This window comes from Malaclemys terrapin, chromosome 21 (genome assembly GCF_027887155.1).
Source record: "Malaclemys terrapin pileata isolate rMalTer1 chromosome 21, rMalTer1.hap1, whole genome shotgun sequence".
In the NCBI taxonomy this organism is placed as follows: domain Eukaryota; kingdom Metazoa; phylum Chordata; order Testudines; family Emydidae; genus Malaclemys; species Malaclemys terrapin.
In genome coordinates, this window is record NC_071525.1 from 3,984,395 (window position 1) to 4,053,987 (window position 69,593).

General features: G+C 55.4%; 2 protein-coding genes across 2 annotated transcripts in view; both read right to left on the reverse strand.

Moving 5' to 3' along the window:
• Positions 1-7,583, reverse strand: part of LOC128827301 (dnaJ homolog subfamily A member 1-like) — an 11,426-nt gene extending 3,843 nt beyond the window's left edge. Inside the window, exons 1-5 of the mRNA XM_054011161.1 lie at positions 7,527-7,583; positions 2,975-3,123; positions 2,704-2,893; positions 1,072-1,176; positions 1-185 (exon numbers count right to left, since the gene is read on the reverse strand). The exon at positions 1-185 is cut by the window's left edge and continues 43 nt beyond it. Of these exons, the coding sequence (XP_053867136.1) occupies positions 1-185; positions 1,072-1,176; positions 2,704-2,893; positions 2,975-3,106 (612 nt within the window). The 5' untranslated portion in view covers positions 3,107-3,123; positions 7,527-7,583. The remainder of the gene's footprint in view (positions 186-1,071; positions 1,177-2,703; positions 2,894-2,974; positions 3,124-7,526) is intronic.
• A 28,257-nt stretch (positions 7,584-35,840) lies between these two features.
• On the reverse strand, positions 35,841-57,473 carry NES (nestin). The gene is made up of 4 exons (XM_054011056.1): positions 56,549-57,473; positions 48,769-48,893; positions 44,390-44,463; positions 35,841-42,069 (listed from the first exon to the last, which is right to left on the reverse strand). The coding sequence occupies exons 1-4, from the start codon at positions 57,350-57,352 to the stop codon at positions 37,805-37,807; spliced, it is 5,268 nt and encodes a 1,755-aa protein (XP_053867031.1). The 5' UTR covers positions 57,353-57,473; the 3' UTR covers positions 35,841-37,804.
• Between the last annotated feature and the right edge of the window lie 12,120 nt (positions 57,474-69,593).

The following is a 69,593-nucleotide window of genomic DNA, read 5'->3' on the forward strand; positions in this document are numbered from 1 at the left end:
CCGCCTGCCGTTGCAGGTGAGGCAGCGATCGAGGGGCCGGACCCACTCGCCCTGGCCCTGGCATTGCGAGCACATGGTCTGTATCTGCTGGATCATGCTGGGCCCCAACTGGTGGACGTGAAACTCCATGCCGGTGCCGTGGCACTTGGGGCACCTGCTGTCGACGCCTTCCCGGACCCCGCAGCCTGCGGACAAGGGAGGAGAGACAAGGCCGAGGGCGTCAGTGCAGCCCTGGGGGCTCGTCTCTGAGCCAGGAGATGTGAGGCGGAGCTACACAGCAGCAGGTTCGGGGCGAAGCTCTCGCATCGTCTCCAGCTTACATCCCCTCATGGGCAGGGTGAACGGACACATGGAACAGATGGTCGGGAGGTACCAGCCAGGGATCTCTTGGCGGAGGAGAGAAGGGGTGGAGCAAAATCCTCATTCCCAGTGCCTGGCGATGTCCATCTGGTGCAGTGATTTTGGCAGAGCTGGGGATAGAACCCAGGAGTCCTGACTCCCAGTCCCCTGCTCTAACCACTAGCCCCCACCCCCTCCTGGACACAGGAACAGAACCCAGGAGTCCTGACTCCCAGTCCCCTGCTCTAACCACTAGGCCCCACTTCTCTGACCCAGGAACAGAACCCAGGAGTCCTGACTCCCACGCCTTCCTGCCCTAATCACTAGGTCACACTCCCCTCCTGGTACCAAGAACAGAACCTGAGTCTTGACTCCCAGCCCCTTGCTCCGGCCCCTGGACCAAGCTTCCTCTCCATACCCCCACAGCGGAGTCTCCATAATCTGAGGGTGAAACTCAGCGGGAAGCAGCCGCGGCAGGGCTGCGCTTGAGTGAGTGTGGGATCAGGCCCCCCGAGCCCCGCCTCCCATTACAGCCCCACCCCCAAATCAAGGTCACATGGCTGCCATAGGGAACTTTGAAATGCGCATGGGAAAGAGGAAGTCCCAATAGGCTCCGCCCTTCCTGTTCCTCATTGGCTAGAGATTGGAGAGGGCGGAGCTAAGCTTCCCACCTGACTTTTTACATTGAAATAAGATGCGGGGCCCCAAACCCAGAGCCCGTGGCTCACGCACCGTTGCACTTGCTGCAGATGACGTTCTTCTGCAGGGACAGCTTTCGGGTGGTGCCGTTGTACAGATCCTCCAGGGTCACCGAGAGCGGATGCACCACTGTCTTTCCTGACCACAGGACAGAGTGAGATCAGACTCCGATCAAGGACATGGCTCCCTTCCCGATGCCCCACAGGGACAGCAGTCTCCCCTCACCTAAAGCCATCTCCAGAGTGCCTTAGAAAAGCTTTACAAGCTAAGTACATACCCGGAACGCTTTGCCCAACCCAGAAAGGCAGCCACCTCTGAGGTGGAAAGTAGAGCAATGCTGCGCAGGGATCACTCACCCAACACTGAAATGCAGCCACCTCTGGGGATGGAACGAGGCAGCTGTTGAACAGCTATATAATGTCACGCAAGAGCTTAGTATCAAAACCGTCCTGTCACAGTCACAGGACCCTCTCCAGTCTGAGTTCACCCCTACAGGTGACAGACCTCTTCCACTCTTGGCCCGGGTACCTGGGCTACCCTGATAGCAGGCCTGGCTGGGTTTGGCCCATGCAATTCTTCCCTTCGGGAGCCAGTCAATACAGAGACCAGACAACTTTCGTAAAACAAAGAATTGTTCAATCGTAATAGCAAAGCAGGAGAGGGAGGGAGGATTTTAACCCAATAAAGAGTCAATCTGCACATCCGTCTTCCTCCAAGGCTTATCAGCCCCTGGAAACTGAGGAAGGCCCAGTCGCTTTGCAGGACCCGTGTCTCCATCTTGGCCTCTTCTCCAAACAACTCACTGGCAACTGCCCTCCCCCACCCCCCGCTCTCTAGACCATAGTGATCTGTCAGTTCCCAGCCCTAGCGAGATAGCTGGATAACTTCAGCATCTTCACGACTACTAGCGCGGGGTTTGTTTCTTCACTTCCTGTTCACTGGGTGGGGTTTGATCTGGAACCCCTGTTCCCTACCATGGTTCCCAACAACCCTGCTGTTAAACAGACCCACCTATGCAGCCAGTAAACATATGGGTGTCGTCACACAGTAATCATTTCCCATGATCAGGTCACACGGTCTTTATACATTAATACAGAGCGGCCCCTTCTCCTTCACACCCTGTAGTTAACTGAAAGCCCCGGGGGAATGTAGAGAGTCAGGATGTAATTATCTGAGTGGGAATGGTTATGGGGCTGTAATGAAGATGAAGGGCTAGGGCCTCGTTTGTAAAGGGGTCGCCCCCGGCAACACGGCGCCCACTAGAGCTACACGGAGGGACCGGTTCCGTGAGAATTCCAGGGGAAGAGAGCCCTCCACTGACTTGCCAACGCCTCTCTCTGCAGCACCCCAGTTTAACGCAGGACCAGATCACAACCCAAAGTGTCTGTGGGGAGACCTCACTGCCTAAGACACTCCCCCCGACCTCAGTAGAATAAATCTGGACTCACTTATCCTTTCTTAGCTTGCCTTCAGCAGGGACAATACACAACATCAATGCAGCCTCTTGCTGCAGGACCTGAGCCACCGGGGGCCTCCCAGAGCCAGACCCCCACCGTCTCCCTTGAACAGGAAGACCTGAGGGCTTAACCCTGATCTCTAGCATGGATGAGCCCATCCCGTACAATCAGCACGAAGCCCTGTGTCCCAGCAACCCATCCCAGGTACCTCTCCTCTCTGGCCGGCCAGGCATCCGCACCCCGCCTCCGAAGAACATGTTGAATATGTCCATCGGGGACCCAAATCCTCCTCGGCCTCCAGTGCCGCCTTCTTTCATGGCCCGCTCCCCGCCCCGGTCATACAGCGCCCTCTTTTGGGTGTCCGACAGCACCTCGTAGGCTTGCGAGATCTGCTTGAACTGGGGAAGGGGAGAGGGTTAGAGACGCCACCTGTCCCAGCGGGTGAGCGGCGCAAAGGGGTCGCTGCCCTCTTTACCTACCCGCTCTCCTTCGCTGGGGTTCTTGTCGGGATGGTATTTCAGCGCCAGCCGCCGGTACGCTCGCTTGATCTCGTCCAAGGTGGCGCCCGGCTTGACGCCCAAGAGATCATAGTAGCCCGTTTCTTTCACCATCTTTCCCCTCTGATGCGCTGGTGGAGGAGGAGAAAGTGGGTTCAAAGAGGGACCCCTGCCAGTCCAAGGCCACCGTGCCAGTGCCGCGCATAGCCGCTGGCTCCCCCGAACTGCTGCACCCATTCGAATAGGCCTGACAGACTATATACCAGCCTAGGAAACCCATATGGCCCCCAACGCTGCAGTATCTGAGCACCTCAAAATCTTTAACCCCGTGAGGCAGGGCTGTGCTATTATCCCCGTGGTACCAATGGGGAAACCGAGGCACGGAGCGGCTAAGGGACTCACTCAAGGTGGCAAAGCTGGGAATCGAACCCAGGACTCCCAAGTCCTAGGTTACTGCCCCAGGCAGGGAACATACCCACAAATGGGACTCTAGTGCTAGTAGCAGGATTAAGAGCCCTGGAGGCTGGAATCCTCTGTTTATCCAGACAGCAGAACATGCCCCCTGCCCCGTGGATCTGCTGTCCCGGCTGGGCCAAACCCGAGTGGCACTGCGACCCCACACGGAACGACCCCGGAGCGGGAAGCTGGGTCCAGCCCTACAGAACAGGAACCAAGCCACCACTGCGGGTTCACTCTGGCCCCAAGCCTCCGTTTCAGATTTTGCCCCCGAAAACCTCTGCGCGGCCCCTGCTTCTGGCTTGGAAATCTCCCAATTAATGCCGGCGGCGACGGTGGTTTTGGCAGCACGGATATCTGCCCGCTGGGAACTACAATAACTCCCTCTCCGAATTTACTGCCGACACGAGCCACCAGGCAGGAATCACTAGGGACCAGGGCTAACGGAGGACGGGTTATCTAGCGGCGAAAGGCTCCAGACCCTCTTACCAACCCAACTCGTCCCCATCCTTGGCAATATGCTGGAAACAGACAGCATCTGCTGCCCTATGGATTACCGTGGCCTGTGCCTTTAAGCACCGGGGTGTGGCGTGTTGAGTGTGAAGAAGGCTCAGAATGGGGACACCCCTCCCTTCCATGTTCCCCTATTTAATCCCTCCCCACGCTTCTTGCCCAGCTCCCCTCCCCTCCAAACCAGGGCAGCTAAGCCTGTTTAGTGTTGGCCAGTGGAAAAGGTTCTTGGCTCAGGTCATTAAAAAAGCGGACCACCTTGACTGCTAGCAGCAGACTGGCCTAAGTCAGCTGTGCTGACAGCACCGAGGAGCAATGCAGCTGACCCTGGGCGCTGGAAACTCCATTGCGATTAGGTTACCAAAGAGGGTTGAATAACGCAGCACCGGCACACTTTGTTGCCTGATTCTGTAAGGAGCTGAATGCCTGCCGAGGGGGGACGAGCACCCTCAGCTGCGCCGGAAGTCCACAGGCACTGAGGGTGCTCACTAGCTCCCAGGAGATGCTCAGATGCTGGCAGGCTCAGACCCTGCAGTGCTTCTGGACCCGCTCCCAGATTACAGGTCAGACAGAACCCAACTTTGACCGAGTTCGTGGGATTCCTAGATCTGTGCCCTTGTTCCAGATCCCCGGCCCAGGATGCCTGAGAAGGTGAAGGGCCTGGTGTAAGTTACACGCCCAGTAGCTTGGACAGGGTAAGTCTGAAGCCAGCGTGATCTGTTCCCTTGACCCCCACCCATCCAATGCACACAGTGCATTCCTGAGCTCATGCTCTTATCCTAAAGGCTGCAGCTGGAACCTTGGTTTGGACCAATTGAAACCGGCTTGGCACCAGTGCAATCTTCCAAGTCCATGTGAAGCCCCCTCCATAGCAGGGTTAGACCCGTGCCAACTTCAGCCATTTTGAAACACAGTTTAAAGGGCAAAGAGACCGCAGCGCGGGCTACCAGCTTCCTTCCACAACAACTGGGGCCAGATGTTGGAAGATTCACCACGGACAGGTTAAACTGGCTTGCCCAGGGCTAGGTACGAATGATGGTGAGGCTGCAGGATCAACGCCCTGGTGACGGGCCTGGCAATTCTCAGTTGTCGGCAGTTTCAGCAGGGTGCTGTCCCTGGACCCTGCTGGGGTGTAACAGCCTCGGGCTAGCAGACGACTAATAAGATCAAAGCTCCACCGTCCTCCACTTGCTGGAAGGAGTTTGCTCTCTTCTCCTCATGCCAGAGCCTCTTGTCTACTGCAAGTGGGGAGGGTCTTCACTACTGTCCCCCCCACCCCCTGCCTCTGTTTCTAGGGTTCCCTTCCTCCACAAATAGCTACTGCACCTCTGCTGCGTCTCAGCGCTCTTCTGGGCAGTAGCACATCCAGATCACCCACACAGGGCTCTGAACAGCAGTTGTGAAACTGACCGGAATTTTGTTAATTACAGGGTCAGCAAAGCTCCCAGCCCCAGCGAGGGGCGGTCTGTCTGCAGACTCAGGCACACGGGGCTGCTTTGTTCATACTTGGGTGTTTTTCCTTTGTAGCTTTAATGGCTGGAAAAGTCTGTCCAAATGAAAGCAGAGGGTGTTGCAGATGCTGCTGGGAAAAGCACCTTCGACTCAGGGGGTTGGGGTTTTTTCAAGGTAACACTGGGAGTATCTTAGGACAGCTCTGCCAACAGGTGCTCGGAGACTATGGTGCTGAGGGCCAGATAAGAACCTAAATAGAATAGAACATCCTTCTCTTTCCACAATAGAGACCCCGAATACCTGCAGCACAGCTAGCCCTGCAGAAAGCACAGCGGGTCCGGCAGCACACAAGAGTTCAATCAGGCCAGGCCAGAATTTGGGGCTGGGCCTTTTCCTCCGAAACCACTGTAGAGGAGTCTATGGGCTTGACTTCACTGCGGCATTAGCCCAAGCATCACCCTCAGCCTGACGCCCATCCACACACAAAGATCTTTCGCTCGAGTTAAGTGGTGCTTTAACCCCACGCTGGATGGGTAGCTGAAGCTGGAGTGGTGCTGATGTAGTGGGGACTCTGTTCTGCTCGAGTTATTTCACAGCTCTCACTTGAGCTAGGCTCACTCACGGTGGTGTAATCCCTCTATGGACCCACTTATATTGGTTTAAAATTGGCTATGTCAGTTTAACTCATGCATGTAAACCTACCAAAGCGAAACCAATATAAGAGAGTTCGCACGCAGTTACACCGGTTTAACTAAATCTGCTTAAAATGCACCTTTAATTAAACAGGGGCAACTGTGTGCCTAGCCCAGGCCTTATTCTAGTTTCAAATGGGAAGCGACACCACAGTGCAAAAGCATTTCTTAATTGGCGGTCTCAGCAGAAAGAGCAAGGGCAAGGCAGGGCAGGGGTCATGGGGGAGATGCTAACAGGACAGCATTGGGAAGCACGGACTGGCGCCAGCCGTCCTGTATCGTTTCTGAAGATGAACGAAAGATCTCCGTTTGCAGGGCTGTCAACTTAGAGGGAAGTTAACTAACTCGAGGTAACTCTGCAGTGAAGACGAGCCCTATGAAGTACCCGCTGTCAGTGGGTACTTCAGAGACTCTGAGAGACGGGGCTGGAGCACCAGTGGATTTAGGGTCGGTGGGAGGGGAGGCACTGGTGAAGAATGAATCTTCTAGGCAAACGGAGCAGGGGTAGCACCAACCAGCCCCATCCCTGACCCTGGAAGGGCGCTCAGTTCCCCTGGCCCATTTGGACATTGGCCTCTCTGCTCCGGGTGCCAAAAGGGAGGGTGATGGCGTTCCACCCTGCAGCACCTGGGGAAGGGTGGGGCTGCCCTACTTCTCCCAGCCGCCCTTAGCGTGGGGTGCTGATCTCTGGGGTGACACAGCCCTGACCCTACCTTGCGGGATGGGCGGGGGGGGATGCATGGACCCTGGGATGGGGGAGGGACTGGCCAATCAATCCCTGGGCTGGGGGAGTAACCCAGGCAACCAGGGGGCTGTCTAGGATTTCCCCCAACAGGGTATCAGTCTCTAAGGCGGGGAAAGAACCCAGGCGTCCGGGAAAGGAGGGGTGGGAGGGCTGGTCTCTGGGTCTCCCAGCGGGGAGAAGCACATCAGTCCCTGGGGTGGGTGTAAATCCACGGGGTGGGGGAATGTTTGGGGGTGGGGGTGAACCCCGCGGCTCCCACGGGAGAAGGACCCAGGCGTCCGGGGAGGGCTACTCGGGGATCGCAGACCCGGGAGGGGAGCGGGGGGAGAGGGGAGGGACCCAGGCGTCCGGGGAGGGGGAAGGAGGGACCCAGGCGTCCGGGGAGGGCTACTCGGGGATCGCAGACCCGGGAGGGGGGAAAGGGACCCAGGCGTCCGGGGGGGGGGGGGGGAGGAGGGACCCAGGCGTCCGGGGGGGGCTGCTCGGGGATCGCAGACCTGGGAGGGGGGAGAGGGACCCAGGCGTCCGGGGGGGGGGGGAGGAGGGACCCAGGCGTCCGGGGGGTACCGACGATGGGGGGAAGGGACCCAGGCGTCCGAGGAGGGCTACCCGGGAGCCGCCGTCCATGACGGGGTGGGGGGAAGGGACCCAGGCGTCCGGGACCCCCCCCGTAACTCACCCACCGACAGTCTTCAGCTTCTTCCACCCTTCTCCGTCCGAACTCTCTGGAAGCCCGGACACGCCCCCTCCCCACCCATTGGCTGCAGCCCAGCCCCGGGACACGCCCCTCACGGCGCCCGCATCGCCCATTGGCTCGCGTTCCACCCGAGCCCCGCCCCCAGGAAGGGGCCGGCCCCGCCCCCTCCCCTCAAGCCACCCATTGGCTGGCGTTCCGACTGGGCTCCCGCCTCCCACCCTGCCCCCGCGGGGAGCGCGGCAACCCGCCTCCTCCCTTCCCTGATTGGCTGCCGGGCTGGCCTCTCTCCCTGCCGCATGCGCCCCAGCCCTTGGATGCAGTCCCGCCCCTCCAGGGGCATGCTCTGCTCTGATTGGTGAGACGGCTGGACAGTGTCCGCCAATCGCATGGAAGGGTGGCAATTTCAAACTCTGCCTGGAGCAGGGGAAGGGGAGGGGAAGAGGAAGAGAGAGGGGAGGGTAAGAAGAGGAGGGAGGGAGGAAAAAGAGGAAGGGGAGAGGAGGAAGGGAGGGGAAAGGGAGGAAGGAGAGGGGCATCAGAAAGGATAGGGAGGGAGGGAGGAAGAAGAGGGGGAGGGGAAAGGGGAGGGAGAGAGGAGGGATGGAGAAGGGAGGAAGGAGAGGAGGAGGAAGGGAAGGGGAAGGAAGTGGGGGGAGGGTAAGGAGAGGAGGAAGGGAGGGGAAAGGGAGGAAGGAGAGGGGGAGGAAGGGAAGGAGAGGAGGAAGGGAGGGGAAAGGGAGGAAGGAGAGGGGGAGGAAGGGAAGGGGAAGGAAGTGGGGGGGAGGGTAAGGAGAGGAGGAAGGGAGGGGAAAGGGAGGAAGGAGAGGGGGAGGAAGGGAAGGGGAAGGAAGTGGGGGGGAGGTAAGGAGAGGAGGAAGGGAGGGGAAAGGGAGGAAGGAGAGGGGGAGGAAGGGAAGGGGAAGGAAGTGGGGGGAGGGTAAGGAGAGGAGGAAGGGAGGGGAAAGGGAGGAAGGAGAGGGGGAGGAAGGGAAGGAGAGGAGGAAGGGAGGGGAAAGGGAGGAAGGAGAGGGGGAGGAAGGGAAGGGGAAGGAAGTGGGGGGGAGGGTAAGGAGAGGAGGAAGGGAGGGGAAAGGGAGGAAGGAGAGGGGGAGGAAGGGAAGGGGAAGGAAGTGGGGGGGAGGGTAAGGAGAGGAGGAAGGGAGGGGAAAGGGAGGAAGGAGAGGGGGAGGAAGGGAAGGGGAAGGAAGTGGGGGGAGGGGAAGGAGAGGAGGAAGGGAGGGGAAAGGGAGGAAGGAGAGGGGGAGGAAGGGAAGGGGAAGGAAGTGGGGGGAGGGTAAAGAGAGGAGGAAGGGAGGGGAAAGGGAGGAAGGAGAGGGGGAGGAAGGGAAGGGGAAGGAAGTGGGGGGAGGGTAAGGAGAGGAGGAAGGGAGGGGAAAGGGAGGAAGGAGAGGGGGGGGAAGGGGAAGGAAGTGGGGGGAGGGTAAGAAGAGGAGGAAGGGAGGGGAAAGGGAGGAAGGAGAGGGGGAGGAAGGGAAGGGGAAGGAAGTGGGGGGAGGGGAAGGAGAGGAGGAAGGGAGGGGAAAGGGAGGAAGGAGAGGGGGAGGAAGGGAAGGGGAAGGAAGTGGGGGGAGGGTAAAGAGAGGAGGAAGGGAGGGGAAAGGGAGGAAGGAGAGGGGGAGGAAGGGAAGGGGAAGGAAGTGGGGGGAGGGTAAGGAGAGGAGGAAGGGAGGGGAAAGGGAGGAAGGAGAGGGGGAGGAAGGGAAGGGGAAGGAAGTGGGGGGAGGGTAAGAAGAGGAGGAAGGGAGGGGAAAGGGAGGAAGGAGAGGGGGAGGAAGGGAAGGGGAAGGAAGTGGGGGGAGGGTAAGGAGAGGAGGAAGGGAGGGGAAAGGGAGGAAGGAGAGGGGGAGGAAGGGAAGGGGAAGGAAGTGGGGGGAGGGTAAGGAGAGGAGGAAGGGAGGGGAAAGGGAGGAAGGAGAGGGGGAGGAAGGGAAGGGGAAGGAAGTGGGGGGAGGGTAAGAAGAGGAGGAAGGGAGGGGAAAGGGAGGAAGGAGAGGGGGAGGACGGGAAGGGGAAGGAAGGGGGGGAGGGTAAGGAGAGGAGGAAGGGAGGGGAAAGGGAGGAAGGAGAGGGGGAGGAAGGGAAGGGGAAGGAAGTGGGGGGGAGGGTAAGGAGAGGAGGAAGGGAGGGGAAAGGGAGGAAGGAGAGGGGGAGGAAGGGAAGGGGAAGGAAGTGGGGGGGAGGGTAAGGAGAGGAGGAAGGGAGGGGAAAGGGAGGAAGGAGAGGGGGAGGAAGGGAAGGGGAAGGAAGTGGGGGGAGGGTAAGGAGAGGAGGAAGGGAGGGGAAGGGAGGAAGGAGAGGGGGAGGAAGGGAAGGGGAAGGAAGTGGGGGGGAGGGTAAGGAGAGGAGGAAGGGAGGGGAAAGGGAGGAAGGAGAGGGGGAGGACGGGAAGGGGAAGGAAGGGGGGGAGGGTAAGGAGAGGAGGAAGGGAGGGGAAAGGGAGGAAGGAGAGGGGGAGGAAGGGAAGGGGAAGGAAGTGGGGGGAGGGTAAGGAGAGGAGGAAGGGAGGGGAAAGGGAGGAAGGAGAGGGGGAGGAAGGGAAGGGGAAGGAAGTGGGGGGAGGGTAAGGAGAGGAGGAAGGGAGGGGAAAGGGAGGAAGGAGAGGGGGAGGAAGGGAAGGGGAAGGAAGTGGGGGGGAGGGTAAGGAGAGGAGGAAGGGAGGGGAAAGGGAGGAAGGAGAGGGGGAGGAAGGGAAGGGGAAGGAAGTGGGGGGAGGGTAAGGAGAGGAGGAAGGGAGGGGAAAGGGAGGAAGGAGAGGGGGAGGAAGGGAAGGGGAAGGAAGTGGGGGGAGGGTAAGGAGAGGAGGAAGGGAGGGGAAAGGGAGGAAGGAGAGGGGGAGGAAGGGAAGGGGAAGGAAGTGGGGGGAGGGTAAGGAGAGGAGGAAGGGAGGGGAAAGGGAGGAAGGAGAGGGGCAGGAGAAAGGATAAGGAGGGAGGAAGAAGAGGGGGAGGGGAAAGGAGGGAGGCGAGGGGGAGGGGAAAGGGGAGGGAGGAAGAAGAGGGGAAAAGGGGAGCGGGAGAGAGGATAGGAAGGGAGAGACAGGGGAAGAGAGGCTATGGGGTGGGGGAAGGTTCAGGCCAGGGCTCTCGTAGGCTTCCCACAGGCATTACTCTGGCCGGTTAATGTCATTGCCCAAGCCCCTCTCTGCGCCCTGTCTTTCTCTTATTGGGGGTGCTTCCTGGTTGCTGATTTAATGGTGATCCCATAGCTGAAGGATCCTGAAATTGTGGGCACCGAACAAAGCGGTCCCAACGGCTGTAAAGTCCCGCAGCCCAGGAGAGGCGATGAACAGCCCAGATACAAAAAAGGAGGGTGTGTAACTAGACAGCTGCCCCCATAGTTTGTTTTTATAACTTTCATAGTTAACAGTGGAACTCACTGCTGCAAGATATAAGAGGCTAAGTCTTTAGCAGGATTTTAAAAAAAAAGGATTAGGTATTTATATGGATAATGAGAACACCCATAGTTACACAGGATACACGTTTATAAGCGATGTCAACCTTCATGCTCCAGGGCATCACACAATCACTAATTGCCAGGGATCAGGAAGTAATTTCAGCTATGGGCCTGGCCATTCTATCTTTGTCCATGAGGCGGTTTCTTGCACCTTTCTCTGCGGTGGCTAGTGTTGGCCCCTGTGTGAGCCATGATACAGGGCTTAGATAGACGACGAGTCTGATCCAATCTGGCAATTCCTTGAGATTAAATTTACAACCATCGGCAAACAGACAAAGGTGACACCATAGGGCAGCTAGAATGGAACAAGAATGCCGGCAACCCGGGATATTGCAGGAAAAATGCAGACGGCAGCCGCTCTTTGCAGAGAGCAACAATATGGTGAAATGCCAACTGTCTCGCTATGCCCTAGCATGCTCATTGTGGGACTTTGTGAGGTCAGACACCAGGGATAGCTGTCTCTCTCCTAGGCTGAGAAATTTTTTTTTAATTAACTGGGCTCGCAAGGAACACAGCAACTTTAGAACAGGGTAGGAGAGATCAGGGGAGGGAGACATAATCCGTGGTTGGCTGACAGTTCCCTGGGAGAAAAGCTGCTTGTTTAATCACCTGGCTCTGGCAGCGTAAAATAGCCTTCAGGTTGGTGGGAATGACCCCCTGAGAATCTGCACTGGCTGGGGGGCGGGGGGATCCCTGGCAGGTGTGGAGCTGAGGTAAGGTTGTCCCCTGCATCAGCCCCTCTTCCAACCTCCAGCGTAGAGGGCAGATCAGGAGTGCGGCTGGAACTTAGCGCACGGAGGCTACTCTGCTTCCCGGTAGCCCTGGTGCAGAGTGAGTTAGAGCACCCCTGAGGCTGCTCTTACTTACACAGGGATCCAGGGAGGGCCCTGCAGGCTCCAGAAAATAGAGGTGCAAAAGGCGTCTTAAACCCACCTTAACGCCCCCACCCTTTCATGGCCCAAGCACAATAAATGAGAATATTTGTATAGATTTAAACATTATTGCTGGAGCTAAAGCTGGAATATTACAGGGTTGCTCACGTTAGAAATAACGAATTTAGACAGCTTGGTTAGATTTGGTGGCATGGCTAGATAGAGAAGTTAGATTATCTCCTCTCAGCTACAGGAGGATGGTTGCAGAGAGAGAGAGAGAGAGAGAAATTCGATTACTTTACATTTCTACAGGGTCGCATACCCCAAAGGCTCCCAAAGTGAGGGCAATAAATTGGCTGGGCATGGGACTGGAACTCAGGAGACCTGGGGGTCTATTCCTGGCTCTGCCACTGATTGGCTGACCTGGGGCAAGTCACAGCCCTGCTCTGTGCCTCAGTTTTGCCATCTGTAAAATGGGGATAATGCTACTGGCCTCCCTTGTAAAGCAGTTTGAGAGCTATGGAGGAAAAGTGGGGGGGATCAGAGCGAGGGATTATTATTCTCTATCAACATGTATGTTTTACACGCTGTGTTCAGCACTGTAATAATATTTGGCTTTACAACATGGAATAATAGTGACCTAACAGCACGGGCGATATCGTGCATTTGGATGACAGTAGCAGTCGGGTACGTCTACACGGCAAAAACAAAACAACCTGCAACAGCGAGTCAGAGCCTGGGGCTACAGACTGGGGCTTGCGCTAGGATGCGCCAAATATCCATGCAGACACTCCGGCTCGGGCTGGAGCTTGGGCTCTGGTGCCCAGGGAGCAGGGTGGCTTTCAAAGCCTGGGAGGGAACACCTGAAGAGGTGAGGCTCTAAACAGCCCAAGGGTGGGGGAAACAGATTATTAGCCCCTGTTGTACAGCTGGGGAACTGGTACACCAAGAAACGAAGTGACTGGCCAAAGTCTGGACCAGAGGCAGGAATTGAGCCCAGGCCAGTGCCTTAACCACTAGGTCAACCTTCCTGCACACCTGGAGATGGGATTTAAAGCAGACCAGACAACCCCTCGCCCCCCTTCTTCAGGCTTTTGTTGCAAGTTGGACCCACACTGGCGAGAGGCCCGTTTCCTGGCTCCGGTTTGTACGCCTGGGAAATCCTGCCAGACGGCCGATCTTGCCAGACTTCAGCCGCTTTCATCTAAGCTCTCCCAAGGGTGCTCCCGTCAAATCCAAACCCCGCCTCCCAGCCTGGAAGCCCCGCTCTCTTTCCAACCTGAAAGTCCCAGCGGTGTCCTGCAAAAAGCATTCCCGGCCTTTGCAATGTGCTGCCGGAGGCTCTAGGTGGTGCCCTGACCACTGCCTGAAACAGGGCCTGGCTATTGCTCCAACAGCGGTGACAAATCCATAGGAGGGTTTTAAAATACCTCCCGCGCTGGCAAGGCAACTGGGCAGAGAGGCAACGCTTTGGTGTTGCTTGTTTATTATTATTCTTTTTTAATTTCCCTCCTTGGCGTCTGCAGAAAAATAAAAAAAAATAAATAAAAATAAAGATCCAGAGGAGGAAAAGACAGACCGTGATGGAAGTTGTGTTATGGCAACATCCAGGGGCCTTCAATGAGATCAGGGCCCCTGCGGTGCTTGGTGCTGTACGTCCCCACCATGAAAGACAGTCCCTGTCCTCAAAGAGCTCGCAGTCATAGAATATCAGGGTTGGAAGGGACCTCAGAAGGTCACCTAGTCCAAGCAGACAGGAAGGATTATTATCCCTATTGGACAGGTGGGGGAAACTGAGGCACGGAGCAATGCCATGGCTTGCCCAAGATCACAGAGGGAGTTTGAGATGCTGAACCCAGATCTCCTGAGTCCTAGCCCAGTGCCTTAATGGCAAGGCCAGAAGGGCTGCTTACAGCCCAGGGTGGGCGTGACAGTCGTTTGCCACCAGCGCAGCGGCGCAGCAGCCTGTGTAAGTGAGTTTGTGGGGTCTCCTTCCACTCCCCAATAAACAGATCAAGGCCTTCACCCCAGCTGGGGGTATGTCTACACTGAAAAAAAGAAAAATCCTGCAGCGGTGAGCCCCAGAGCCCTAGTCTGCAGCGTTGGGGAGGGAGCTGGTTTCTAGAGCCCAAGCTCCAGCCGGAGCAGGAACGTCTACACAGCTGGTTTTAGTCGATCTGTAGATCCAGGCTCTGAGATTTGACGCCGCTGGAGTTTTTTTTTATTTTTGGCAGTGTAGACGTACCCCAGGATTAAACAGCCGCTGCCCAGTGACCTCCCCCCTCTGCACTAAACAGGGTGTCTCCAGGGAGGGGCTGATGCCCAAGTTGTGGGGAAACCCCATCCTGCTTCTGCCCATGTTGGATCAAGAGAGGATACTTGCTGCTCTCGGAGCAGCGGCTCGGATCCCCTTTTGCCTCCCATCCCTGCAGCTTCTTCTCGTGGAGAAAAAAAAGGGGTGTGAGAAAAAACTGCCTTCCTGGAGAGAAACCTCTTCTGGGTCAGCTGTTTTCCACCTGCAGCAGAGTGGGGTGAGAGCTTAAAATAAACCCCTCAATTGCAGGCCTTTCTTTCCTCTTGCGCCAGAGAGGCTGGCTCAGGAAAGAGGCATTTCCGCTCCCTTTCAGAAACGTCTTAGTCACCCAGCGCCAGGCCCTGATGTCATTTCATTATCTGCAAAAGCCTGTGCGGCAGAAAGCTAGAGCCGAGCCTGCCTCTTCCCTGCATGGAGAGATACGCTTTGCACGTGGAGATCCCGCGTGAGCTGTACAAGCCTGGTGCCTACGAGGCCCAGGGAGCTTTCACCTGGCCGTGACTCGCTCCAGTGCTTAATTTAGGCTTGGCAGTTCATAGCCCCGGCACCTCTGGGTTTGCTGCATTAGTTACGAAAGTCAAAAAATTGCTTGTGTCCCGGAACCTCTTCCCTGACAAATTAAGCACAGTCCAACTTCGTGGAGGCCTTGTCTCCACTAAGATTTGACATGGAGATGGCTTTTGGGATAGGAAAAACACACCCTCTTTTTTGCAGTGAAGTCGAGGGGGAATGAGAGAGAAAGCACACAAACGAGAGAGGCAGAGAGCGATGGAGAAAGAGCCAGTTGTTCTGTCTTCCCTGCACTCTGGAGACTGGTGCTTCCGCCCCATCCCGAGCTGCATCTTTGCCCCTGATTAGCAACAGATGGAGAATCTGGAAAGAACTGGATTTTTCCCCCTCTGGGGGTCGGAATTTGGTTCCCCTGGTCTCTGCGGGAGGTGGGAGTGGGTCAGAGCCAGCCAATGCGTGGCTGATGGAGGGGGAGACCCTGCCTGGGAAGAGAGGGGGAAAGAAACGCTGTAGGTTTAAAACAAAGTGCAGAAGGATCACAAAGGGAGAGCCCATAGGTTAGCTCTTTTAAGGCAGATTTCCGGAGGGGAGCTGGGGGCTAGGAGGTGGAGATGTGGGGGGGAAATAGAAGTGTAACCTTTTATTTTTATTTAAGTGAATTTAGCGATGTTCTATTATGCCACTGCGGGTACTACTCAAGCGCAACAGTTACCTCTGCCACCTTTCACATCTAGAGCTTCTAGGAACATATGAAGATCAAGGAAAGTAACACAGACAGTCACAAGAAAAACATCCCATATCCTCTATCAATTTTATTAACATTACCAACAAAGTTATGTCTATCGAAGCACAGATAAATCCTACCTCTATTCATGCACAATTTATAGGTACGGTCATACTCACATCCTCCTAGATGGTCTTAGGGTGTGACGGGTCTCTCGTGGAGCAGTAGAGGGATGGTTCCTGCTGGAGTTTTCCCGTAGGGAGGTCAGTTTTCCTAACCTTCTTTTATAATGGGATTCAGACTATACCTTGTATTCAGCACATGTGCGTGAAAGTGTCAGGTACCCCGTTTTCTAGAGGTTGTAGATAGTTTCTTTTATTCTCGTTAGCAGTGACGCACGACCTGTATCCTGTGGGAAGGCACTCGTTAGAAAAATGAAAGTGTCTCTAAGACATCTTGTGATCGAAAATGAATCTTATGGTGAATTTTTCGCAATACCACCCATTGGTACATCTTTTCCCCTAATCTTGTGGCATTGGGTTATTCTTTGGTCACTTACGTCAAGCATTTCTTAACTCTAAGGCCTAATATGGCTAGGCTAAAAATCTTACAGGCCTCAGCCTGGAGGCCTTGCATTTCAGCCCTCCTTATTTGACACCTAATGCATACTTACCCCTTCTAACTCCTGATCAATCTTAGACTTCTATAATACTCGCATCACCCGGTAAATGAACGATAAAATAAAGTAATTGGCCACAGGAGGGAACAGATCCAATCTGAAGCAGATAAAAAGAAACACTTTTGCACACAATGCACAGTTAGCCTGTGGGACTCATTGCCACAGGGTCTTGCCAAGAGCCTAGCAGGATGCAGAAAGGTTTGGGCATTTATAGCGATAATGGGAGTACCCAGGACTATAACAGTGAGGGTTTAAAACAGAAGCAAGGGCCTGATGCGCCTTGGCAGGGTGGTGTAAAGGGGCCCTGGTGTCAGAGGAGCTGAATTCTCCAGTTCCAGAGCATCAACCAACCTCTTGCTCACATGGCTTAGAAAGAAAGAAACTTTCCCCGGGGGTGATAATTCCACAATTGCCCACTAGGGGAGTTTCTTGCACCTCCCTCCGAAGCAGCTAATCCCACCGGTTTCCAGATGTGCCTAGTGATTTCTGGGAGGCCGCCTTGAGACACCCGAAAGGGGCCTGATATTTCTCCGAGATCCAGGCCCCCTTTACGGTGTCTCACGTTGGGGCACCCAAAAATCGTTAGGCAGTTTCACGAAATCTTGGCCCAGGATCCTGGTCTCTACGGCCCGCTGGTCTGAGCTGAGGGTCTTTGATGTTCGGCAGCAGGAAACCAAGCGACTTGTCTTCACTCCCAAGGCCCTTCACGGCCTCTCTCTCATTCGTTATCGAGAGGTCGCCTTCCATCTCTGACTGGCGCCAGCCTCCATCGCCTACTGGTTACAAACAAGCCCCTTCGTGCTTTTCCCCTGCTACCCCTCACGCCCCCCGTAAATGCCCACAAAGCCCCCTCCTTACCCTCCAAACCGCTCCTTAAAACTCTCCTGGGCCGTGATGCCTGTGGAAAAACCTTAACAGTGGTTAGGGGGCAGCTGTGCTGTCAGTTACTGGCTCATTCTTCCCTTGCTCTCGGTCTGTCTGTCCCCACCCATTGTCTCTTGCTGCGTCATCTTTAGATTGGAAGCGCTTTGGGGCGGGGACTGTCTTTTTGTTCTGTGTCCGGACAGCGCCTAGCACGCCGCCGACCTGATCTGTGACTCGGGCCCCCGGGTGCTGCTGCCAGACCAATAAATAAAATAACAACCGTAATGGGGGTTGTAGGGGATTCAAACGGGATAAGATCACCTGGAAGCCGACCCAGCAGCTCTGAAGTGGACTCCCACCTTCAGCTAGAGGGAGATTATTAATCTCTACGTCCTGACACTCCTGATCTGAAATCCAACCCAGCACCACAGCTGTCAGCCAACTGGAGTTCCAACGACCCCCTTTGCTAAATGGGGCAGCGGGGTGGGGAAGGGGCTGGAATCCGCAGCGAGTTCCATTGGGATGCTTCTGCCGGCGTGTGATATACGGCAGAGGGGCTGGGAATGCCCCCCTCGCACCGTCCCCCAGCCTCCCCTTGCGGTGCTGCAAATCCGGGTCTTCCAGCAGCTCTGCCTTCAGTTCCACTCATGGGTTTGGAGACGCAGCCGGGTTCGGGAGACACAACCTTCTAGTCACTGGATGGGAGGCAGCCGCCAGATTCCCAAAGGGATTTAGGTGCCTGATTCGCATCGGAGTTAGGTACCTAACTATCTTTGAGGCTCTGGGCCAGTGCGCTTTAGCAGAGAGGGAGCTGGCTCCGAGCTCAGGACACCTGGGTCCTGTTTCCATCTTTGCCACTGATCTGCTGGGTGCCCTCAGGCAAGTCACCTCCTCGCTTTGTGCCTCAGTTTCCCTGCTCCGCCTTGTCTGTTTAGATACTGAGCTTTTCCGGGACCGTCTCTGGCTCGAGCTGTGCAGCGCCCAGCTGTATTGTGGTGCTACTTGAATAAACCAAATGAATCTTGCCCGCTGTACCTCACTCCCCTGGGTGCTCTCACTTAGTCACCGCGCTCGCCTTCACTTCCCGTCCTAAACTGTGTGACGTTTGTGATTCATGTTGCACCTAGGAACCCCAGTCATGGGCCAGCGTGCTAGGCGCTGTACAAAGCACTCTATCTGCCTTTTCAGTGGTGATCCTGGTATCGATGGCTAAATCTGTGCGCAGCTAAATCATAGAAAGGCACCTGAGGTTTGGCCATGGGGTGGGAAGTGCATTGGAAACCTCTGGGAGAAACACCCCCCCCCCCGCCAAAAAAACCCAACAACTATTATAAGGCAAGCCCACAGCCACACAGGTTTGAATCATAGAATATCAGGGTTGGAAGGGACCTCAGGAGGTATCTAGTCCAACCCCTTGCTCAAAGCAGGACCAATCCCCAACTAAATCATCCCAGCCAGGGCTTTGTCAAGCCTGACCTTAAAAACCAATAAGGAAGGAGATTCCACCACCTCCCTAGGGAACCCATTCCAGTGCTTCACCACCCTCCTAGTGAAAAAGTTTTTCCTAATATCCAACCTAAACCTCCCCCAAGGTTTGAGGTATGGAACCCCCCTCCCATGGGTTGCCGGTGGGACCCTCTGCACTAAAAACATGGCCCGCTCCCACTTGAGCTAAGGGAGCAATTCCTCTAGGCAGCAGCAGTAGTAGGCTCCTTATCTTCTGTATGTATCGGGTGCAGCACTTAGCCAGAACGTGTTGGATCTTCAGGAACGGACAGCTCCATGCACTGGTCCATTGAGGGGTGTTCAATGATGCTGCCCAGCCCTTAAAAGCCCAGGCCACACTACCGCACGGTCAATGGGAGATGCCAGGGGCCGGCTTATTTATCTCACGCCACCTGTGAGGAGACGGGGCCAGAGAACAGCTGAAGAGCTAGGAAGGAAAAGCAGGAGATTTGTCCCTGGCTTCCTCCTGCCGATGCTGAGTCAGTTCCTTGCATAGAAACCTCGGGCTGCTCCCTGCCCCATGCCAGTTTCACGTCTAACCCGCCTCGGGCCTGGGCTTGGTTTGGTTAACCCTTTGGACGCTGCGCTGGTGGTCATCACCCGGACGCTGCCCCAGGTTCACTTCAAAGCCATTCAGATCTGGCACCTGGGGCCAGTGCCGCTAAGCGGGAGGGCTTCCCTAGTCTGGGCTTCTGCTTCATTGGCCCCTGTGGGCCTTTGCCATGGTGCAGGATAACCAGGGGGCACAGGCTGTCCCCCCTCCTTTCCCCTTCTCCCTCCAGAGCGCTGCTGGGGAATGGACTCCATGCCTGGGAGGTGGCAGCCCAGCTGTCGCACAGCACAGCTGTGGGTCAGGTCCCTGGTGCCTCTCTGTGGCCATGGTTGCCCAGCAAACTCAAGCCTGCACCTGCCTCCCCCCGCACTCCTTCCTTGCTATCTGTCTTGAATCGGATTTCCTTCCCCAACAGCACATGCCTGGCCCGTGCCCGGGGAGGGAAAGGGCTCGGGGGCCGCATTCCATCCCGACCTTGCTGGTGGACATGGTGCCCGTCCTCTGACCTCTGGAGGGCAGCCCCCCACCCCAGACTCTGGGAAACATCAGACTCGGGGGCATGGGCAGCAATCAAAAGGCATCCATTGTACTGTTCTACACCCTTGCCCCCTGCATTTCTCCTGCTGGCTGGGGCGACTCGGATGATCGTTGGACAAATAGAGCACTGATCGGGATCAGAACCGCATGTGAGAGGCAGGGTGGGGCTCCAAGGGGCCGTTGCTCCCCCCCCCCCCCCCCGGAGGGGCACTCAACTAGGGGCTGACCAGAGCCATTAGCAGAGGCGGGGCCCGATTCCCAGATGGGGTGGGAGGGCAAGGGGGTGAAGGCGGCTTGAAGCCATTTTTGCACTCCCAGTCGACATTTTTTAGGGGTCTGCAAATGAAGAGTTGAAAACCACTGTTTGAAGCCACCTTAAACCACTTTTGTGCTCCCCCGCCTCTCCCCCCACTCTTGGTCTGCCCAGACTTTCCCAGCCCCTGGGATAACTTACACGCTTCTCCACGTGGCCGCTGGGAATAGCCACAGCACGGTGCCCACCGGCCACACCCCCGACACGCCACCTACATTGCTAGCTGAGAGCAGGGCCCTTAGGCCCACTCCATAGCGGTCAGGGATGCCCCCTGCGCAGCATGTGGGTTCTCAGGGGCTCCTTTCCACCCGCTTTAAGGCCCCTTGGAGCTGCCGGAGCGGCCTCCACGTTGCTATGAGCCAGACCCAAAGGTTCTTAGCTGCCAAAGCGCCGGGCCCCATAGAAATGGCCTGAGAAAGGAGGACAAAGAGCCGGGGGGAGGAGGAAGGGGATGATGGAGGATTCCAGGGGGCTTTGGTGCAGCCGGGAGATGATGTCATTCCTTCCCTCCCGACTGGAGGCAGGGGCTAGGGAAGGGAGCTGCTGTTTCCCTCGTTAATTACCAGCTTGATGGAGGGTGGTTGACCGCAAGCCAAGACTGGGGGGGATGGGGGAGGCAGGGGAAGCCGCATGATGTCATTCCTTTGCCCCCCACACGCACTAATTAAAACGAGACCGTTTGGGAGGCTGGAACAATGCTGATCGGGAAGGGGGCCTCTGGCTCTGAGCAGTGGCTTTTGCAGACTACAAGCTAGGGCTGCAATATAGCCGAGGAGACCTGCAGGGCGCTGGGCCACTCTCCCCCTCACTGGTTCATGGAGTTTTTCCTGCTGCAACCTGCTTGGGGAAGTGGAACGCAGAACAATTGCACCCTGGGGCCGGTGGCCTCCACAGCGCTGGAGAAACTGCACATCGCATGGATCGTGGTGCCGAGCTGCAGCAGCCACTGCTGGGGCAGGGCACGGTGGCCGTTTATACAGGGAATCGCTCACCTCATGGTCAGATGCAGCCACTGCTGGGGCGAGGCGCGGTGACCGTTTATACAGGGATCGCTCACCTGGTGGTCAGATGCAGCCACTGCTGGGGCGAGGCGCGGTGGCCGTTTATACAGGGAATCGCTCACCTCATGGTCAGATGCAGCCACTGCTGGGGCAGGGCGCGGTGGCCGTTTATACCGGGATTGCACAAAGGGAGTACGGCTCCTTTCTAGCTTTGTGGTGCCGTCAAGCCTGTCTTCTACTCCCAAGCCCATGCCTCTGGACCACACCGCCTTTCACCCTCCCACTGATCCAATATCTCCCTTCCATCCATGCCTTCCTTGCACCTCAACTCTGCACCCCCCCCGCTCTCCTCTGGCCCTGGCTTCCCTTCCTTTTGCTTAGCGGGCTTCAGCTTGCTCTAACCACAGCCCTGGGGTCCCGTCTGCTGTTATAGGCTGGGTTCAACAACCACCGGGGCGTTTACGGCTTTGGAAATGGCTGGTTCTGGATGCCGGGGCCAGACCGGCTGGTGCTTTTCAGAGCTGGGTTTGCTCACCCCAGCCTCTGCTGACCAGGCGTTCTTCCAAATCACAGCAGCTGGGAACAGCACCTCCTGGTTCCCAGCCTAGTGCACCAACCACTGAGCCACGCTGCCTCTTGTCCCCTTCCTTAATGTCATCCTCGCACCCTTAGTTACAATCTCGACTTCCGTCCTAAATAATCCCCCTCTGCCTTCGGGTTTATCCCCTTCACAAGCCCCTGTAGACACGTCCGCCCTCAAAGCCACCTGGGAGCCAAGCTGTAGAAATATCTAGCTCTTCGAATCTGCATGGACCCCCCCCCAAAATGCACTGTTCTGCTGCAGCAACTGAGCGTGACCTGCAACGGGGGACGTCCCGTTCAGCAGTTAGCAATCAGACCTGGGAGTCAGGACACCTGGGGTTTTATTCCAGACTCTGCTGACCTTGGCCAAGTCACCGTGCCTCAGTTTCCCCATGTGGAAAATGGGCTTAGATCATTTGTGTCTAGAAAGTACTGCGAGATCCTTGCACAGAAGGACAAAACAGAGGATTCTGGGGGTGCTGGCTAAGGGGTTGGGATCCCACCGTGGGCCTGCGCTATGCAATCCAGCAGCAGCGTCTCGGAATGCGGGAGCAGCAGCCGGCGTGGCTGGTTTTCATGTAACGTGAGCCGGCACTGGCCAGAAACGCCGCTCAGTTACTCCAGATTCCCCCCCCCCTGCTCTCTAGGTCTCCCCCCCCCCCCCAATACATCCCAGCTCTGATGGATGGCTCCAAACACACATTCCAGCAGCTGCCCCGCTCCCCGAGCTGACAAATTTAATCTGCCTCCGGTCAAAGGTCCCGCTGGCTGCATTCTGGGGTGAGAGCCGGAAAATCCCGGCTTGCTGTTTTCAGACTCGTGCTGGCAACAGCTGTGACGGTGGTGGGGTGGGAGTGGGGGGGGATGCACCGAACAGAAGTATGAACAGAGCAGCTGCTGCTGACTAGAAAGGCCCCTAAGTAAGGGGAGATCTTATTATAGAGCATGGGGAGCTGCCTTTCCTGGCTCTCAGCTGTGTCTATGGGGGGCATGTGCCCAGCATTGAGGCAGGGGCTTGGTCAGGGTTGGCGAGGGGGCAGGAGAAGGGGTGAATGCCAGGATGTAGCTGGGAACCTCTGAACGCAGAGCTTGGGAAGGTATAGCCTCCCCCCCTAGCTTTGCCAGCCATCCTGATTTTCAGGGGTGCGGGGTCAGATTGGTGTCATCAGCGGATGATGCAGTGGCGGATGACATCACGGCATTGCATTGCTGCATCATGATGTCACTTTGCGCCAGGCCGCGAAACGACGTGATCGCTCACCTGGCGGTCAGATGCAGCCACTGCTGGGGCGGGGCGCGGTGGCCGTTTATACAGGGATCGCTCACCTGGCGGTCAGATGCAGCCACTGCTGGGGCGGGGCGCGGTGGCCGTTTATACAGGGATCGCTCACCTGGCGGTCAGATGCAGCCACTGCTGGGGCGGGGCGCGGTGGCCGCTTATACAGGGATCGCTCACCTGGCGGTCAGATGCAGCCACTGCTGGGGCAGGGTGCGGTGGCCGTTTATACAGGGATCGCTCACCTGGCGGTCAGATGCAGCCACTGCTGGGGTGGGGCGCGGTGGCCGCTTATACAGGGATCGCTCACCTGGCGGTCAGATGCAGCCACTGCTGGGGCGGGGCGCGGTGGCCGTTTATACAGGGATCGCTCACCTAGCGGTCAGATGCAGCCACTGCTGGGGCGGGGCGCGGTGGCCGTTTATACAGGGATCCCTCACCCGGCGGTGAGATGCAGCCACTGCTGGGCTGGGGCGGGGACAAGCTAGGATGGCTGGCGGCAGATCCACCTCATCCCACCACGATGCAGTGACACAATGACACACGGCCGGGCAGCTCTATGGCCCCCCCACACAACGGGATGGGATGGCCCCCAATGGAGGGGTGACAAACGAACTCGTCGACGGGTGCACCCCCTCATGGTGGGGTGGGGCCTAGCAGGGTCTCCTCCGCCGACGCCCACCCCGCTGACAGCCGCTCCGGTCCTGCGGTTGCTTGGTTGTTGGGACTTGACCCACCAGCTTGGTGGCTTGCAGTCCTATCCCTGCGGGGGTAAACTGAGTCCCAGCAGGGTCACCCCAGCTCTCCTGCCTGCCTCCAGAGCCATTCATCCTTTCTACCCCTTGACTTCCACACCCCCTTCGTTGGGGGCTGGGCGGGGAACCCTGGACACCTTTTTATTCCAGGTTCCAGCTAAGGTCTGTCTGCCTCTAGGCCTTTCCACCAGCCCCTTCCTGGGCCCACTCCTCCACAGAGCCCCAGAGGAAAACCCCACAGTCCCAGGGAACACGGAACAGTCCCACTGCCTGCCCCGAGGAAGCTCTCGCACGTAGCAGCCTCTGGCTGTCCGCTGGCCCCAGCCAGGTCATCTTCCAAGGTTTTGGCATGAGGTCTTCTCCTCCTCCTCCCACTCCGCCCCTATTGAGGTGGGCTGTCCCTTCCCCTCCTTTTAACCCCTGTCTCCAGGCAGGTGAAGCAGGTTGGGGCTGATTGAGCTCCCAGGCTGCCATTAACCCCTTCCTGCCTAGCACGGGGTTGACACAGAGGATCAGGCCCCTCGCTGAGCTCGCTTTCCGCCACGACACCATCACGGCGAGATGGGGCGGCCCAGGATGCTCGGGGGGCAGATCTGCGTCAGCACGTGGCGCGTTGACGTCGCTGCCCGGCGTTGCTAGTGGGTGGTGGCACCCAGCCCCCCCGATGGGATGTGACACAAGCCTGGGCTGGGGGGAAGGGGAAGGGGAAGGCTCAGGATGCAGGAAGCCCTCTGGAAAATGGCTTGTTTTTTGTGACCTGATCGGAGGGACCAGTGACCATTTCAAGGGCTGAGCTCACAGGAAGTGAGCCCCGTGCCTTGACCTCGTGGCCGCTCTCAATGCAAGGCAGAAAGCAGAGGCACCGTGGCTCGGGTCATTGGACCAGGGCACGGAACATCTGGGTTCCTATGTGTGCGCAGTGACTGGCCCAATGGGATCCTGACCTAGACACGGAGCCAGGAAGAGACTTGCCCAACTCACCCAGTGGCAGAGCCAGGATTAGAACCCAGGGCCTAGTGCTCTATCCACTAGGCCACACTACCCCCATGTTTTTTGCTTAGAGTGAGCGTGTCTTTTTGCTAGTGGAAATCCACTACCATTCGCTAATGCAGCGGTGTAGGGAGACGTCCTGGCTCCATTGCGGGGTTAGGATTTCACCCACTGGGGCCCCAGGGACCATCCGAGAGCCTTTCATAACAGGATCTCCCACCCGCTTAATGAGTCATCAGTGAATTTAAACTCCTAACCTGCACCCCTGCTGTCACCCCTCTGTTTTGTAGGTGGGGAAACTGAGGCACAGAAAAAAAAAAGACTTGCCCGAGGTCATGCAGTGGGCCAGTGCCAGAAGCAAGAATGGAACACACATCTCCTAGTACCCCTGGTGCTCCAACCAACAGGCCGCACTCCCTCCCCGAGCCAGGGACAGCATCCAGGACGTCTGCCTACCAGATCCCTCGCTCTGACCATGAGACGGGGCTAGAACACAGGCGTCTGGATTCCCATCGCCCCCTGCTCTAACCACAAGGCTCCACCCCCGTTGCTCATGCCCACCCCACCCAATGCTCACACACACACACACGCACAAAATCAGCCAAACTACTAAACTGGGGGAAAAATTAAAGTTTTTTAAATTATGATTTGTATCAATTCTCTCCCTCGCCGGGCATTCCTCTGGGGCTGCAAGAAGCCGCCAGCGCATTCTGCATTTCCTCACATTGCAGCCAGGGCCTTCCATTGTCTCCGGGATCACAGCGAAGACTTTGGAGCCGGGACAAAGAGCGGGAGAATAAATAGAACGGTGACATACACACATGATGCATGCATGCATGCAAAAAAAAAAACCCATCAATTTCATTTAGTTGCAAAAGGGGCCTGGGCGAAGCGCTTTATATTTAGCATCCCCAGGGAGACGGGGGCTTTTTTTGGTTGGCGGGTGTGGGAGATAAGAGATACTTTTTGGTCCTTCCCTTATAAGGCTCATGTATATGGGGAGCTGTGCAGAGTGAGGTCACCCTACTGAGGTCATCCCCCTTCCCTATTGGCCCCATAGCAAGGCTTTGTCTGGGCTCTATTGAACCAGTCATCTCAGCCCAGCCTTAAAGGAAACAAAACCCTTAATTGTCTGGATTGGAGCCAAAGGGCTGCCCAGAGACACAGAGCAGAGAAAGGCAGCTGTCTGTGGGTTCTTAAAGGGGCAGCGTCAACGCTACCCTCCCGAGCGTGCCTCCTAAGGGTACGTCTACACGACAGCGGCGCAGTTATGCCAGCAGCGCCGAAGCGTAGACGCTTCCTACGTCTTTGGAAGGGGTTTTCCCATTGCTGTAGTTAATCCACCTCCCCGAGGGCCAGTCACTGGTTTGATGGGAGAGGTCTTCTGTCAACCTAGCCGCATCTACGCTCAGGGCGTGACATTTTTCACAGCGCTGTAGCTAGGTCGATCTAGTTTTTAAGTGTGGACCAGGTCTAAGGGAAGGGTTTGCTCCCACAAAAAAGTGGAACCGAAGTCACGCACTAGAGTGCGAGTCGCTGCTTTAGCGATGTTGATTCTCTTCACCCAGGTAGATGGGCCCCAGGGAGGGTCTCTCTCCTGTCCTCGCATGGGCCAGTGTTGTTTTGGTTCATTTCGGGCAGGAGGAGATTGCTGGAAAATATTCACCGTATGCGTGCGTGCGCACACGCACAAGAGAGACTGCCTTTGTGACGGGGCTCATGCGTGTGTGTGAGAGAGACGGGGCATCTGAGTGAATGTGGGGGAGCGGTTGTGTACGTAAGCACATGAGAGACTGTTTGTGACCGTGCTTGGTGTGTGTGGATTTTCATGTGACAAGGAGTGTGTGTGTGTCTGCCTGTGTGAGACAGTGTGATTGTGCTCGTGTGTTGGATCAGTGTGACTACATACCCAGCGGGCAAAGGTGTGTGTGTGAGAATATTCACAATGTGGGTGCATATGAACGTGGACAGTGAACAACAGCAATGCTCTGCCTTGCACAAAGCAATTCCCCCCATAAAAGACCCCACAGTCCCCCAAATTAGATTACGTGTGCTCCGCTGACTAGATTTAACAAGGCCGGATAATTACGGCTAAAGGACGGGAGTGAGATTTGGGCCAGTGACTTCTTGTCAGTTACAATTTTGGGGTTTGTTTTGACTTAGTTTCAGGGTCTCCTTGATACAGTCTGGTGTGGACAGAGCTGCTGTACCCAAGTTGGCGCTTATCCAGCCCTTCCCATCAGTAGATCTCAAAGCACTTTACTAAGCAGGTCAGTATCAGTAGTCCCATTTTACAGACGGGCTTGCAGGGAGTCCCTGGAGTAAAGGGGACGGGGAGAGGGGCACACAGGGTGTTTGAGGGGGATATAGAAGGACGCCCAGAGCCCCTGGGGTGTGCAATCAGCGCCGCCCACAGAAGCAATGCAGCATGCAAGCCCCAAGTCAACAACAGACCTAAGCCCAGGGAAGGATGCGGGAGGACTGAGGACAAAAGCTTAGGGAAAATCAGAAGGCGGAATTCCCTCCCCGAAGCCTGCCAGGGAGGTGAAGTGAAGGAGCTGGAAGGGGGAGGTGTAGCGACAAACGAGGCAGAAATTCCTGGTGAAATTAAACACATTCCTCGCTGCCCAAGTGGTGACCAAAGCGACCGAGTGGGGACAGATGGTGGAACCAGATCTCCAGCTCCCAGGAGAGGGGGAACGGCACTCAAAGGGATCCCAGCCCCGGCGATGGCTGGCACAGGGCGAAGGCCAGATAAGATGTCTGGGGGCTAGAACCCCATGGACCCAGCCCCAGGGAGCAGGTGGAGCCTAGAGATTCAGCGTGAGTGCATTGATTCAGCAGCTGGTGCGTTCAGGGCCCCAAAGGGGGTGTGGTTTGGCGGACATGGGGCGTGGGTAGTTCTCAGATTGACTCTCCATCTAAGGGCACACACCCGTCCACACACAGCACGCATGCTATAACAACAAAAATAATCATCCGCTAGCTCTTATCTAAGGTGTTTTGTCAGCAGATCTCAAAGCGCTTTACAAACAGGTCGGTATCATTACCCTCTTTTTACTCATGGGGAAACTGAGGCACCAAGCAGGGACGTGACTTGCTCAAGGTCGCCCAGCAGGCCAGGGGCAGAGCTGGGACTAGGACCTGGGTCTGCTGAGTCGCAGTACAAAAGCACAGAATCATTACCCACAAAGTATGCAGATGGCAGAAAGATTGGGGGAGTGGGAAATACAGAAGAGGACAGGTCGCTGATCCAGATCGACTGGTAAACTGGGCCGCAAGCTAACAAGATGCGTTCCAATGGTACAATCACCCAGCGAGGAACACAGAACGTGGGCCACACTGACAGGATGGAGGAGTCTATCCTGGGAAGCAGAGGCGCGGCTGAAAACGACTCGGGGTCGTGGTGGATAATCAGCTGAACACGAGCTCCCGGTGCGATGCTCTGGCGAAAAAGGTGTGGGCCTGGGATGCCCAAACGGGGGGATCTCGAGTAGGAGCAGAGAGGTTTTGTTACCTCTGTATTTGACTCTGGTGCAACTGCTGTTGGAATCCTGTCTCCAGTCCTGGCGTCCACAAGTCAAGAAGGATGCTGATAAATAGAGGAGGGTTCAGAGACGAGCCAGTCCCCCTGCTCAAACCACTAGACCCTACTCCCCTCCCAGAGCAGGGCCTAGAACCCCAGTATACAGACTCCCAGTCCCCTGGCTCAAATCACTGGACTCCCCTCCCCTCTCAGAGCTGGGTGTAGGACCCAGAGCCAGGATTTTTGAAAGTGACTAGAGGTGAGATGGTTTTTCCTTCCATTTTCAGGTGCCCAACCTGAAGTGGCCTGGTTTTCAGGCAGTTCTGAGCCACCAACCCTCCAAAAGCCAGGTCCCTTTAATGCATCCCAAGTGCCCCAAATCACTAGCCACTGTGGCAAATCTTGGCCTGCCAGCCCTGCCAGGGTGCTGGCCAGGGTTTTTGTACCACCTAGCCTGGTGCTGGTGAGAACGTACTAAGTGCCAATTGCCCCCCGCGGGGGTCCCTGGGAGCAGGAGATGGTGGGCATGGGGGGATAGCCAGGGGCTGCTTTTTCTGAATCTCAACCCTACGCCATCTCCATGAGAAGCACCATAAAGCAAGGCCCCGAAAACCCTGCACTCAGGCATCTGTATACCGGCCAGGAGCCGGAAAAGCGACTGTGGCTTGCATAGGGCCAGCGTGTGATTCAGTGCAGGCCGTGTGCCTGAATCAACGACCGAGGGTTTGTTTTTTACTGGGATTATTATTATTTGGTTCCCATCCCAAAGTGTGAATTTGCCCTTAAAAGGAAACAGCCGGGCTGGAAAGGCCAGCTAAATATTAGCCCTTATCAGACTTTGACTCCAGCCTTTCCCACAACAGCTGGATGGGGGCCGGTGTTGGTTTAGGCCTCTCGCTGCCTCCAAACTAAATTACGAGTGTGGGCAAGGAGGAGGCGAGACAGCCGGGCAGCGGGCAGCCAGCCAAGGCCGACGGCAGCCATCCATGTCAGGGCAAGGCTGTGCCCCTTGGGGGAGCACTGGCCTAGGGGAAAGGGAAGCAGGCCGAAGGATCTGCTGGGGCAGGGGCAATGGCTGGAGAATGCCAGATTTAGAGGCTCTGGTCATCTGGTCAGAGGTGGGAGAGATGTCTGAAAAATTGGACAAGCAGTTCGAGCAGCGGACTGGGAGTCAGGACGCCTGGGTTCTCCAGGTAGGCAATGTGGTCTAGGGGTTACAGCAGGCTGGCGCTGGCAAGTGGGACTCCAGAGATCTTTCTCCTGCTCTGCCACTGGAGTGCTGGGTGACCTTGGGCATGTCTCTCCTGCGCTGAGTGCCTCAGTTTCCCTGTAACTAAACTGGGGATGATATGTTAATAATAATAACAAACCTGACGTCAGAGTGATTTGACGCTCGGATGCAAGGGGCTAGTCAGATCGTTACAAAGGACACATGGTAATGACACGGAGCTCGCCGTCTCATGCTCTGCCCTTCCCTGGTTTCTTACAAGAAATGAGAACGCTGCCTGACTAACTTAAAGGACTGCTGCAGCAGGGCCACATTTCCCCAGAGGCTCTGGGACGCAGAGACCAGCCACCACGCCGTTTGCTCTGGCTACGCGCCCCCATCTGCCTCCCCGAGAAGCAGAGATTAGCCCCACCACCGCAATACACGCTGGCCACACCCCGATCCGCTCCCGATGCCAGGGGCCGGGAACAGGCCAGATACAGAGCACTTATGCCAGTTTCACCCAGGGCAGGAAGATGCACACTGCAAAGCGCAGACAGAGTCCGTGGCACATGCTTTCAACGCACAACTAGGGTTACCATATTTCAGCGAGCAAAAAAGAGGACGGGAGAAGCCCCGCCCTAGCCTCACCCCTGCCCCTCCCACTTCCCGCCCCCCCTGACCTCCCAACCCTCCCCCCGTTCCTTGTCCCCTGACTACCCCCTCCTGGGACCCCTGCCCCTAACTGCCCCCCAGGACTATCTAAGCCTCCCTGCCTCTTGTCCCCTGACTGCCCCAACCTTTATCCACACCCCCACCCCCAGACAGACCCCTGGGACTCCCACGCCCCATCCAACCACTCCCCACCCCCTGACAGCCCCCCCCAGAACTCCCAACCCATCTAAACCCCTCTGCTCCCTGTCCCGACTGCTCCGATCCCTCTCCCCACTCCTGCCCCCTGACAGCTCCCCCCCAGAACTCCCAACCCATCTAAACCCCTCTGCTCCCTGTCCCCTGACTGCTCCGATCCCTCTCCCCACTCCTGCCCCCTGACAGCCCCCCCCAGAACTCCCAACCCATCTAAACCCCTCTGCTCCCTGTCCCCTGACTGCTCCGATCCCTCTCCGCACTCCTGCCCCCTGACAGCCCCCCCCAGAACTCCCAACCCATCTAAACCCCTCTGCTCCCTGTCCCCTGACTGCTCCGATCCCTCTCCCCACTCCTGCCCCCTGACAGCTCCCCCCCAGAACTCCCAGCCCCCTACCCCCCCGCTCCTTGTCCCCTGACTGCCCCCTCCTGGGACCCCTGCTCCTAACTTCCCTCCAGAACTCCACCCCCTACCTAAGACTCCCTGTTCCTTGTCCCCTAACTGCCCCCTCCTAAGACCCCCCCCCGCAACTGCCCACCAGGACCCTACCCCCTACCTGTACCCTGACTGCCCAAAACTTTCTCCACTCCCCCCAAAAAGCCCCCCCCCGTTTCTTGACTGCCCCCTCCAGAACCTCCCTGCCCCTTCTCCTGCCCCCCTTACCCTGCTGCTCAGAACAGGGTGTTGGGCTCTGTGCGAGCCGGACACGTGGCTAAGCTCCCCAGCACAACAAAACCCGGTCCCTGGCCCTGCACAACAAAACCCGGTCCCAGGTCCGGACCGGGTTGCAGGGGAGAGCTGCCCTTGTATCAGCACAAAGTGCTCTCGCTCCCGTTTTGCTACGCTGCATGGCAGAAACCGCTCCCAGTTGCAAAAGGGGAGGGCTGCACTTTGTGCTGAGACACTTGCTCAGAATGCAGGGCGGAGCTCCTCTCCAGCTGCTCCGGAGTCCAGCCCGGGACTTTCCTGCAGCCCTCCCAGCCGCTCCGGGGGAGGGGGGAAATCCCGGACATTGTGAGTGCTTTACAAATTCCCCCCGGACGCTATTTTTAGCACAAAAAGGAGGACATGTCCGGGTAAATCCGGACGAATGGTAACCCTAGCACAACCCAAATGCGAGGAGCCTGGGTTATGCCCACACCGGCCCCTCTCCACTGACCTGGACCCTGGCGTGCACGGACAGCGTGTGCCCATAAAGCCGCAGCGTCAGTGGTGACTATCGGGCCTGCCGGTGACTCAGCCCTCTCGCCCTCTGTCTCTCCTCTTCGCCTCGCACAAAGCCCCCCATTCTCCTCCCTCGCAGGGACAGATTTTTACGGCACCCACAGCCTGTGTGTGGTGGCTCAGCAGATAACGTACAAAGGCCCGATTGACTTGAATCATACCCTGGTCTTGGCATTTCCAGCCCCAACGTGCCAGCAGAATGAGGGCGCAAACTGTTGGCGCTGCAAAGAAAAGAGCTCGGGATGAGAATAGGCCAGACGCTGCCCCTCGAGGGACAGCTGGGATGGTTTGAATGCTGGGATGGTATTCGCTCGCCCACAAGAGCTGGCCTGGTTAAATCCGCTCTCTCTAAGCGTCCAGGCAGGAGTTTTCCAGCAGCCCGTGAAGATCAGCTTGGTATCCACAGGTAATAATGATCCTGTTTTAAAGACCCTTCTGCAAAAGGGTGTCTAAGGTTTGTTTTCCTCATTCTGCAGATGGGGAAACTGAGGCAGAGTGGGATTTTTTTTTTAAAGTGACATGACCAAAGGTCACACAGGGAGTCTGTGGCAGAGCTGGACCCAGAACCCAGGAGTTCTGGCTCCCAGTCCTGTGCGCATACCCATGGCACAGGTGGGGAAACTGAGGCACAGGGCAGTGGAAACCAACATTTTTCCAATAGCTGGCCAGCCAAATCCAACTCCACACCACGCTGCCTTGATTTTTCATGGGCACTGAGCACGTACCGCTTTCCTTGACCTCTCTGCAGCAGCAGAGTGGGAAGGAGGCAGGCTGGCTGGTGCTGCCTGCATAATTCCTGGGATCTCTAGTCACATCTCAGCCCCTCTCCGCTGGGCACAGTAGGCCCCTACTTACCAAAGTATTTATATCATGTCATGGGAGGCGCTAACCCGCAGCTATTAAAGGGCATCAGCTGGTCTCCAACGTGCTCATTTATTTCCAGTTGCTAAACTCCCCCGAGAAGCCATGTCCTGCCTCCGTCCCTCATTCAATAAAGCAGCGCTTGGCTCACTGGTATCTGCCACCACGGAGCGGCCATCTTTTTCCTCGCAACAGCACCCGTTCCCCCCCTCAGCCTGCATTGTGCCCCGTGAACGCCTGCTCCCCTGGGCAATTCCTTTCCAGCACTGGGTGCGTCGACAGAGCCCACGGCGGCGAGCCTGAGACGCCGGGTCGATAGATATTGCGGCTCGGGCTCTGTAACCCCCCCCCCCCTTGGCCTCAGAACCTGGGCCTGGCCGGGTACACGGCTATTTTTTAAGGTTGTAGCATTAGCCGGAGTCTGCAGCCCCAGGCTGTGAGACTAGCTGCCGCGTGCCGTGGCGCCATCCCCACTCATGCTCGTTGTGGATGCGTCGGAAGGTCTGCTGGCCAAGCCGCAGGCCTGGGTATCAGGACTCCTGGGTTCGATTCCCCAGCTCTGCCACCGACGCCTCGTGTGACCTTAGAGTCAACTGAGGCAGGGAGAATTAAAAAGCGGTAAAACCTTCCTCCCAGCGAGCGATCACTGTCTCCCTGGGTGGTTATATAGCCCCCCCATTATCTGAGCCCTTCTCAGACGTTAATAAATCCATCATCCCACCTCCGCTGTGGGAAGGAAACAGCACAATATCCATTTTACAGCGGAGGGAAACAGAGGCATGGTGCGGGAAAGGGACTGGCCCAGTCCCCCAGTGAGTCAGTAGCCAAGCCAGGAATAGAACCCAGGAGTTCTGCGGGCTGCCCAAGCTGTCTTGCCCAGGTACAGCAGAGATTCTGGCTAGCCCAGGTGACTCTGGGACAAGGAGCCTCGCTGGGGGCTCATTGTAGTAGACACTGAGCGCCTATAATGGCGGCTGGAGCTGCAGATGTTCAGACCCACCTCCCCCACCAGGAGATCATGGCACCTCCCAGCCATAGCCTCCTCTGGGTGGCTTGCAGGGGAGGCCACATCCTGGGACAAAGTCTCTGGGAATATGCTGCAGGGAGCCTGGGAGGAGCGGTGGGGGAGGGACGGAGCCGAGGAGCGAATGGGCCTGTCCCCCGTGGGCACGGGTGGCTCTGGAGGAAGACTCATTGGCCCAGCACAGAAAAGGGCTGAGCTTTCGAGTACCAGCTCATGCTGCCAAGGTATTTAGATGCCTAACTCCCCTTGACAGCACCTAAAGACATTTGAGGAGCAAGGCATGAGTCAATTTCCCACCACACTGCAACTAAACCCGGCTCTGTTTGGTCCTCGGGCCCAGCTGAGAGAGCTGTACCCCAGGGATCGGACAATTAGGAGATGCAGAGGCTGCATCATCCAGTCTGTCCTCCCGTAGATCACAGGCCAGAGACCCTCGCCTAGTTGCTCCCCTCCTGCAGCATCGTCTTCTCTCCTGCCAGGGGGATGGCCTAGGGGAGGGGAAAAGCGGAATCTCACTGATCTTCCTGCCTCTTAAAATACGTCCCCACTCCTGGAGGAGTTGCATCAGCCCATCCCAGATGACACATCTTGCAGGCAGCCGGCCAGGCATCCTTTCCTGGGCTCCGTACAAAGAGCAGCTGCATTTTGCTGTCTCATGGCTAAATCAAACGCACCCTGTCCTGGCGCTTCCAAGCGGCACTCACAAATAGCTGGGTTTGGAATCTCCCGCCCGCCCGTCTCCGCTGGCTTGGCATTCCATTACACTGAGGGTGATGCTGCAGGGATCGGTGAGGCAGCTGCAAGTCCCAGCTCTCCTTCATCGGTTTCTGTATGTAGAAGGAATCAATAGAGTCGCTGAGCTCCCCCTCCAAGAATTCCCTGACCACACCTCTGAGAGGTCCCATTGCCATCCTACAGTAGGGAAACTGAGGCCTGGCTTTTACAAGATGGGCTTGTCTACAAGGGCAGCTCCTCCTGCTTAACTCCATGCGTGGGTGCGCTTATTCCAAATTAGCTCCATTCACTTGGGAAGCGAGGGGGAAGTTAACGCCAGGCAGGGCCAGATCTGGATCTGAGGACCTGCCCCACAACGACCCCCTTTAGCAGCACTTCTCTCTCCGGACCCCTTCAGTGACCTAATGGGCCGGTCTGAGGATTGACGCCGAAGCAGGGCAACGGCTGGGAATTAAACATCATCGCTATGTGGTGTGAGGCCAGTGGGAGGAAAGATGGTCCAGTGGTTAGGGCCCCAGCCTAGGAGGTGGGAGACCTGGGTACCAGTCCCTGTTCTATCACACGTTTCCTGTGTGATCTAGGACAAGTCACCTGCAGCCCACGGGAATCAGGGGCCTAAATACACGTGAAGATCTCTAGGCCTTAATTTCTCCATCTATAAAACAGGGACGATGCCAGTGAATGCATTTCAATTGTGAGGTGTCAGATACTGTGCTGATGGGGGGCAGATAAATAAGGAAGTCACTCCAGGAGAGGCTGGGGGAACATGCGTCAGCTGGATGGAGGCGTACAATCCAGCAGCCCTGCCCTGCTTTGGGTGAAGTTACACGGGTGGCAGAATCGGGGTAGAGAAGGCCTCTTGGCTGGGTACCAGGGATGTTTTCAGGACAACGCAATGAGCTCAAGCAGGTATAAGCTCAGCTCTGAAATCCATCTAATCCTCCTCTCTCCAGCCCCTGCGTGAATCTGCTCGGACATTCGCCCACTGCAATAAAACATATGCTGGTGCATTGTGCCAGGTGGCATCATGTTGGATCACTGCAGCCCAGGCCGCACCCTCTATGATCCTGCTATCGCTCCAGCCTCCCCCTGCCCAGAACAGCTCTTGGCTTGCCTTAAAATCCCACTGGCACCAAGAAATTCCGCTGAGTCCTGGAATTATCCACAGGTAGCACCCCGAAGGGAGAGCGTGGGAATACTGTCTAGGTACGTCAATAACCAGCCCTTTGTCTCTGCTTCCTAAATACACAGCAGATGTCTCGGGGCTGGTGGAGGCAGCTAAACAGTGGCTGCTGTGAGAGGGGACGTGGGGAAGGATTACTAAGTCTCTTTAAGGAGGCAGTCACTTGCAGAAGATCAAAAGAGAGAGATGACTTCACCCTCAGATGTTAGCCCCGTTCCCTTCAAACTCCATGGAGCTTTTCCCAGGGCTCTTAGCACAGAGAGTGGAATCCTCCCCTGGGCCCACGCAGAATAGCGTCGCTCCAAGCGAAAGTCTTGCTGGGCGGGGAAAGATGCTGTGGAATCATAGGTGACTTTCATTCCACTTTGCTGGCAGTAGTTTTACCGAGGGGTTGTCTAGGCTAGAGTTTTTGCTGGTGTTTTAACTCAACTAATTGGTTGCCAAGTAACTCAACTTTAGTCATTGGGATTTATGACTTGTATTGCGCCAGTACCCTGGGAGCCCCGGTCACGGTGCAAGGTGCTGCACAAACACAGAACCAAAAAGCCAGGCCCTGCCCCAGAGAGATCACTAATCTGGACACACCTCAAATGTTTGCACTTAGGGCTCCGCCTCTGTGACCTGGAACAAATGTCTGTGGAGTGTCCAGACTAGCTAAGCAGGTTGGTATATTGCTTTGAAATGTGATGGGACAATTAAAGGGCAAGACACTGAACCATTGAGGTGGGAAGCCGGTTGCTTTATTAAATGATAGACGAGGCACAGAATACATTGCGCGGCTCCTCGGGCACGCCTCAGCTGGTTTTACGAGCGTAGAGGACACAGCAGCAGAGCAGAAAGCTCGGTGGGAGCGGCCGATCTGCGCCGTCCGCTTCAAAGTCGTTGGTGAGGCTTCAAAGCAACCAGCCAGCAGGGGAGCCCACTCGTCTTTGGGTTACACGGTATCATCTTCATATACTTCCCGGAACCGAGGACAGCCCCGCATGCTCAGTGATAGCTCAGCACAGGGAAGAAAAGAAAAAAAGGTCTCATTCTTTCTCGGATCAGGACTAGCCATGAATGAGCTGGACAAACTCCAGAACGGTCCTTTCCTCCCTGGGTGAAGAATTTGAGTGACCATCACCCATTCATGATCGGTGAGGAAGAGGGCGAGGCCTAAATCAATGTGATTAGGTTGTTTCGTCCAGATCACCAGGAGGGGAGGTAACGAGCCATTCTGGAGGTGTTGGGCCATATCTTCAGCTGGTGTATGGCTGTTTCTCCACAGGCTCTGAGGGAGCACTGCTGATATACCCCCACTGGGGATCTGGCCCATTGACTTCAAAGGAGATAGCATATACACCAGCTGAGAATCTAACCCTGTGTGTATGCAGGTCAATGTGTGAATCTAACCAGCGTGCAGTGTGTCTCTCATCCCCCAAGGCATAACTGTCTGATCACTGCAGGTAGGGGGTGCAGGTACACGGGACAGATCTAGCAAGGTGTTCACAACAAGGGAGGAAGATGCCCTGGAAAAAAATTGGCCTTCAAGCTCAGCTGAGTTCCTGACATCCTCCTCATTAAAACTAGAGGCAAAGATACAGGTGGTTGTCTCAGCTGTAGCCTGTATTGTTATCTTGGCCAATACCCAACCACGATTCCTGGAAACACTCTTTCAGACGTAGGATGATTTCTCTCTTGGCTGGTATATTTCACATCTGATCCTGGAAATGAACAAGACAACCCCAGCTCAGAGGAGACCTTCATTGCTCTAAGAGGAGCACTGTCCTAAAAGGACGTCGGGTGGTTCTCTAGACCTGGCGTGTAAAAGCAACTGCAGCCTTTGGAACTCAGTAACCTTTGCAAGTGCTGTCAGAATGTATTTCGCGGTGGATCGAGGTCATTTTCCCCATTCACAAGCCAATGGGCTGTAGTCATTTAGATTAAAAGCAACAACAACAAAAGGCCGTGAAGGTCTTGTAAAGACATCGCATGTCAATTAAATACCTTTGTAAACAAAGCAAACAGACAAACCAGAAGACGGAAATTAAACAATTCTAGAGCCGCCATGAAGGAGGGAAAATGAGCCCGATTCTTATTTACTATAAAGCCTGCTCATGTAATGGGGCCTTACTACGGACGTGAATTATAGTTATGCACTGCCAGAGTGGTGTAAAGTGGCCGTAGTACAATTGAGAGTCAGGTCCAATGCGTAATTTGTTGTATGAAAAAAGTAATTAAAAAATCCCTCCCAATCCTAAAAGCCTCCATGTTGCACCTAAAAGGGTGAATTTTCCCAGGTCTGGGAAGGGATATAGCCAATGCCTACAGCAATGTAGAGCTTGTGTGTTACTCTCCGTGAACTGTGTACCCCACGGAGACAGGACTGAACCTCAAGCCCCTGATTCTACTTTGCTACATTCTACAGAACACTGGAATTTAATCCTCAAGTGTTTAAAAAGAAAATCCAAACAAGTGTGTTAAAAAAAAAAATCATTAAAAAATTGGTAAGTGTTACAAGGGTAAATTTCCTAAATGCTGCTTCCGATTGTCAATAGAAAATGGCCTATTTTAAGTTTAGAAGGGGGCCAGCTATTAGAGGAGACAGGTGAAGATACCACATCTGCCCTACAATTACATGGTTTCACTTGAGCAGAAGTAACAGCTGTGATGTGTCTATGGCCAGTGTGTCCCTGGACCCCTTCAGTCATCTTCTGAAGACCACGATTCCTGGTCATCTTTGAGCTGGAATTTCAGAGGCTGGCTGGGTCCCAGGTGAAAGACATCGTCTCCGAAAGGGGATGGGACAGCGATGGTCTGAGCCTCAAGGTCCTGTCTTTGCATGTGAGCACTCTGCATCATGTCAGCGAATTTGCTGTTGTCGGTTTCATCGGAGACCTGGCCTTTCTTGGAGTGTTCTTCTCCAGCTCCGTGGCCTTCTTCGTAGTCTGGCGTTTGCAAGGGGCTCCGACTTAGCATCGTTTCCAAGATGGGGAAGGCCTCTGGTTCCTCTCCGTGTAATTGCTGGGTGATGGTGACCTTCCCAAAGAATTCATCCCCAGAAGAGCTCACCTCGTGCCCTCTGGATTTTGCACAGTCGTGCTGATCGGTGAGTGGCTGCAGGTCTGAGATCCCATTCAATATCTGCTCTCCATGCAGCCCATTCATTTCTCCGTTGGCATTGCTCTCCGTCCACATGTGGCTGGACGTCGTCAGTTCCTTGGATTGTGGTGAGGAGTCCAGGACAGTCTCCTGCAGACCCCCTGTCTCACTCATGCCGCCGTCTCTCCCCACCTCCTGGGTCTGGTCTGACACCTCAATCCTGCCTTCAGTCTGCTGTTCATCTCCAGCGTGAAGCTCCGAAAGCCTCGCGCCCAGCATCAGCTCTTGGTTAAACTCCAGAGCTTGCTCTACAATCTCCAGGATGTCCGAGTCTTTCATGACATCTGCCGGAATCTTTGCTACCGTCTCCATGGAGTGGTCCATGGCACTTTGATTCATCTCTGTAGCATCCTTTGGCTGCCCGGGGTGAAGTCCTCCGCTGACCTCTGGATCAGAACCCGGATGGGATTGGGTGACATTGGGTGACTCATCCTCCGAGGAGAGAGGACTGCTAGAATCTGGGCTTCCTTTCTGGCTAAGAGGCAGTTCCCCTTCCAACAGGATCTCTCCTAGGTCAGCCATGCTGGTCAATGGAAAAACCTTCTGAGCATCTTCAGGGTGTACGTCACCAGGCTCGGGATCATCCAACGTTCCGTCGCTCTCTGTTTGAGCACCACCTGCAATGCTACCACAGTCGCTTGCTTTGGTTGGGAAACGATCCTCCTTTTCTGGCTCCCAGGTGAAATCCGAGCAGTGGGGCTTGCTCTCCTCTAGAGGAAACTCTCTACCCTCGCTTCCTTTGCCCGTGTTGCTCTCCTGTTCCACCTCCTCCTCCGATTCAGCCTCCAAGAGTCTCTCATCCCTTGGCACTTCAGACAGCGCCATGAGCATTTCTGGATCTTCTCCGGTGAGATTTGATGTTTCGACCTTGATTTCTTCGAAGTCCTCCAAAACCTCAGCTTCCTCCAGACAGGGTGTCTCTTGGCTGGGTGCCGAAACCATGAAATAACCTCCTTCTTCCTCTGCGCGCTCTGATGTTCTTGCCAACACCGGGCCAGATTCATCCTCCTCATTGCTTTCCTTCTCTTGGGAGCTTGATGGTGCGGCCCTGCTCTCTAGCTGTCCTACGTCATCTGGGGAAACTGCAGTGCTTTCAGGGGCTGGTGGTGAATCTCCACCGTCATCACTTACTGGAGGTGGTTGGTTGGACATGGCCTCAGCCAGCACCTCCTTTTCATAGAAGCGCAGGGGTGTGCTATCTGGCAGCGTTTCCTCCAACATAATCCTCTTGCCGCTTTCCAATTCCTCCTCCTCCATCCCTTCCATTTTCTGGGAGGCATTGGGGGAGACATCCTCCAGGGATCCCAGGGAGTCCTCAGATTCTGAAAAGTCACCTGGTGCCTGGGAGGCCATGTCTATGTTCTCCGGCCTCTTAGGTTCTTCACAGAGTTCTCCCTCAGCTTCACCCGCAACGTCTACCTTCTCCCAAGGCTCCTCCAGCACCTCGGTCCGTTCATCGCCGATTTCATGGCTTGGGGAGTCTCCAAGCTGTGGGGCAGGTTGGCTCTGGATGTCCTCGTGCTCTCTTTCGCTGCTGTAATGGTCTTCTTCCATCAGCTCCGTGCCGGGGCTGGCCTCCTGCTCCGCTTCGTTGTGTGACATTGGATGCTCACTGCCTATAAAGTGACCTGCATCATCATCATCATCTCCCATTATTTCTTCCATCTCTGCCCCCAAACTGCCCTTTATCTGCTCACGTTCATTTTCTGTTACTCCTGTGTTGGTCATTATAGTGTCCGCCCAGGCTGGTTCTTGCAAAGCAATGTCAGCAGCTTCCCCTATCTCCGGATAGCCCGCTGCATCTTCCTTACCCTCCCCTTCCTGTTCCTTTGGCAGGTGCCTTTGATAGTCTTCTTCCACTTCTTCCTCTCTGCCCAAGGACTCCAGTTTCTGAACATTCTCCAGACCCTCGTTGGCCAGCATAATGTCTTGTTCAAAGCCGTTCTCTTGCAGATCCCCAACCTCCTCCTCCAAGGTATCTTTCTCCTGCTTTAAGTTGTCATGTCTCAAGCTGTTCTCATCTGTGTGGAGATCCTCGTGTCCTAAAGTTTCCTCTTCCAGCTTTGCCTTGTGTTCTTCACTGTCCCCTCTTGTTCTGTCCAGGGTCTCATCCCCCAGGATGTTTTCTTCAGCCTTTGACACAGTCTCATCCCCAAAGATGGCCTCTCTGATGCTCAAGAGCTCACGGTTGGAGAACATCTCTTTCCTCCCGTCCTCTCCTACTGCGGCATCAGTCTCATGAAGTGACATTTCCTGCTGCTCAAACTTTTCCTGCTCTTCTTGGGGGCTTTCCACAACCAAAACTGGGTGACTTTCCATGGGAAAAGCTTGAGTTGCTTGTATTTCCGCCTGCAGAAATTCACTTTCCAGCATCTCTGCTTGGAAGTTGTCTTCTTCATTCTCCCTGGAAGGGCTCCAGAGCTCTCGCCTTTCCTCGTCTTCTGACAGATGCAACGCTTCTGTGCTCACCACCTCAAGGTCTTCTTCTCCGCGGTCAAACCCTTCCACATTCCCTTCCGTGGCAGGTAGGTGACTGTGGCCACTTATTCCAGCCTCCCAACTCTTTCCCTCTGCTCCTGTTAAAACCAACCCACCTTCATCTAATGGACTTCCCCGCTCTGTGCTCTTGCAAACTGCAGCAGTCTCCCCGCACATGTCTGCGCTCTGTGACCTTGGTGTGTCTTCTTCTTGACTCTCATTCTGCTTCCAAGATCTCACTTCCTCCCGGGTCTCTATTTCAGGCCTTCCCTCAGTGGCTAGAATATCAGGGATGCTTTCTTCATTTTGCTTGGTGGAAGGACCCAGCCCTGACTCCTCTCCGTCCTGCTGAGCAGAACTTTTCACATCCGGGAGCTCCTGGATGGCTGCTTCCCTGGTCTCCTCTTCAAAATGGGGCTCTAGGCCACTGTCCATTTCATCTGTAGCTTCGGTGCCTTTGACTGCCTTGAGCTGCTCTGCTGAATGACTGGCTTCCATCTGGCCTTCAGACTCAGTCTCCTTTCCTTCTTCCAATACCTCTGCGCTGGGAGAAGCAGCTAGCCCGTAAGCCTCTTCCAGGGGAGCAGAGACATGAGAATGCACGTAATTTGGGGCCTTATCTGCTTGCAGAGGGCCGGAGTCCACAGCTGGTTCGGAGCGATCTATTACTTCCTTCAGGGCATCTTCCAATGCTTCGTTGACCAGTTGCCTGGGACAGAGCGAATCATTGGGAGACAGCTTCCCGGGTGGTTCTTCGCTGGGATCTTTCTCGACCTCTTTCCTGGCTTCCTCGTGACATTCTTCCTCCTGGCCAATGTCACCTGCTTCCACCTGGCTTGCAGGTAGATCTCCACCTTCTGCTGCCAGGCTCCTGCGTTCCGTGTCTGGATCGGACCATCCCAACGGCCGTGGCTCCGGCACTGCGGAGCGCATGGAGTCAAGCCGCTCGAACGGCTCCCGGGAGAAAGAGTGGGCCACCATCTCTGCTTCGGCGGCTTTGATCATCTCCCCGGCGTGGGACGAGCCCAGCGTGACGGGGATTGAATGGCCCGGAGCGGCAGTATCCCTCACCGCTGGGGCACTTTTCAGGAGTGGGGACTGAAGGACTGAGTTGATTTTCTGGAACTCTCTAGCAACGGGGCCGTCACTCTTGGGGAGCACGGTGGCAACTTGCAGCTTGGAAGAATCAATTTGGTTTCTCAGTAGCTGTGTCTTGCTCTCTCCCTTCTGGAAGGTGGTGGGGCTCAGTCGGTGGTCCCAGGAAACCAGTCTCCTGCTCTCGGGCGTCACAGCTTGGAGTTTGCTGTTACTCACTTCCAGCTTGGCATCTGCAAAGAGCACAGAGGAAAACAAGCAGGATCAATATCCAGAAGTGGATCCCCAGGGAGAAAACACCAGCTACTCAATGGGTAAAGAGTTAGCCAAGAGAGGCAGACCGGGAACTGAAGTCTGGAGGCTGAAACCAGACAAATTCCAGTTAGAAGGCACGAAAACGAGGGTGATTACCTCTTGGAACAAACTACCAAAGGAAGTGGTGTATCCTCCATCTCTCAATGTCTTCAGGTGAAGACTGGCTAGCTTTTTGGAAAGATGCTTCAGTCGAATGCATGACTCCAATAGAGACGCAGCTGCTTATACCACAGGGATTATTTTTATTTAGCGTCTTTCAGAAGCGCCGACTTTCTGATTTCCCCTGGGGTGCTCGAACCCCGCTCTGCCCCAGACCCCGCCTCCCACTCCACCCCTTCCCCCAAGGCTCCACCCCCACCCCACCTCTTCCTGCCCCCGCTCTGCTGCCCCCACCTCTTCCTGCCCCGTTCCACCCCCTCCCCTGAGCATGCCCTGCCCTTTCTCCACCTCTTCCTGTCCCCCTCCTCTCCTGAACAGTTGATCTGCAGCGGACAGGAGGCGCTGGGAGGGAGGGGGGAGGAGCTGATTAGCGGGGCCTGCTGGTGGGAGCTAAGCACCCACTATTATTTTCCCTGGGTGCTCCAATCCCGGAGCACCCATAGAGTTGGCACCTCTGGCGTCTTTCCTCCAACCAGCGGGTAAAATTCACCCCACAGTAGTGGGCCAGCACCACCCGAGTCTCAACTATTTTGAAGCCTTAAGTGGGACTTAAGTGGTGCAAAGTACTTGTTCTGGATGCTGGGCACGGGGATGGGTTTCGCCCCGTAGTCATCGAAGAATCGCCCATCTTTGGAATGCAGCCACCTCTGGGGTGGAACGTGACAGCGCACAAGAACGCTTCTCAAGCAATTAGGTATGGGATGGGAGGATTAAGAGCCAAACTCTACCCTCCCTTGCAAGCCTATTGACGTTTAACAAGGTGGTACAGCTGTAACTAAAGCAGAATATATGGATAAAACTTAAAAAAAATCAATTTTTTTTTTATACACAAGGAAGATGACTGTCCTATTCCACCTCAGATGGGCATAGTGACAGCTTGTTACTTAACAGTAATTGAAAACAAAAATGCATCAGATCTTTTAAAAATGTGAATGAGGCCTACTCTGAGGGCTTAGAATTACATTGCAGTATCTCCCCTAGATGCTAGCTTCAAAGACTTAATAATCTTTTCATGCAGATTGTTAGATGAATGAATTAGAAACACGGGGCTGATTACCGGGCTCCAGAGGAATCCAAACAATAATACCACCTTGTCTAATATCCTCCACCCGATGCATGTCATCATTCAACTGACACCTATTACACCTCCCAACACCCTAGGTGTGGTGGTGTTTTTCTTAAAGCCCCAGCTCCAGGAGTCCTGTGATTATCTCAGCTTTCATTTGGGAAAAAAAAGTTTCTAACCTTCGTAATTGCAGAGAAAACCTTGGAAACATGAGCCCTAAAGGCTCAAAAACCAGAAGGCGAATACAGAGAACCTCAAAAATAGTATTTACAAAAAATAATCATGATTTTTAAGCCAATCTCATGATTTTGGGTTTTTTTTTGGAGAGGGCTGACTCCTGGTTTTTGAAGGCTTGGGGCTGGCAATGTTACAAATGGGGGGATGAGGGGGGGTAAATAACTAAAGACCCCCTTTCTACTCCCTGTGCCCCCATCCTCCACCGTGGGGGACGTTACAAGGGTGCTCCCCATCGGCTCCTCTGAGAATCCCACAGGCTTGGTTCACACTCCTCGGGGATGAGAAGCTACTGCCCCAGAATAGGAAAGCAGGCATGTCCACACTGGTCAGTGTGTGCTGTGTGTGTTCCATCTGTGACCGATCCACAGAGGATAAGTAGATGCCACCGATGGACGACGTCTGCACTGCAAAGACTGGCGGCATGGGCTACAGGGCTATAAAACTGCAGTAGAGACATCAAGAGCGTAGGCTCTGGGGACCCCGCGAGGGGAGTGGGGCTCAGAGCCTGGGCCCGAACATCGACAATGCAAGATTTAGCCCGAGCCCCGCGAACCTGAGTCGATCGACCCGGGCTCCGAGATTCGGCGCTGCGGGACTTTCGATTGGAGTGTGGAGGTAGCCACAGAGCCTCGGCTGGAGAGATCAAGCCGTAGCAGCTCATGCGGCTAGCTCTGGAGGCCTCCGGATCACGGCCTGGTGCGGCAGGGCTGGCCTACGTAACAGGCACGGCCCAGACGGCGTACGAGAGCTGGCGGGGAGGGAGGAAACCGTCTTACCTCTGAACCCATTGACCAGTTTGTACTCTGCTGAAGGCATTTGCAGCCTGCTGCTCTCAGCTTCCAGGAGCGTCCTGAAAGGAACAATCAGACGCCATATTATTCATAGAGTACAGCAGCTCCCTGAAGCCCCACCCGAGACCAGGCCCTGCTGTGCAAGGTGCTGTATGTAGACACCATAGGAGGCTTGTATAAGTTGTGCCCTGACATGCTCCAGTGGGGCAGGTGCTGTCACCTCTCCAGCCATCGCAGGGCTGTGGGACTGCCACAGGACCCAGCGATGGGCCGAAGCGATCAATAGCAGTAGGAACCCCCCTTCAGCTAAATAAATACGGAGCCCGTCCTAAGGCGGAAGAATCATCCCAGGGGGGCAAATCAAACACAAAGGGCTGCCACTGAAATTCAAAGGGATGTGGGGTGAAAGGATCTAGTTTTGCTCCATTTCATCAAGGAGGAAACTGAAGCCCGGAGAGGGAAAGTAACTGGGGGACGGTCACCCCCTCCCCACACAGAGGTTGTACAAAGAACAGAGTAAACTGAGGAAGGGGTTGTCAGCCTTTGTCCCGCTTCTGTCTTGTCGTATTGACTGCACGGACACAGCCTCCCAGGCCAGCGTGGACCTGGCCTCAGACACGTCTGAAAACTCAGAGCAAGTCGAAGTCTCACATTCCCACCTCCCCCCCACCCCATAGCGAGGCAGGGCAGTGCGACACACGGGGAAACTGAGGCACACAGCAGCTACACGGGGAGTTTGTGGCAGAGCCAGACATAGAACCCAGCGAGTGTTCTGACCACTAGACCATCCTGCCTCTCACGCTGTCTGCTAGTTGGAACGTGCCAGGAGGGGGGGGTCTCTTGCTGCGCCCCCCCCCCCAAGATCTTCAATCCTAGCCAGAGGCTGAGCGCTGACAGATGCACTGTGACCGCTATCGCACCATCATAACCCCCACATTCAGCGTAACCCTGGGGGCCCTTACGCGCTGGGATGTAGGTCATCACGGGACCCTCAACCCGGCAGCTTTGCCCGTGGGACGCGCTTTGCAATGCTATGTGCGCTCCGTCGCTCCCTTTCTCCTTTGCAAAATAGAACCCTCCCCTCCAACCGCCCACCCCCCCGCCCGCTCACCCATCCCCTTTCATCCCCTCACAATACCACCCGTGCACACAACACTACCCCGCTCTGCAGCGCTAGGGGAGAACCACCTATTCTCGAGACCCAGGCCCTCGATGACATAATGACTAGTCCTGGAGGGGCTCCCCCCTCTCCACGGAAGACACTATTCTCATGCTAATCCCTCCCTTCCCAACTATACATTTGTCTGGGAGCCATCTGGATGGGGAAGGTGGGGGTAGGAATGCAGCTAGCCAGCAGGTTCCCAGGGAATGTCCTTTGCGGAGGGAGGGAGAAGAGAAACGGACAATAAAGCCAAAGGCGCCTTTTGCACCCGGCCAATAAATGCCACGTTTCATGTATTTATTTATTTCTTAATCCCTTTGCAAAAGGGGCTTTAAAAAAAAAACAAAAAAACAAACCAAACTCTTGTGAGGTCCGGAGGCTCCGTATCTGTGCACGCTTCATTCTTACCCACAGGGAGCTGCCGGTCCTGGCTTTTTTCACGTCTACACTGTGGGTGCAACAGTGGGTCAGATGCTTGCTACAGCGATGGAAGGGATTTTTCCATCAATGCAGTTAATCTGGCCCTCCGAGAGGCAGTAGCTAGGGCAACAGAAGATTCTTCCATTGATCTAGCCCTGTCTACAGTGGGAAGCAGGTTGGCTTAATTACGGCCCCCAGGGGGGTGAATTTTTCACCCCCGAGCGTCATTGCAATGTTGACTTTTAGGTACAGAGAAGGCTTGGCAGAGCCCCGTAGTGTAGATGCAGCCTCTGCCGACATAAGGGGTTTTTCTGCGGGGACAGGAACACTGTCGGAAGTGTGGTTTTTTCACACCGACGGAGCCATACCGACCTAACTTTTCTGTGTCGGCCAAGCCTTGGAAGGCTTAATAGGCAGCAGGTTTAAAACAAACAAAAGGACGTACTTTTTCACCCAGCGCACAGTCAACCTGCGGAACTCCTTGCCAGAGGATGCTGTCAAAGCCAAGACTATAACAGGGTTAAAAAAAGAACTAGATACATTCATGGAGGATAGGACCATCAATGGCTATTAGCCAGGATGGGCAGGGATGGTGTCCTTAGCTTCTGTTTGAAGCTGGGAATGGGCGACAGGGGATGGATCACTTGATGATTCCTTGTTCTGTTCATTCCCTCTGGGGCACCTGGTACTGGCCATTGTCAGAAGACAGGACACTGGGCTAGATGGACCTTTGGTCTGACCCAGTAGGGCTGTTCTTATGCTTTGCCAGCATAGCTGTATTGCTACCCTGTACCGGCAAAGTGCTCCAATGTGGACGCAGCTTGACCGGCACAGCTGCGTTGCGCTGGTAGAGCTGAAGTGAAATAAGCCGTGCTGGGAAAAGAACAGCTTTGCCAGTATAGCCGCATCTGTGCTAGGCGGGATCAGACTTCTTCACCCTCCCCCGGCCCGGCCGACAGAGCTATGCCGGCAAATATTGGTAGCGTAGGCCTGGCCTATGAGATTTAGGAGCCTAAATCTGCGCTAACTCAGTCCTGGCCTACACTTAAAATGTAGATCTTCAGGGGTGTGATCAATTCATCCCCCTGAGCACCATAGTTATGCCGACCTAGACTAGGGGTCTCAACCTTTTTCTTTCTGAAGGCCCCACAACATGCTATAAAAACTCCCATGCTACAATAACTGGTGTTCTATATATAAAAGCCAGGGCCTGCGGGGGGGGGGGGGGGGGGGGGAGTAGTAAGCAGTGCTCCATGCCACAGGGAGCACCACAAAGCTACGTTGCTTAGGCTTCTGCTTCAGCCCCAGGTGTCAGGGTCCAGGGCTTCAACCCCATGCGGTGGGGCTTTGGCTTTCCTGGTTCTGCTTGGCGGACCCCCTGAAACTGGCTCGCAGCCCTCCAGGGGGCCCCAGACCCCTGGTTGAGAACCATGGCGCTGGACCATGACCACGGGACACACAAGGATTGGGTGGAAGGAGCAGAGCAGTGGCTGTCATAGAATCATACAATATTAGGGTTGGAAGAAACCTCAGGAGGTTATCTAGTCCAACCCCCTGCTCCAAGCAGGACCAACCCCAACGAAATCATCCCAGCCAAGGCTTTGTCAAGCCTGACCTTAAAATCCTCGAAGGATGGAGATTCCACCACCTCCCTAGGGAACCCATTCCAGTGCTTCACCACCCTCCTAGTGAAATAGTGTTTCCTAATATCCAGCCAAGACATGTCCTACCATCAGCACCCCGGAGCCTGTGATACTCTGCTCCACCATCCTCTCCTTCCTCACCCAACTGATTCCAGAAGCCACCTGACATACTCGGTACCAGCTGACTGGCCTGGCCCACTGCAGGAAGGGGTGGAGAGCAGCTGAAAACACTCGCTGCTCCACCTGCATCCTCGCTGAGCCGCCTTGGCCACGTGAGGTGAGCTCGCTGGCCCGGTTAACGAGCCGTGTCCTCATTAGCAAGTGGCACAGCCCATCATCTGCCTTTCGGCCACACACAAACAAGAGGGAAGCAGGCGCGAAGCAAACCGGCGTTGGCCTGCCCCAGAGACTCTCACCCAGTTACCCCCAACCTGAGCCCAAAACCTCGTGTTTGGCTAAAGCATCTTCCAGAGATGTGAAGATTTCAAGAGGTGGAGAAGCTTCCACTTCCCTAGAAGCTGGGTATTCTGAAGACCCCCTCTGCCCTGGTTGCCCGGCATTGTCTGGGAGACTGTGCGGATGACTGACATGCCAGGGGTGGCTGTCACCTGGGTGAAAGGAGCTGGCATCGCTCCATTTCCTAGTGGGGGGGTCCCTACAGCCACCAGATTGGCAGCCTCCCCACAGACTGAGTGGCCGCTGGGGGGAAATTGCTCCTCCAGCCCCTCGAGTTAGTCTCTGACGCGCAAAGTGTGTGTGGGGGAGACATTGGGGGCCGGTGACGAGGATCAGACCCGGAGCCTTCGGAAGCAAAATGACCTCCCGTGCTGGGGCACTGGGGTCAGTAGAGATTCAGAGGGGGAGAGCGCCTCCTACTGACCACCCACCCCGCTCCCTGCAGCACAGCGCCCCCCAGCGCCATGACTCAGAGGGGAGAGCGCCCCCTACTGACCCACCCACCCCACTCCCTGCAGCACAGCGCCCCCCAGCGCCATGACTCAGAGGGGAGAGCGCCCCCTACTGACCCACTCACCCCGCTCCCTGCAGCACAGTGCCCCCTAGCGCCATGCTGAGGCACTGCGGACAGCCATGACTCAGAGGGGAGAGTGCTGCCGATGGCCGAAGGGGGAACAACTCACCTGTAGGTTGCCACCTCCAGACCGAGGGACATCTTCAGGTGCATGAGCTGCTGTCTCTCCTCCAGGACGTGAGCAATCTGGACTCCCAGGGCCTCTTTCTCCTGCTCCAGAGACTCGAGGGCCAGCTAGAAACAACAAGCAGGAGGGAGCAACGGTCAGGGCGCTGGCGGGTGACCCCAGCAGCGCTCCGGGACCGTGCCCACTAGCTCCCAAGCTCCCAAGACCAAAGCCTCCCATGAATGAAGATCTGCTCGATTGGAATCTAAAAGAAACGAACCCAGCTTCCCTTCCGCCAGTACCCGAGCACCTCCCAGTCTGCAAAGTATGTCCGCCTCTCTGCGAGGCAGGGCCGTGCTGCTATCGCCATTGGGCCGACAGGAATGGAGGTGCACAGAGGCGAAGGGACAATCTCAAGGTCACACCAGGAGTCTGTGGCAAAGCAGGGACTTCTACCCAGCTCTCCCTGGTGATAGGCTAACACCCCACCCGCTGCCCCATCCTCCTTGCCGTGGGGCTCAGCGCTGAGCACCCTCAGGCTTCAGCGCTGGGCCCCCCAACACTGGGAGGGGGAGCTGCAGTGAAACACGACGGGCACGGCTGCTCTATCAGATGGCAGCTCCTTGGGGGTTAGGGCATCTTCCTCCCCACTGCAGGGATCCTGTCCGGTCCCACCCCCAGGGATCCTGTCCGGTCCCATCCCCAGTCCTAGAATCCCAGGCCAGAAGGGACCTTCGTCTGACCCCCTGGACCTGAGACCTGCCCCAAAGTATTCCCTAGTGCGGGTCTTTGAGAAAAACGTCCCATCTTCAGCTAAACATCACCAGTGATGGAGAACCCACCCCACCCCTGGATAAACGGTTCCCGTGGTTAATTACGGTCATGGCTAGAAAGTGACGCCTTATTTCCAGTCTGAATTTGTCTGGCTCCAACTTCCAGCCATTGGCTCGTGTCAGACCTTCCTCTGCTAGATTGAAGAGCCCGTTAATTCCCCGTGTAGGTACCTATAGACCGTAATCAAGTTACCGCTCCCCCTTCTCTGTTACCTAAAGAGACTGACGTCTTGCGTCAAGCCCATCCCATTCCAGATATCGAGGGTTCCACCCCTGACTGTGACCAAGGACATTAAAGGACAGGCTAGACCATTCGGAGCCTGCTCCCGTCACTCGGACAGGAGAGCTCTTAGCACCACCCAGGATCGGGCCATAGATGCCCCGTCACCCCCAAGCCAGAGAAGGGCAGGCAGACATGGGGATCTCCCCACCCCCACCTCCGCTGCCAACCCTACCAAGGAAACAATGTCCTCCAGTAAAGAAGGCATTTGCCTGGGATGTCAAAGAACTGGGATCTAACCATTGCTCTGCTGTGACTTTGCAGTGGGACCCCATCTAAGCCCCTCCACCCCTGCGTGCCTCAGTTTCCCCAGCTGTACAATGGGGGAGGCGAATACTACACCCCCCACCCCTTGTGTAAAGAGCTTGAAGATCTACAGACACAAGGAGCTCGGGTTTATTATTACACAGGGAGTGCCTAGCTCAAAAGCCACGGGTCGTGGCGGGTGAGGGGTTAAGGCTGGGTCTATTCTCCCAGTCTTGGGGCGCCGGCCGGGCCTCGGAGAACAATGTCTGGGGGGTGGGTGGGCAGGGCTGGCACCGTCTTTTGTAGCCACCAAGCGTTGATTAGCATCTAAATCAGAAGCCGGAAAGTGAAAGGATCAAAAGGTCACTTCGGCTCCTCGCATGCCTCAGTGGGCCGCCCGGCGTGTGGCGACGCTGATGGGAGACCACAGCGGAACAGCAGGGAGGAGTACGGAGAAACACCAAGGCCTGCGTCCCAGGCGCCCCCATCCCAGGGTGGGGCTCCCCCAGCTCCGATCTCCGTTGTGCGGGGGGTCATCCCCCTCTCAGGTCATTTACCCAGTCTCCGTCTACGATCATGAGTGAATTCATCCCTCTGCAGCGGGGAAGTGCTTGTCTCTCATTTCATAGATGGGAGGCTGAAGTGCAGAGAGCCAGATTTCCAAAGTGACTTCGGTACGGGAAGATAACAATAAGCCCTGGCTCCTAATTAGAGCGTCTCCATCCCTAGATCTCAAAGCACTTTACAAAGCAGGTCAGTGTCACAATCCCCATTTCACGGATGGGGAAACTGAGGCACGGAGCAGGGACATGACTTGCCCCAGCAATGACAGGAATCGGACCCAGGCGTGACGCTTTCTCGAAGTGCCCCAAACCACAGGGCACCACATAAGCCCCCCGCCTCAGCGGGAAAGAGATTTGCTGATGCTCAACTGGGTGACCACTCCCGGCCACCCCGGGAGTGCTTCTCAGCCCTGTGCCAGCCCTTACTTTGCCAGTGCACCCCAATTCCTGAACCGCACAAAAGAGCATTCCCCGGAGCATCCAGCCCCCCGTCACTGGATGCTCACAGCAATTACCAACCTCGCTGTCTTCAAAGACACAGCGCCCACACTGGCTTGTTCGATTCAACTAAGAATTCACACAAGGCTTCGCATTACGGCACTGAGATCTACTTATGAGCAAACAAAGAAGCCTATTAACAAAGAGAGTTTTAAGGGATACTGAGAAAGGCCACTGGAAACCGAACTGGTGACAATAAAACAAAAGTAAAACAAGCTTCTAAGAGGATAAACATAACGTCAGGAAGCTACAAAAGGACTTTGAGGGCGAGAAAACTGCTCTAGCCAGAGTTTGGATCTTGATTTGACAGAAAAATCAGCAGATTTTCCATGAATCACTCCCCTCCGCCTGGAGTGTTCCTCGGGGAAATGGAGAGCCAAATGCCTTTTTGCTTCTCCTTCTCTTTCCCCCAAACTCACCGTTTTGACCCAGAGACGAGACAACCCCAATGTGGGTTTAGTCTCCAATGTCTTCCCATGCTAATTTCACATCCCTTCCCCCGGCGAGCCTGGCTTTTTTGGTGGACTTACGTGCAAATGGTGTTTGCTTTGTGTTGGTTTCCCGATGCTTAACTTAGAGTAGAGTCAACTCCATGCTCCAGGTGTCGCTACACCTCCCACTAGCAGACGCTGGGTCTGGATGACAGGGGATGGATCACTCAAAATTACCCTGTTCTGTTCACTCCCTCTGAAGCACCTGGCATTGGCTACTGTCAGAAGACAGGATGCTGGTCTGGATGGACCATTGGTCTGATACAGCATGGTCGTTCTTATGTTCTTATGAGAGAACTATCTTCCCTCTTGTCTGGAAAAAAACCCTCTTTTTCTCTGTGTTTGGCAACAGACTTCAAAGCATAATATCAATGAGTATCCATAATTCCTCATACAGCATTCATACATACATTTCACAATGATATTCGTGACCAGTGTGTCAGCGGCTTTCACTGGATACCTTACAAGACACTTTCTGGATAAACGCTGTGACAGCAATATACTGGGCTTCTGTGTCCCACCAGATCTCCTGGGTCCCAGTCCAATGCATCATCCCCCAGGCCCCGCATTTCAGTGGGACCGTATCTGCTTAGACACATCTGCAAATCCCACAAGGCACCTAAATACCTTAGAACGCCCAACCCATCGAGACTAAGTGACTTACCCAAGGTCACACTGGAAAACTGTAGCAAAGCAGGGAGGTGAAACCGGCTTTCCCCAGTGGCAGGTTAGGACACCAGCGACTGCACCACCCTTTCACCCTGTGCTGGGCTCTCTTCCTTCTCTCTGGAGGTTTTCACACTTTCCCTTCCCTGCTATCCCAGGGCCCGACCCCCAGTCAGAACCACTGAGGCAGCTGTCCTTGTAAAGCAAGGCCGTACCGTAGGAAGGCGGAGCTGCTGCCAAGCCAGAGTTTGCAGCAGTGCAGTATATGCTGGTATCAAGCACGGGGGAGGCTGCGCCGGCAGATCTCAAAGGAGGCTGGTGTCATTATCCCCATTTGTCAGATGGGGAAACTGAGGCACAGGAGGAGGGAGTGACTTGCCTGAGGTCAGGTTGGTTAGTGGCAGATCTGGGACTACAACCCAGGAGTCCTGACACCCAGTCCTCTAGTGGGATGGGTCCTTTGGAGTACATGATCCTGCCACTCCCCTCCCCCTGTTCCACTGACAAGTCACAGGATCTCACTGGAAAAATTTGTTGGGAGAGGGAATAAATTTTTTCCCCTTTCGAACCCTGCAAAATGGAAACAACTTCAAAGTGTGGACCAGCTCTGGGTTATACACACAGTGTGAGAAACAGTCCCTGCCCCAAAGAGCTCTCAGTGGTCAAGGGGTGGGGAAACTGAGGCACGGAGCGGTGCAATGATGTAGCAGGCCAGTGACAGAGCTGGGTGTAGAATCCAGGTGTCTCGGTGCCAATTGTAGCTGGCCCTCGAGGCCCCAGGGACCGTAGCTGCCAGAGCCAGCTACTGCATAGAGTGACCAGATGTCCCGATTTTATAGGGACAGGCCCGATATTTGGGGCTTTTTCTTACATGGGTGCCTATTACCCGCCCCGATTTTTCACACTTGCTGTCTGGAGTCCCACGCCCGGAAACACCTCCAGCGAGCCCTCTCCCCAGCTCAGATCACAGCTCCTCTGTCTCGAATGGCTCTTTCCCATGTGCCTCTTAGCTTGTGGTTTGCATGCAAGCCACTGGTCCCAAGCCAAGTTCTCCTATCAGATTTCTCACCGCCCTTTCCCCATACAGGAAATAATCACTCACCCTTCCTTCCCGAGGGATAGGAATGAGGGGCTCATAAGTCATCACTAATGATCTCTTCCTCCCCAATCCAATGGGGTGAGGGAGGGAGGGGAAAGAGACATGCTGCCTGGCCTAATCACCTTCTGCCCAAATGTGAAACCGACAAGGCTGCCGGAACCCTGGATCCAGTGACACCAACATCTTGTTGAGAGTGACAGCTTCCCCCATGGGCACAGGACAAAACACAGAGCCTGTGGTTTCCTGCTCAGAGACATTAGAAAATACTATGGCAGTAGGTTTAAAAGCACCTAAAATCAATTCTTCCATGCATGGATTAGGGACAGAAGGAAGAGAAGGATGAATGAGAAAAAAGCAGAAGAGAAGAATGAGAAAGAAGAAAAAAAAAAGAAGGAGAGAGGGAGGAAGGAGAAAGAGAAAAGAAAGATCCTAAAAAAGAAAAAGGAAGAAGATAGAAGAAGAAGAGTGAGAGTGAAAAACAAGGAAGAGAAAAGAAAGGCGGAAGAGAAGAGTGAGAAGAGAAAGAACTGGATTGGAGTGCTAGGTTGCTGATGAAGCCAGGCTGTGGGGGTTCAGGCATGTTTTTGGGGAGCCAGCGATCCCAGAGGGGAGGGGAGGGTGAGTAGGGTAGAAATCTGCTACTACAAACCCAGCAGGAGGAAGTCTATACAAAAAAAAAAAAACCCTGCACTGTTCTAACCCCATTCCTCAGTCATGAAACAGCCTCCCACCCCGGAGCCTTTTTTTATTCCTCTAACACACCAGGCTGAGGGCCGCGGGGTGGGGGGGAATTCCTGGCTGTTCAGATTAGCGGCCCCTAGTAAAATTTAGCCCTGAACTTTCACAGCATTCCTTGACCCTTTTCCATGCTGATAAAAACCCAGCGACATCCCTTCTCCACTGAATTATTTTTGCAGCTGTTCCGCTGACAAAGCCAGGCGAGATTTCTTCCCCTCCTTCGTCCAATTTTCTGACCACAGTTACCTGAACCAAACAGCTGCTAGGACAACTGGGACTAGAAGATGATGGGGGCATATGGAGGCCACGGGCAATTCGATCTCTTTTCCAAATGAGGTCTGGTCTCTTTCGACGGGGGTTCATTTTGCAGCATTCTCCATGGGGGTGCAGGAGAGTTCAGAGAATCAAAGAGCTGACTCTGTGAAACTGGCCCAGTCAGCAAGTTGTGAGCCAGATGCCGATCGCGTGAATCTGGAGAAACTCCATTACAGTCAGTAGGGTTACTCTGGATTTACACCAGTGTATTTGAGATGAAAAATCTGGCCCTAGTCCCGTTAGCGAATAGTTACTCCAGATTTACTCAGATGTGACCAAGATCAGAATCTGGCCCTAACGCCATCAAAGGTAGTAGAATTCCTGCAGATTTAGACAAGTGTATTTGAGATCAGAATTTGGCCCTTGGACTTCCAAACCAGAAATGAATCCACCCGAAATCCTCGTGGACCAATCACACCTCTGAACGCTGGGGCCAATTTCAAACACCCTCAAGATCTGAATTTTGGAAACAGCCCCAGGACCTCATCCAACCTCCTGGATCCCAAACCTGATGTGCTGGGCCCGGTTCTGATCCTAGTTACACTGGTATAAACGCAATGGCGTTACTCCTGCTTTCCAAGCAGCCAGATTCTCGCTCCTGCTCAAAATATCCCAGAAACCTAAGATGCTCACTGCAGCCGCCTTTGTTCCACCGAGATTTTGCAGTGGGAGGAATTTTTTTTCTAGACAGCAACACTAAGCAATCGAAGCATCTCTCATTTCAGAAAGCTTGGGGAGGGGAGAGTGCTGGCATGCCCGGTCCCTGACGGTTGTATCCTCTCTCTCGTTCTGAAAGGGATGAACCCAATAACTGGGGCAATGTTGGATCCAGAGTGTGAGAATCTAACTTGCATACTGTGGTGACGAGGGATAGACGGATGGGTGAACTGATCATCTATGACTGTGAACAAAGCAGAAGCTGTGTCCATAAACTCATGAGTGACGCTGATTTGTACAGGAGTTCGAAGGGACTCATTTATGGCCCAACTCCCTGTGAACGCAGGTGATCCAAGATTTTAAAGCAGGTTGCACCTGTCAGTTTAGTAGTTAAGGTAAACATCCCCATATGCTCCATACCCGGAGATTGGCAAAACCAGGGCTAGGCCGGGGGCTTGCCACACGCTTTTGTTTCCGATTCCAGGAATTGCTGGGAGTTTCCCCTCACCCCCACATCGGACAGTCCCACGTTCACATGCTAAGAAAGCCCCAATTCCAGGCCGCATTAGTCGCTTGTTGTTGTTCGCAGAGCTTGACCGATGTCCAGTTCATGGACTGCGTCCCATTCCCAGCCCCATCAGTGCTGCCCTGTGAATGTTAATTGGACTCTCATGGACCGAGGGAGGTAAGTGTCCTTGTCCCACTGTTAGGGAGGGAGAAGCGGAAGCACAGAGAGGGAGTGACCCAGAAGTCTGGGCCTCCAGGCCTGTACGTTAGCCACTGACCCACCCACAGGTTGGTGCAAGGCTCCGATCTACAGGGGCCGGTTTTACTGCTGAGGCACACAGAGATGGGGATAGAACCCAGGAGTCCTGCCTCCCGCTTCCTCCTGGATGTAACCATTAAATCACACTCCCTGGCATAGAACCCAGGAGTCCTGGCTCCCAGTCCCCCCAGGCTCTAACAACTACAGCACATCCCCTTTCCCTACCAGAGATAGGAATAGAACCCAGGAGCCCTGCCTCCCACTGCCCCGGAATCTAACCATTGGAGAACATTCCCACCCAGAGATGGGGATAGAACCCAGGAGTCCTGCCTCCCACTGCCCCTGGATCTAACCATTGGAGAACATTCCCACCCAGAGATGGGGATAGGACCCAGGAGTCCTGCCTCCCACAGCCCCTGGATCTAACCATTGGAGAACATTCCCACCCAGAGATGGGGATAGGACCCAGGAGTCCTGACCCGCAGACTCCCTGATTCTAACCCTCCAGCTCACGCCAGGAGTCCTGTGCACAACGAGCTGTCTGTAGGGAGCGAATGGCTCTGTAAGTGCACGGTGTTCGCTCTCCCTTCTTCCACCCCCACGCCCGCCTGCAAGAAGAACCCTGACCCACCTGGAACTTCTCGGCCTCCCCTCTCTGGTCCTGCCACTGCCTGGAAAGACTCTCTTCCAGCATCCCCTTCCGTGCCTTCAGCCCAGCCAGCTCCTTCTCCAGTTGCTGCAGATGCAGCTGGTTCTGCCGGTTGCCTTCCACCGCCTTCCAGAGATTCTCCTTGGCCTGGCACAAGGAGCTCTCCAGCTGGGAGACCTCACTCTTGTAGGTCTCCACCGCTCCCCTCCAGATCTCCGAGAGCCTCTTGGAATAGTCCTCCACCTCCACGGGCTGGAAAGCCACCGGCACGGCACGGAAGTTCTCCAGGCTCTGGGAGAAGCTCGCCATCTCCTGCTCCAGCCCGGCTTTCTCCTCCTCGTGAACGTCCACCAGCACCTCCACTTCCTTCTCCAGCTGGGTGGCTCTTTCCCTCAGCCAGATCTGAGCCCGTCTCTCCTCCTCCAGCTCCTTCTTGCTCAGGGCCAGTTGCTTCTTGGCTTCTTCCTGGGCCGCCCGCTCCTTCTGGCAGCGGCTTTTCACATGCTGGATCTCCTCGGAGAGGTTGTCTCTGGTCAGCTCCGCCGCGTGCTTCTCCCTGAAGGCATCATCCAAAGTTGCCCTCAAGGCGCTCAGCTCCTCCTCATATTTGCACCGCCAGGAGCTCTCCGCCGGCCTGTCCTTCGCACTCTGGATCTCGGCTCTCAGCAGCTCATTCTCCTCTTCCAGGAACTTGACCCGGGCCAAGTAGGCTTCCAGACGCTTGTTGAGGTCCCACATCTGGAGAGATTCCTCCCCTAAGGCTCGGGCTGCTAGGAAGCCCTCCATGCTCTGGTCCACTCCCGGCGCGGCTTGCCAAGAACGTGATCTGCTGGACGGAGAGGAAACAGAAGGGAGCAAGTGGCTGGGAAGCGAACAGAGCTGAACTATTCATACTCCCGGGCAGCGGAGTGGGAGGCCCCTGAAAGTCAGCGAGAGCATGCAGTGGGCTTTAACCCTTTGCTGCCTGGGATGCCTACAGCCCAGGCACATATCTGAGAAGCAAGTTGGCCAGTGCTGGCTGGGGAGGGCGCAACATCTCTTCGGTGCCCCCGACGCATGACTCCGCTTTGGAGCGAGACACTTTAACCGCTGATGGAGAGGCTTAAGCATGCCCCAAGCAGGGGCTCTGCTTAAACTGCCAGGGTGTCCCAGGCAGGAGAGACGGCTCGGGAAAGCCGGGGGGGGAGGAGGGGAAATCGATATGAAAAGAGGTAGCGCACAAGGCAACGGGCTGGGAATCAGGACGCCTGGGCTCTGCGATCTTCCTGCTGTGTACCCATGTGCAAGTCCCCTCTCGCTGCCTGTTTTCCCTTCCGCCCTTTGCCTGGCTTGTCTGTTTAGATGGCAAGTTCTCTGGGGCAGGGGCGGTCGCTCGTTATATGTCTGTACAGCGCCTGGCGCAATGGAGCCCTGATCGGAGACGCTACAGTAATGCTAATAATCATGATAAGCTTCTCACGCTTTTGTCACTTTCCTTAGTCCATTGTTCCCTCGAGGCCAGGAGCTACTGAAACTCACCCATCTGCAGAGGGGACACCCCCCGAATCCCCACTTAAGCCCCAGGGCTTGATTCTAGTGGTCTCGTGTTCCCCAGGCCTGGACTGGCCCTTGGCACATCGATTCGTTTCACTGTAACCACCTGGGGATTTAAAGGGGGAAAACATCACGGGAGACGTTCTCCGTGGAAGGATTAGCGTTAAGGTGGCACCTACGTCTCAACATCCTTAAGGCTGGAGACTGGGCTGAGAATCCACCGAACTCATTTCACACAGGGCGATGGAAATGGAGGGGAAAGAACAGTAGATCGTGTGTGTATACCTAGAGAGAGAGACAAAATACCCATTAAGTGGAGCAGGGCAAAACAAGGGGGGAGGAAATTATAAGATGTTTTCCAAGTTGTTCCCTTTTTTAAAAAAAAGAATGTTTCAATTAATTCCTAAACGTTGACTTTTTTTGAAATTAAAAAAAATAATAATAATTTGCCAGGGGAAAACTTCATCGATGATTTTCCTGATTTTTTTTTTCAAATTCTGTCTCATATTTCAACCAGCCCACCCATTAATCCAGTCATCTCTCCATTTCAGCGACTTATCTGGCCCTCGTTGCCACAACGCTGAAGGTGTTTATCCGCACAACACCGCTCTGAGGCAGGGCACTGCTGTTATCCCCATGGCATAGATGGGGAAACTGAGGCACAGAACGACTCAGTGCCTTGCCCAAGCTCCTCCAGGGAGTGCACTAGCTCCTAGGGATCTAAGCACAGGATCATCCTTGTTAATTTGGTTCCAGTCAATACTCTTATGGAGGCAGCGGTGCTTAGTGGCTCGAGCACGGTTCTGGTTTCAATTCCTGGTTTTGCTACTCGTTTACTGGCCGCTCTGTGCCTCAGTTTCCCCCTCTGTAGAAGGAGGACGGTGTGTGCTGTTAGAAAAGCTAGCGCGCATTTGCCAAGCTCTTTGGAAACACAAATCCCTAAGTAGCCTAATTACTTTCTGCATTATTTTCCTCCCCAAACTCAGAAAAATCCTTCTAGCCAAAAAAAAAAAAAAGCGCCCGGCTTGCAAACGACACAGGGAATTCATCTCAGGAGTCTACGGAGCTGGATCCCTGGGTACTGCTCTCTTTAGCACCTTCCCCTTCGAACTTCGAGTCGGCCTCAGCTCTGCGCTTCCACCTCTCTTCGCGCCACGCCGGCTGGGAACCGCTCCCCTGAGCCTTTGAAACTCTCCCCCCGTTGCAGCATTGCCTGCGCTCTCTGAGGCCTCTGGAGTGGAGAGCCCTTCCCCCCCGCCAGCCCCCCACTTCCCAAGGCGACAGGGGCCTCTTCCAACAGGGAATGGGGGCAGATGTCTGAGCCGTCAGGATCCTAGAGCGTTTGCCTGTCTCTGGGCTCAAGAAGATCAAAAGGGGTTGCTTGGAAACAGCCACTGGGAGTGGCGGGGAGAGTTACGGGGGGCCGGGGGGAAGAAAGAAAGGAGAGAGAGAGAAAGTTTCCCCATCGATGGCTGCAGAATCCCCACTCTGCTCTTCTGGGCCAGGCAGGATTAAGGCCGTTCCCAGATCACACCCTGGGCTGACAAGGCCGTCACGCCGCGCTCTCCCTCCCAGCCGCCGCCTGCTTCTTCGAAGCCTTTCTCCTCGGCCATGGTGCCCCCCGGGGAAGCAGAGAGCCGTCGAAGCCCCGAGGCTGGGCACGTGCCATAAAGCTTGGCACACTGATCTTGGGAGCACTGGACGTTGGCACTAATAGCGCCCAGGCGGATGCCCCAACGGCACCGTGAGCTGGGGCGGCCGACCGGACGGTGGCTGCCGCTGGGAAAGTTGCAGGGCCGTACAGCGGGGGGAGGGCGGGCAGCGCGGGGGGGCATAGATCAGTGTTCTTCATTGCAAGGCCCACGAGCCAGTGGCAGCTCCTATCGACCCCAAGCGCAGCTCAAGTTCCCTCCCGCGCAGCAGGGACCTGGAGAGGAGAGAGGTGGGGGGTGGGTGGGAACTGGGGAGGGGAGCAACTGGGGCTTGCAGGGCTGCTGTGGGCCTCTCCCCCGGCCCCGGAGCCCCCGGGCGGGCTGCCTGCCTGCAGGGGGGAGAAAGAGGCCTCTGCCCCCGGAGCTAGCTGCTGCCGGCAGGGAGAGGGCTGGGGGGAGTCCTCTGGCCCCAGCCCTAGGGCAGCCTGTGTGCACCCCAAACCCCTCATCCCCGGCCCCATCCCAGAGCCCTCACCCCCCCCGCATCCCAACCCCCTGCCCCAGCTTTGAGCCCCTCCCACACCCCAAACCCCTCATCCCCGGCCCCATCCCAGAGCCCTCACCCCCCCGCATCCCAACCCCCTGCCCCAGCCCTGAGCCCCTCCCACACCCCAAACCCCTCATCCCCGGCCCCATCCCAGAGCCCGTACCCCCAGCCAGAGCCCTCACCCCCTGCACCCCGCCCTACCCTGGGCCACCTCCCACACTCTGAACCCCTCGGCCCCACCCCACGTGGCTCTCACATGGAAGGTTTTTTGCCAAAGTGTCCCCCACTTCAAAAAAAAGAAGAGCCAAGCTGGAGAGCCCCAGGGCAGCGGAAAGGGTCAATGCAAACCAGGACCCGCAGCGATGTGGCCACCTCCAATCCGCAGCTGTGGTCCATTGTGCAGCTGGGATCAAAACAGTCCCTTGTGTCTTGGGACCTGCAGCCACTGCAAGCGACTTGCGCCGGGACTTGTGGGGAGGTCTCTGCGCAGGAGCCTCCCAGCCAGTGGCCAGCATGGCTCTAGGTTGCAAACTTTGGGTGCCCCTGCAGCAAGAGAGAGAGAGAGAGAGAGAGAGAGAGAGATCCATCATCCCTAGTAAAAGCCTGTCCCCCCATACTGTGCATCCCAGCTGCAAATTCCTCTCCTTCCAGATGTTCCACTGCTGATAGCACCAAGACAGAGACTACTAGCACTAGTCAGGAAATTAAACGAGTCTATAAATCTTTTCGGGTTTCCACTGAAAACCTGGAAGAAATTTTGGTTTTGGGCAGCCCCAAACTGCAAAAAGTCAGCCCAAAACATTTCATTTTACTCCAAATTTTCTCAAAATATTTCATTTGCCAAAAACCAAAAGCATTTTTGTTTTTCAAACGGTTCATTTTGGGAGGGAATTTTCATTTTTTGTTGGCTGAAAACAGAAAAGTGTTCAGTGTTGACAATAAAACCTGGAAGATTTTGTTACAATTTCCCACAGACATTTCCACGTGAACCAAACAACCAAAATCCGCTCCCAGATCTAACAGGGACCATGGCAAATTTCACACCAGTGTACGGCTTTCAGAAGGGGGATCATGTGATCAAAACACTTTGGGAGGTGTATCTCCTACAGTCAGGTGTATCCTGAATCTGCTAATCCCTCAAAGTGAAAATCCAAGAACACAGCAATTCGCACATGGAAACAGAAGCATAACTGGGCATTGAATGGTTGCTTTCCCATAGGTAATCAACACTGCCCTCTGCTGGGAATGATAAGGCAGAGCACCGTACGGGAAAACTGGAGGTACCCACCCATCAATTAAAACCCTGTTCCCCTCCTTTAATTACATTTTGTAGACCTCATGGACATTTTGTCTCATCAAGGGTTTGCCCCATCAAAATTAGAGAAAGAAGAAGAAAAACAACAATTCTTGTTTGATCAAGGGATGGGGCCCAAGCCCACCCCCGGCCTCCTGGGCTGTTCAAACATCTGGATTTGTGCCCTGGTCTTCAATTAGGTCACCTCTATAGGCCATTATTTATTGATGTGCATTACAATTCAACTAGAGGCTTCAGCTGCAATCAGGGCCCCCTTATGCCAGGCGCTGCACATACACAAACTGAGAGACAGTCCCTGACTCAAACAGCTAACAGCCTGCGTAGACACAGGGTGGGAGGGGAAACCGAGGCCCGGGGAGGGGAAGCAGCAAGCAGAATCAGTGATTTCTTATGGTGTATTGCCCAGTCCAATTTTTAAATGCTCTAAACCCAGGAAGCTTTGCCACTTCCCTTGGGAGTTGATAGCAGATGCTAAGAGCTAAGGTTGCCTAATGTGATAAATACATTCAAAGATCATGAAGCACTTTGAGATCTACTGATGAACAGTGCCATATAAAAGAGCTAGGGATTATTATTAACGTTTAGTCGTTGGTTAATTTCACCCAACGCGCCTCGTTCTATCCATCCTGTGTCATTCTACCCACCCGTCTCCCTCCTTGGCTTTTGCACCCCAGAAACTTGGGGGCTGGCCTCATCGCTCTCTGGTTCCTCCATCTTTTTTTTCACCCCCGTCTTGTTCCTCCATCCTGTTCCCCCTCCACCCCCAACTTCACAGCAGCCTTCTATCAAGTTGTCTGAAGAGATCGGCCTGGGAAGAGAACAGAACTTCAGGAAACCAGCAGAGAAAAGTTTGACTTTTCCTCCTGGCTTGAAGAGGACGACGTACAGGCATTTAGTGGTATTTCCCAAAAGGCTTGGGGGGTGGGAGGGAAATAGCAGTCCCATGGGGGACATTGTCCTTCTCATGTATGTCAGTCCACCGGGCTTGATTTATTTTCTAGTCTGACCTCCTGTCTAACAGGCCAGAGAACGTCCCCGAATTCATTCCTGTTTGAACCAGCGCAGACCTTCCAGAAAATCCTGGTTTTAAAATTGCTGGTGAGGGAGAATCCACCATAGCCCCTTAACTGTCTCTGTGTTACACTAAACAGACAGAGCTCCTTGAGTCTGTCACCGTGAGGCCAAGCTTTTAATCATTCGCGGGGCTCTTCTCTGAGCCCCCTCCCATTTATCAACATCCTTGTCCTGGTTATCTGACGGGGACGTCCCTTGAGGCCAATCAAGGGGCCTTAAAGTGGGTTGAAACAATCCCCCCGCCAGAGTCTCCTCACTGGCTGGTGCAGAGCCCTGCATCCACCCAGCCCCCAGCGTAGGGGAGGGGAGATGGGGGTGAGGCAGGAATGCACTGCATTGGGGCTACTCTCTTCCTAGGAGCCATCTCTGAAATATACGAAGCCAGCCCCTGGGGGATTGGGCTCCCTTCTTCCTTGGCTTTGGGCCTGCTTGGGCAGTGCTGCGTAAAGATCCTCTGCTTTAAATGCAGCAAAGGCTGCTCCTCTCAACCCTCCCTCCACCGCTTTCTTCACTCGATAAGGAGGCTTCTCTGGGCATCCCCTGCTCCCTCACCGAGCTTCTTCCAGCGGCTTGAATTTCCACCAAATCTCTGCCAGACTTCCTGTCTGGCTGCCCGGCTCCCCCCGCTCTCTGGTTTATTTCAGTGAGTCGGTATTGAAATGCCATTAAGCGATATGGATGGCGCTGACCGGCCCAAAGGGCTTGTAATTCATCTCCGGCGCTCCAGACGTCGAGAGGTGGGTCCGTGAAGAGGAGGAGGAGGCGGCTATCGCTGGGAAAGACGTGGCTGAGGAATTGGGGTCGATAGAGGTGGAAGTGGGGGACGGGACTGTGGAAACAAAATGCGAGAAGCTAGCATGAGCTGAGAGATGAGCTGGTCCAGGTGACGTGCCACCAGGGGACCATACCTTTTGCTGCTGGTTCAAGTCCAGGCCTAGGCAATGTAGGAGCCCCAATCCTGGCTCATGACCCCGTCAGGCTGGCTGCTGCACAGAAACAACCACCACGCTCCCCAGCTCTTCTCCTCCATAGATCTCAAAGTACTTTCCAAAGGAGGGCAAGTATCATCGTCCCCATTTTACAGATGGGGAAACTGAGGCACCGAGCAGGGGCCTGACTCGCCCCAGGTCACCCAGCGGCAGAGTTGGAAAGAGAACCCAGATTTCCCAGCTCCCACACCAGCGCGCTATCCCCTCAGCCCACGGATTGCACCCTCTGCCGAGACAAGAGACAACAGGTGGATAAAAGTATCCGAGGGGTAGCTGTGTTAGTCTGGATCTGTAAAAAGCAACAGAGAGTCCTGTGGCACCTTTAAGACTAACAGATGCATTGGAGCATAAACTTTCGTGGGTGAATACCCACTTTGTCAGACGCATGCTTATGCTCCAATACATCTGTTAGTCTTAAAGGTGCACAAGATTCTCTGTTGCTTTTTACAGGTGGATAAAGTCAGCGTCTCAATGACTTATAGGAGTCATTCCCAGCTAAGGCACAGGGCAGATGAAGTGTCTTGTCCACGGTCATGCCAGGAGTCTGTTGCGGAGGTGGGATCTGAACCCGGCTCTCCTGATTCCCAGTGGTAGAAGGGGGCAAATAATCCTTCCTTCCTCTGTCCTGTCTATTCAGATTGTAATCTCATGCGGTGTCAGTGACACCGGGGCCCCGACAGCAGTCAGGGCTTCCGGGTGCTAGTGTCGTGCAAGTAACAACAGTGCCGGGCCCGACGTCAATCAGAACGGAGTGACTCCCGTTTACATGCGCCGAGGCTCCCGCTTGCCTTGTTTGGGAGCAGGACAGACTCCGGAATATGGCAGCGAGCGGGTGCAGAGAAAAAGTCCCGGTTGCTCTATGAAGTATTCAGCAAGGAATGTAATCCAGAGGCCAGCCGCCTCTGCCCCGTCTGGGGCCGACATCATGTGGCTTTATTGGAAAGGCGAGTGGAGCTTTGGTTGCTGATCCCAAGGACCAGGGCAAACACAGACAGGCCTTCTGAGGCAACGGCAGCAATTCACGCAGACAGTTGAAAGAGAGGAGCTGATCGCTGCGGTAACTGTGGGCCAGATTGTCCAAGGTGTTTAGGCACGTAGCTCCCAGGGGAGTTCGGCACCTAAGTACGTTTGAGGATCCAGGCCTGAGCACCTCGTTTCATACGACTGATGTCAATGGAGTGATCAGTGTCTCTTAGCAAAACAAGGCCTTACCAAAAACAGGGCCCCATTTTGCTAGCACGCATATTGAAACACAGCAACTCGGCCCTAAAAAGCATACAGTCTAAGCCAACAAGAAGGGGAAACTGAGTCAAGGAAGGCCAGCAGGACAGTGGCAGAACCAAGATGGGAACCCAGGTCTCAGGCCAGTAAGTGCTCTATCCACTAGACCGCACTGCCGGTCCCACCTAGTCAATTAATGACTCCCAGTTTACACCAGCACTGGGGACAGCGTAACGAGGCCTTTGTGGTTCTTCAGATCCAAACTTTTGCTGTTGGTCAGAGCTCTTGGGTTTGGAGTCCCCCTGCCCTGCAGGTTGCGAGGTCAGTTACCCTTGTGCTAAGCCACTCCCGACTGGTGTCACGGAAGCCAAGGTGCGTGGCAGGGCCCTGCTAGGAGGCAGATATTACCCACAGTTCACAGATGCTGCTGATGTGCCCTGGGGGTTGCTGCCAGAGATGCGATGGTGGACTCAGAGCCACCCTGTCTACCAGACCTCCCGCAGAAACTCCAAAGCACTGGCACGCGGTGATTCTGTTCCTGAAGTGGGGACTTCAGCCACCTTTGCCCTCCCTATATTCTTGGCTGTGCAGGGGCCCTGCCTTGCGAAGGGACTCTGGACCATGTGCTACCAGAGTAGTAGGTTGTTATCTTCCATGGGTCAGCAATGGGGACACAGCAGGCTTTGTGAGCATGCTACACGTGTGAGTGTGTAACCCCTTGCTACTCTTTGCCTCCCTCTAGTGGCGGGGCTGTGTAAGAGGTTCAGGAATCTCATCATCGTATTTTAGTTCTTCAGTGCAAGTGGGACAAGCTTGTGCTTTCCTTGCAGAAGGGCCTGGGGTTCAAATCCTGCTGTGGATCCAAACGGAGACAGTTACACAAGCAGTTCCCAGAAGGGGCAACACTTTATATTTAAAGCCGGGATTTGGATGGGGGCAATTTTGACACAAACCAGGCTCGGCGGCTCAGAGACACGCTGCCATTTAAATCTGTGCAACGCGACACAAACCATGGCACATTCTTAGTCCTTTACTGAACCATTCCAGGGGACTGTCGCCAGCTCCAGCGGGGTGAGGGGCAGAGTTAAGGTTGCATTGAGAGGATGGGGATACAAATAACTTGGTTTTCGGAGATTTAAGCTGGTGTTACCTTAACTTTTCATTTCCTGGCTTTCAGTGGGTTCCATTTAGACACTCTCCACATTCCAGCAGGGCAGCACTGGGCAACCTGCATTAAAGAAGTTTTGGGGGCAGTTAATTTTTATCGGGGCAGCATTATTTCTCTATATATTTTTTCACATGAATTGGGATAATCGGCTCTCCCAGTCCTGGCCAGCTGTTTTTACCCAAGTATTTTTCAACCAACAAACTCCCATCTTCCCCCTCTCTAGCGCCACATCAGGGGGTGCTTTCAGGTAGCTCACGCCTCAGCAGCGGCTGTACCGACGCCTGCAGGTGGGCATCTTGGTTAGGATGGAGGAACCAGGAGACTAACGATGCTCCCGAACGGAGTGGAGAGTCGCAACACATTTCTCAGCGGATGTCACAGGGCTGGCCCAGAGGGACATCTGGGCAGAAAGGCCCAGAGCCTCAAAGGTTTTTAGGAGCCTAAATACCTTTGCAGATCCAGAGTCACTAGCAATTGGCCTCTGTGTGTTGTGTTGATATTGCTCAGGAATGACTGTGTGTGCACGCGCACACACACACACAGCGGAGCGTCACACCCTCATTGCGCTGGCGTAAATGACAGCACAAGGCAGAAGGCGATGGGGAAATTGGGCCTTAAATATTCCTTTCTGCCACCAGGAGGCCCTAGACTCTCACAGCTGGATCCATCTCTGCCTAGGGGCTGGATCCCGTCTCTCCAGCCTCTCCCACGCTCCTCCTCCTTTGCCGCTTTCCTAGGCCCTTTCTTCTTGTTTCTCTCTCCTTTGCTTTCTGCGATTCCCCTGCCGGAGAACTGCCCGGGATCTTGCCAGCCGGAGAGTTAAACAGAGGTTCAAATCCTTATTTGGGACAGAGGGCAAGAGAGACCGGCTGATTCCAAAATCCTGCCAGTAAAGGAAGACTAACAAATGCCCCACCAGCTGAAAAGACCTCCCGGCTTTCCCCGCCTGGAGGGGACATGGACCCACAGGCTGGGTATGGCAGGGGAAGCTGAGAGCAAGGGATACTTCATGGGAGGCTAGGAGCCTGTCAGTGCCGGATACAGATGCACTGGGAGAGGACATGCACTTAGATGCTGTGTTTATCATAGAAACCCACGGCAAGCTCCGGCCACTGGGGGCCAATGCCCCTGCTTACCCCAGGGCTGGATTTGGTCCCTTGGGACTGGTTCTCCATCAGCCTGCACCTTGGTTACACCAGTGCAAGGTGGGTGTAACGCTTTTTACACCCACTGTGGTAGCTGGCCTGATTCTCTTACATGCGGCTCTGCAGCATAAAGGGGCCTTAAAGAATCCCCTCCACGCGGAGGGTTTCCCTGGTGGGCGAGGAGCTGTCTAAGGGCCTGTGACGGTGCAGGACTCATCCCTGCAGCGCCTCCTGCTGGTTGTCCATGGGAATTAGCTCTCCAGCCATTGGAGCGCCCTCTGCAGGCCGGTGTCCCACTACCGCTTGGCCCCTGTGTCCTTCCCAGACCCAGTGCCCTGTTATCTGGGGCACTGCCCCCTGGCAGTAACCCCTCCCAGCTCTGGGTCTCCCCCTCCCAGGGGACCCACTATCCCCACTTCACCTCAGTCTCGGCTACTGCCCAGTCTCCATCTAGCCCCTGTTCCCTGGGGCAGACTGCAGTATCAGCCACTCATCACAGGCAAAGGGGTTCGGACCTGCTGCTTCTGCCTACCCATGGGCTGCCCCCTGCAACCCAGTACTTAATAGGCCTTAAGCCTGGGGCTTTCCTAGGCCAGAGCTCCCCGGCTCCCTCGGCCTTTCCCCAGCCCTGCTCCTCCCCATGTACTTGGTTACGCTCCCTGCAGCCAGGCCCTTCTCTCTCTGAACGCAGAGAGAGACTGTCTGCTGGAGCGCCTGGCTCAAGCCTTTATAGGGCCAGCCGGGCCCCGATTGGGGCATGGCCCCAGCTGAGCCAGCTTCCTCCCAATCAGCCCAGGCCCCTTGCCCTTCCACAGCCCTCCTCCAGGGCTGTTTTAATCCCCTCAGGGCAGGAGCGGGTAACCACCGCGCTACAGGGCCCTGCTCCCAGCCCCTGGCGTGAGGCAGATCGGGGGTATGGCTGGAACGCACGGCCCTAGGGAGAGTCACTGCTGCCCAAGGGCCAGAAAGGGAAGCAGAGCGTAAATCAGAGCAGCCCTGAGGCTGCTCTACCTTACCCCACTGACCCAGGAAGGGCCCTGTGGAGCTGCAGAATACAGGAGGCCCCGGTTCTCAGTTACATCAAGGCTCCTTTACAGGGGTTAACGCCCCGGGTGGGGTAAAAGGGTCAGTCCCTTTACATGGCCAGAATGGAGAAACAGGGCCCAGGGAATGCTCAGATGGCTTAAAGCTCCAGTCACACACCCCCATCCCCATCCCAAGGTTAGGAACAGAGACGCACGACACCCGGCCCAAGATGCAGGGAGAGGGTGACTCAGGCCCCCAGTTCCACCTACCAAGGATTTGCTGAGAGGCCGGGCGTCTGGGCTGACCCAGGCGGGGGCTGGGATCTGGGATCTCCAGAATGCTGGTTTCATGTTGGGGCTCAGCAAGGCATTGGGAGCGTGTTTCGCTCTGGGGCGGGGAGGTCTGATTTAAAGCCCCCTCCTGCAGCTGGCAGCGAAGTTAATCAGCCTGCCCGCGTTCCCATCAGACACAGAGCTGCCTCCAGCCCCCTTTGACCATGGCTGTGCACTGATCCAGGCTGCTTATCCTCCTCGGTGGGGCTGGCAGGGCACGGCTCTGCCGTGGGCTCCCAGCCCGAACCTGCCGCAGGTGGAAGCGAGTCCACCTCTCCCTCGACTAGCACTTCAGGCTCTTACCTGCCCCCTGGATCAAAGCACCTCGCAGTCATTGCGGAGCTGAGCCAGTGAGGTGGGTCAGAATCCTTACCGCCCCTTTTTCTATGTGGGGAAACCGAGGCACAAAGACTTGCCTGCGCTCACCTAGGGAGCCTGTGGCCCAGCCAGGCGCCTGAATCCAGACATTCAATGGCGCAAGATCCCCAGCTGGTGCAAATCAGCGTTACTGGATGGGCGCCCATGTACCAGGTCCCCATCTGGGGCAAGGGAGCACTGCCCCATCGTGAAGCCAATGCACCTGCTCTGAGTGATGCCAGCCGAGGATCTGGCCCGGAGTTTCCAGCGGCCACGCTTGGCATGGGCGCCGGAAGCGGGTGCTGCCTACGTGGGGCTTAGCAGGGGCCGAATGAACAAAGAGGAAGGGCTCCTGCGCCAGGCATCTTGGCGCGGGGGTGGGGGGTGGGGGGGCCTTTCAGCTGCTCTGTGAATGCTCCAATTCAGCCGTGAGCTGAGGGAGCATGGGACAGACCCTGCCCATCTGCAAGAGAACAGCTCTGGGGCAGCCCTGGGCAGGGGGATGCGGTTACCGGAGAGGGGTTCTGGTGGCACCGCATCTCTGCAGCGCCTTTCCCCGCACCAGGGGCTCTGCACAGCCCTGAGTCCCAGCCAGGATCGCAGCGGGGTCTGGAGTCACACAGCCCCATGCTGCGGAGACGTTTGCTTCTCAGAGGAAGCCTCGCTGC

Bases quoted from the DNA above. Each gene is read 5' to 3' on its own strand.
- NES (XM_054011056.1), bottom strand. From the start codon at position 57,352: ATGGAGGGCTTCCTAGCAGCCCGAGCCTTAGGGGAGGAATCTCTCCAG. The intron at 48,894-56,548 runs GTGGGTCAGGGT...TGTTGTTTCTAG, and splicing joins GGGAGGCCGAGAAGTTCCAG to CTGGCCCTCGAGTCTCTGGA. The intron at 42,070-44,389 runs GTAAGACGGTTT...TGCTCTTTGCAG, and splicing joins ACTGGTCAATGGGTTCAGAG to ATGCCAAGCTGGAAGTGAGT.